This window comes from Megalops cyprinoides, chromosome 13 (genome assembly GCF_013368585.1).
Source record: "Megalops cyprinoides isolate fMegCyp1 chromosome 13, fMegCyp1.pri, whole genome shotgun sequence".
NCBI classification, from domain to species: Eukaryota; Metazoa; Chordata; class Actinopteri; order Elopiformes; family Megalopidae; genus Megalops; species Megalops cyprinoides.
The window spans coordinates 13020055-13092143 of NC_050595.1; the positions used below are offsets into that span (position 1 = coordinate 13020055).

At 40.7% G+C, this 72089-nt stretch overlaps 2 protein-coding genes across 2 annotated transcripts; one reads left to right on the forward strand and one right to left on the reverse strand.

The window, feature by feature from the left end:
• Positions 1 to 3991: 3991 nt before the first annotated feature.
• Positions 3992 to 54693, forward strand: LOC118788374 (growth arrest-specific protein 2). The gene is made up of 8 exons (XM_036544344.1): positions 3992 to 4225; positions 16001 to 16162; positions 25848 to 25972; positions 30952 to 31093; positions 35086 to 35149; positions 39857 to 40004; positions 40704 to 40811; positions 54379 to 54693. Exons 2-8 carry the CDS (start codon positions 16018 to 16020, stop codon positions 54586 to 54588), a joined length of 942 nt encoding a protein of 313 aa, XP_036400237.1. The 5' UTR covers positions 3992 to 4225; positions 16001 to 16017; the 3' UTR covers positions 54589 to 54693.
• A 5425-nt stretch (positions 54694 to 60118) lies between these two features.
• On the reverse strand, positions 60119 to 67378 carry LOC118788063 (small VCP interacting protein). Its single transcript, XM_036543913.1, has 4 exons — positions 66670 to 67378; positions 64889 to 64939; positions 61625 to 61738; positions 60119 to 60674 (listed from the first exon to the last, which is right to left on the reverse strand). The coding sequence occupies exons 1-4, from the start codon at positions 66730 to 66732 to the stop codon at positions 60660 to 60662; spliced, it is 243 nt and encodes an 80-aa protein (XP_036399806.1). The 5' UTR covers positions 66733 to 67378; the 3' UTR covers positions 60119 to 60659.
• Positions 67379 to 72089: the final 4711 nt, after the last annotated feature.

The window sequence follows — 72089 nt, forward strand, 5'->3', positions numbered from 1 at the left end:
CTTTAATAAATACTGTTCTGAAATGACAAAAACATCTTATAATGAAAACATGTAACTCATAAATATTTCCTAAACAGTGTTAAATACCACTAGAACATAAACTAATGCCACATACATAGCACTGCATTTCTCGTCATCTAAATCTAAACTGAATGAGAGATGCATTTTTAACTGGGAAAAGCTTGCTCGGAAGACTTCATGCTTATGTGCACACAGTTGAGCAGTGTTGAACAATCGGTCGTAAAGATTCATTGTTGTAGTTAAATGAGGAAATTGTCCCATGTTCTCAAATCAATGACTTCATACTGCCCATAAGCTACTGTCACTGCAACAAATGCCCTGTTCCATCTAATGCCCTCCTCATGGACAGCCTTTAACCTCTTAAACTATCCACATTAGTATCTTAAGTGCCATTTACATATTATCCACTATTATGACTGTGTTCTTAAGCTTATGCATATTTTATGCTGAAAAAGTAATAGTAAATATAAAAAGTAAAATATACTGTGTCTGCATTACTCTGTACTAAAATCTGCTCATATCTCATTATTTCCTCCAAGCCAACTGCCTTTTTGTAAAAAGAGGATCTCTGTCTGAAAATTAACAGCCAATCCCACAGTACATAATGTCCTTGAACACCAGTCAGGGGGGCACTGTTGAGCTCATAGTCAAAGACAGAGGAAGCTGCTGTACTGAAATGTACTGTACGTTATGGATATGGCTCCTTTTCAAACATGGCTGGCTGGATTAAAGTGCAAAAATGTCAGATAAAATTTATTCTAGTTGTCATGTTTGCTTTAATATTCCATTTTTTCTGAAATACCTATAGAGCAAACTCAGCCAAGTGGCAAACTAAAAAGGTCAAACACCATCCTCTTAAAAGTTATATTCATGAGAAAGAGAGAGAGAGGGAGTATTTTTTTAACTCCATAAATTCAAAGGAAAATGTGGCTAACTCTATCAATCACCTGGTAACATATCACATAGTTTGAAAAAAACAAGGGTTGTGTATAACCACAAAAGATTAAGATACTCTGCGGCTTTGTTACTACTGTTATTGTTGACTCAACCAGACTGCTGCCAGTATCTCCAAAACAGCATGTATTTCATCTGCACTGTCTTAGTGGAGGCTGTCTGACTGCACCTCCATATGATATTTAGAACATTTAAAAGTAATTAGTGTGGATGCTCACTTAGCGTAATTCTTTTTCTTTCAGCATTGAAATATAAAGAAGTGAAAGATAATTGAAAGATAAAGCACCAACTTCTATTTTCATGGTGTGACATAGAGGTATACCAGCTGACATGCACAAGCTCTGTATGATAATGAAAGGTAGAATGTTGGCCTTCTCAAATGTCATGCAGTGTCATGCCAAGTCATTGAACAAAAAGCAACTTGCTCAACAAGATGGAAAACCCAGAATTCTATAAGACGCTGAACAAAACACAGATGATGTCATTATATGGGATTACAATACATGAGAGAAAACAACCACCCTGTTGTTAGACTCAAACGTCATTTTGTTTGATGGTGAAGCCACTCCTCTTGCATAAAGTTGCTGCTCATCTTGCATAAAGTTGTTACCAGCAAAATTCAAAATAATTGTTAACAAATGGGGTTTCAAAAGTCAGTGAACTTAATTGACATTCCTCAAATGTTTTTTGGGTGGCTAATATATATTGTTTTGCCCTATTTTAATTGTTGTGTTTGTCAGTTAGTTAGCAGCTATGTTTTTGTCAGTGCCCTTATCCTGTCATATACATTTCACACAAACTTTGCAATTTGGTACATATGTTTGTGTATAATAGCAGGGAGGATTTTACGCATCTGCAGTTGTGGAGTACTTGACAATACTCAGAGCACTCAAAATCTGAAAGTCTGCAAAATGTCAGACATCCATAATGTAGTGTGGGGTACCAGTTAAAGGCAACATCCAGTGTAACAGATGAATTGCATTTCTTGAAAACAGCTGCTTCACTTTTTAGTTTGGTGTGCCCAACCTGCCCACAGCAATAGCATACCTCATAAACCTTGTTGTACCTGCAGAAACCCTCACTGAAAGTATGGCAAAATCCAACATCCATTTATCAGTTACTAGATCAGAGTAACTTTTATACATGATACAAACACCTTGGCATAAGATCTGAGTTTGTAATCCATAGGTTTCCAGTTTGATTCCCAGGTAGTGCACTTAACTTAAATTATGTTGGTAAATATCCAGCTATATAAATGAAAAAAGTCAAAACTGTAAGCAATGGTTTTCACTGGAAAAGGACATCTGCAAAGCTTATTCTTGTACCGTTATGCCCTTCAGAGAATACAGAAGACAGTTTTGGTCTGTCCCTCATGATGAAGTCATAAGCAAAACATGATCCCAAGTTCCAGGGTTTGCCGATGATGGCACTTATCCAAAGATTAGTCTATCAAAATGCCCCGGCTAGAACTGCACCCAGAAGACAGTGCATATCTGCATTTAGACTAAAACTGTCTAGTCCTGACAGTTCAGAAGCAGATTGCAAAAAGACTATGGACTGGTACCGTATTTATAACATGAGAATAGTCCACATATTCATACCTGTTCATGGCATAAGCAAATGAATACTAGCCTACCACATTTATGTCAGATACTTCCTGCCATATATGTGTTCACCGGTTCCGACCTAGCATCTGCGTTTTATGGAACTATAAAGACAAAGCTGCTGCCAACATGTGGGAATGGAAACGTAGAGAGCACTACGAGGATATGACGTCAATGGCAGCACAAGAGGAGGGCGCTGCCAAGGAAGATGCATCAAAGGTGCACACAATACCGCAGATATAGACTAAAAGGTCCCTTTAACCAGGAGAGATATGTAGCTCGACCTCTCTGTATGTTTCCTGTTTAAAATGACATCGGATTCTCCTGATGTCGATCTTTTCTGTCTGTTGCTACTCCTGTGATTAACCCTTTCTGAAAAAGTCCAAAAATCCTAGCATGACTAACAAGAAACCCGAGAAATTGGCTAGTGGTATTGATAGTATGCTAGAATATTACTGATGCTGTATACGTCAACTGACCTTATTGTACTTACTGCTAATAAGACCAATAAGAATTGTAAAATTCAGCAGCAAATGTGCCATTCAATAACGAGTCATACCCCTGTGACGAACTTTCCCATCCCGACCCACCAATGTCGCACCCTGCTGTCTTAGTATGCAAACTTAGATGACAATTTCTGGAATATGCAAAGTATGGCGGAAGCGCCACTGGCAAGCAAAACAACTCTGAATTTAAACCTTGTTTGTATAAGCCTGTGCTCGTCAGACCGCAGATATCGCAGATACCGAGGTGCGTGCGTTCATGTACCATACATCTTACATTCTGAGTTATGTCTGAGTTACAGCAAATTTAAACCTCTCTCCCAAAAATAACATGCCTTCAGGATAGTCCTTTAATCACTTAATAGTCTTTTATCACAATTATCAGGCTTCATTAGCTGCAACACACCATCTACCAGTCAAAAAATAACCATAGAAAGATATCTGATTACGCTGAAATATTACAGAAAAGGATTCGACATTTATGTATGAAAAGAAGGGCCAGATTTGTGGAAAAAAAATACAGATAGGATATTACTATTGTAAGCTTGTGGTGAAGTTTGAAGGCGAAAACTGTTCTCACGGATCGTGAATAGAAACAAATTAAACTATGAGGGACATCTATTGAATGATAGGTGAAGCCGTATGCGTGGGAGGGAAAGGTTAATTACCATTAGATGCCATACGCCTTTTCAGGGTGCAAGAAGTCCAAAGTCGGGCACATACGTGCTCACCAAAAGTATTATGTTTTTTTTTTTTTTTTATCTCAACAGGTATTGGAGTTGCAGTCTCTGCGTTTGTGCGGGTATCAGTGCGACATACTTTCAAGTGTAAGTGATTGACAGTTGTTATGCGCTGTGTACTCTCTGTACAGGGAGAGCGGGAGAGAGAGAGAGAGGAGGAAAGGGATCGGCAGTGTTGCCAGTTGACTTCCGTCCTGTCGGCAGTGTTATGCGCACAATGTAATGATCCTCCGTGCAGTGATCAGATGGTAGGAGACCTGAGATGCCCGACCTACCCGCTGCGCTTACTATTGTAGGGGACAGCCCGGACACTCAGATGCAGTCAAAAGCATGAAGATTGCGAGTCCGGACGGCAGAGGAACCAGGGAACTGCGGTCCACCACGACGCGTTTCATTGCACAGGGTGAGCGCGAGAACAGCGGTGCTAATATAATGTGTGACTGCATGGGGTTACGCTACTACATCAGCTGAAACTCTAACAGTTTACTCTTTTCCCAAATCAAACTAATACTGGCCTTGCAGGTTTTCATCGCTTTTATAAAAAAATAATTTTAAAAGCATGTGAATGATTATAACGATAGTTTTGCTGTAATGATAATGCAATTGATTTGCATCTTAAATGCAGCTTTTCATTTGGAGCACGTTATATTATTATTACTGAATTTTCAATTTTGTTCATATGTGCAAATAATGTGATGCACACACATCTGCAGGTATTGGTTGTAAAATGAAAACGGTGATTTAAACATCAGTGCCATTTAAAATTATGGTGAGCGTGGGTTTAAGTTTCCATCGTTGCCATAGGTGTGCTTTTTTTGCCCCAAACTGAACTGCAAGCTAAACTGTAGGCATCCTACATAGTGTGTCTGCAGAATGATTGGGCAAATGCCAAGCAGATTTCTGAAGCATGGCTAATGTTTTTTAGTGACAAAAATCAGGAGCTTTCAGGTGAAAAGGCTACTTTGCCCGTGGGCATTACTCACTCATAAAAGTGAAACTCCTCTAATATCTGTGGGGTGTTGAAATGTCCATGGACTGTCTGTAGGTTTAAAACTTTTTCATCAGTTTTTCAGACATGCACAATCCTCCTTTGTTGTGACTCTTACACTGTCCACTCACTGTTAAACTATGCTGCTTTATGTGAAAGTATAAAGCATGAACTTTGCTGTAGCCACAGCATTCTTATTTTATGATGTTTTATTTTATAATGTTATTGTGGGTGGTCTGCCTGGTCTCAATTTGCACAATGTGTCAGGGCTGTCTTTCTGAAAAAATAATTCTTGAGTCGACTCCTCTTTGTAATAAAAAATTTTCACTGCGGTGGTTTATTTTAAAGGACACGAAATTAGAAACAGTATTGTAAAACAGAGAAACAGACAGCGTCAAGATTGAATTGTTGTTTTCAAATACATGACTTGTCACTACGAATGACATAAACATGATTTTCAACCAGCCCATAAACTGAAACCATTTGTTTTCAAGAAGTCTGATTTGTTTTCCTGAAAATGGGAGAAATAGAAAAAAAAATACATCTGTTGCCATGTAATTTTGATGTAGTCTCAGTGGGAGACCTCATGAGAAGACTGTGTCTTTCACCTACCTTTATGACAGGAGACCCTCACTCCTGTATTGTGTACTCAGGTAAAATTGTCTTCAGACATAGAGCGCCAAGACCACTCCACTTTGAGCCTCCAGCTTCAGAGAGATCAACTTTCTGCCCCAAATGCCAAATGACCTCTCCATTGTCAGAATATGACAAATCAGTGAAGAGCTTTGAATACCAGATCAGGCAACAAGCAAATCAGCCTTTGACTGAATTAATAAATCACCATATGCCCTCTTCCCGGGGCTGTTAGAAGGCAAAAAACATGCAAAAAAAAAGAAATGTATTCACTTTGAAATAGGTATTGTATTTCAGAACCCTGCAGTAACCACATCACTCTTCAATGAATAATAACAATGTTTATTTATGAGATGATGACATCATGGTCTTGATGTTGAACTGTAAATTACAATACATGAGCCAGACAAGAGCTGAAATATTGTAAAATTGAAGATTCTATCAAAAATGGTCAGTCCAAGACTAATTGTATGAGTATGTCAGGAAAAATGAATGTTATTAGAAAGTCTTGTTCTATTAATGTTTTAAATTTTATGAGAGTCTGTGTCCTTTTAGGAAAAAAAAACAAACAAAAAAAATAAATCCTACCAAAAAGTTTAGAACTGGTGTTGGCAGGGGGTTGGAAGATCTAAACAGCTTACTAGTGAGTTGAAAAAGTTGATAAATTGGCTTTATTTCTTGTGTAGTTTCTCTTTATTACAGCTTAAAATATGATAGTTAAGTTAATGATTTTACAAAATGCAAATGTAAACATTTTTCTTCATCTGGTAAGCCAGGTTTCAAAGCTACTGAAGAGTGTTATTATACTCACAGTAGTTACCAGGGCCCAGAGGACTGGGATAGAAGCCCATCGCCTTCCAAAGAAATGCTGCTCTCTCAGTCACTGTTTATTTGATTAACATCTTTTGAAAAACGTCAAGGAAAAAATTCCACATTTTTATTGTATTCCAGCGGAATTCGGTGCACAGGCACATTGCTGAAGGTGCACGAACAGTGTCAGACGCACAAACCTCGCTGTCCTCGCCGCCAAGTGACGGCCTCGCTCTGCAAGTTTATTTTCTCTGGAGCGGGCCCAGGGAAGGCAGTGCACTCGAATAGCAGCCACACTAGAAAAAACATACTCTCTGCCTGGCTGTGTACCTGAGCGTTGTGTTTAGCAAAATATCACATTACCGCCGCAGAACTGTTCCGATATGAAATTGGATTCTGGGAATACCGGAGCTGTGTGGTAATGCAGTCTCAGCAATATTTTTTCTGTGAGGAATGCTTTGGGATATTGTCCCAAAACTATCTATTTTCTTGTGTGAGGGGGATATTTAGGCAATCGTGGAAATATATTACATGTCACAAAATACTCTGTTGTTGTGTGCTTTATAAACATGTAAAGTAATACCTCTTTCTGCCACAGAAGGTCAAAACTTGTGGGTGCAGTGGTAGGTTTCAGTAGGTAACTGTATATGTCTTTGTTTGAATTCGCATCCTGTCCTTGTGACTGAACACTGTTTGATCATGTGCTGGTCAGGTGATCTTCTGTGAGATCAGATCAGATCAGATTCTGCAGTACTAAGCTGAGAGGAGTGCAATGTTGCAGTGGCGGATTGTTGACACAGCGTGCCACATGCTCTAAGTGTGTGTCCAGGTTCATATAACTCCAGCCTAGACCTAACAAAGCTGTTTTGTGTAAAAACACTGATACAGGGGTAGAAATTACAGTAGGGGGTGCAATGCAGTTTATCTGCACTGGCTCGTGTGATGGATCTCTCTGCTCCCTCTGGACATATGAAGTTTGATCATTAACAAACACAGTGAGTGTTTGGAACACAGTGCTCCTTATATGGCTATTCACTTGTGTTGTGCTCTGCCTCACTTGTAAGTCGCTTTGGGTAAAAGGTCTGCCAAATGAATAAATGTAAATGTGAATGTAAATGTCTGTGTATGAAGTGAGGAGGTCCCTATGTAGTTCTGCTGCACCTTTTGGCGGACAGCTGTATGAATCCAGGTTACGGACTTGAGCTGGCAGCATGTTTTGAAATTAAGGCCATCGTAATTCAATATGTCGCTGCACAAATTGATGGATAAGGGAACATAAGTTGATGGGAGAAGCCCTCTGAGCAGACAAGTGAGGCCAGTATGGGATCACTGGGTGCATAGTGCGTGACTGGCAAGTGGGTCACTGCTCTGACCGACCCTCGGGTCAGCCGAGTCCAACGGCCGTGAGACACTTTCCCAGAGACCAGTGACAGCTGAGGTTCCCAGATGGTGATGGGAAATGGAGTCCTTTACCAAATTTAGAGGATCTGAGGCTGGAGTGTGCCTGTAGGAAAGGCAGAGAGACTGCATCCTGGCAATGTGATAAAGCAAACTGGAGCAGATTAACTCCATGAAGAGCCAGGCTTGTTAAAAGGGCCTGTCATAGATATTATGTAAGATTTGAATCCATTTCCTCTTTCCTCATTCCTGTTTCTTTTCCTAAAGTCAATAAGCTTACAAGATCCTTCTGCTCAGTGTGGTGTAGACAGTCATTTCATGGACAGGGAGAAACGAAGTGGGACACGCAGCAAAGATAATGGCGTTTTGTTGTGTGCCTGTGAGGTTTTATGGATTGACTGTCTCTTTTGACGTGTGCGGGTGGGGCAGGGGGGAAGGGGGGGTTACGTGTGTTGGGCTATAGTTTTGGGCACAGAGGTCCTTTGACGAGAGGGATGTCCTGTGCCCTGGCCTGGACAGGGTCATCCTGCTTCTTTCAAGGCGAGAATGTGGCACCTGTATGTCGCCAAAGGAGAGTGTGGATCCCATGGCCCTCTGGTCAGCTGCAACAGAGGGAGGGAGACCATCACAGGAAGAAGGTATGACCTCAGCAGGCCACAAAGATGGACTTTCCCAGCATTTGGCTGGACATCATGATCCGTGGCGAACAAAGCCAAGCTGTGAAGATAGTGGCACCCTCCTGACAATCCTGGGGGTCAGAGGTCATTCGGAGCCTGTCAGTGGTATTGCTAACACTGTCCCACTCTGTGTCCCACCCTGTCTCATGACCTATTCTCATGACTATTTTTCAGTTGCTTGTGATGATTTTCTTACAGTGTTAACAGACTGTCTGCCGAAGACAGACCCATATGGCTGTTCAAAAAATGTTGACAGCGTATTTGGTTTCTCCACTTGGTTAAAAGTATTGTCATGAGAAAATTCAAGAAGCTTCAAATCTCAAGCATGTTCATTTCATATCTATGTAGTTGCGCATAACAATTTTTGATTACTTTGAAGAATCTTAAATATTAGATAGTGTTGGTTTGTTTAACACTTTTTATCTGTGTATAATTCCATTTGGGTTCCAATTTAGGCTTGATGTCTTTACTACTATTCTAAAATGTGGTAAAAACAGTAAAAATAAAGCAAGAAAGGTGCGTCCAAACTTTTGGCTAACACAGTACATGCATGTGGATAGAGAAGCTGGCCAATACTTCTCACAAAAGAACAGAAAGAAAAAAAGTTTCAAAAAAACAGTAGTTTATTTTAAAAACCAACCAACAAATAAGAAACCAGCCTGAACAAACAGTCACCAGAAGCAAAATGAGTCCTCTGCTCCCCAGCCACACACCTGAGTTTAGCAGGCCTTTAATTAGGCAGGTGTGGCATATTACCCAATGAACTAGTCCACATAGACAAAAACAATTGTAATTACAAACAGGCAAACAATTAACAATTAAAAGGTTTGGATACTTCATAAAATGTGTCTGTTATCGATAGAATAAAAAGCCTAAATTGTTCAAAAGACTGGTGAATAGGTACATGCATTTATTTAAGAGGAATAGGTGTTTATTTTCGCAGATACATTCCAACATAATTCCAATACCACTACATTTATTTAATGGAATGAGGTGTTTCCACTATATGATGAATAGGCCTATTTTAAAGTTTAGGTGTTTCTGTATGAAAGTCTTCATGGTGAACAAAATGTAGATTTTGCCATTGTACCACATTAGCAAACTTTGGTAATGCTCCAATAACATTAATGTTAGCTAGATTGCCAAGTTTGCTGGCTGCCAAGTTAGCTAGTTATCTCCAGCAATATGTAACTGTACACTATAGGTATGTGACAATACTAGTATATAATAATCATATGGTACATTGTATAATAACCATAATTGCACTGCATATGGCAAGGTCATATTGTTCACCAATAATGAATTTCATTCCAGAAAATCTGAGGATGACATTTGTTCACATCCCGTTAGTAAGTGTTTTTAATGCTCTGGCATTGAGGACACTTGTAGTGTTTTATGATGTTCTGGAAATTCTCAGGGGAGAATTTGACCATTTCTCCAGGCAGAATTGTTCTAGGTGTTTCAGATCTATTGGGGGTTTGTAAACAGCTTTTCTAATTTGAAATTAAAAAAAAAATATTCGGTTGGATTGAGGTTTGGAGATTGAGATAAACACTGTAGATTTGGATGAATGCTTTGAATCATTGTCTTGCTGGAATGTCCACATTCCGCTAAGCTTGAGCTTCTTGGCAGAGTGAATAGTGTTATGGGCCAGAATGTCCTGGTACGTGTTAGAGTTCATGACTCCCTCTCTTAGCAAGGACTCTTGCACTCATAGATACAAAACAGCCCTAAAACATTATAGTCCTCCAACCATATTTCACAGTTTCCCAACATAAGCATCACCTTTTTATGCCAAACATAATGCTAGTGAGCATGTCCAAAATTCAACTGTCATTCAGGTGTTCCTTGCCAGATTCAAGGTGCTTCTTTTTTGTGGCTTGCTTAAGAAGAATTTTCTTCAATGAAATCCAGCCATGAATGCCTCATTCATGCAAACAACTTTGAAATATATTTTCTGGCACTCTGTATCCTGAAGGTGTCAGTTTGCTTTTGAGATCTCAAACTGTTGTCTTTTGTTGTACAGTTGCCTCCAAACCACGTGTCTCATAGGTTGTGTTGGAAAGATACCCTTGTATCGTCTTCTTGGCAGGGCTGTGACTAACAGTGGCCTTACATTTTTAAAGGAATCTATGTGGATAATGGTAGATTCACCTTTCTGTGAATTCTCTCACAGCCATTCCCTAACTTTTTGAGGTTCATGGCCATTTGCCACATACCTGTCTACCTACATTTTCCCCAGGTAAAACAGAAAGGCTTTGGGTACTGATGTATATTTTCAGTATTGTCCATGGAACTTCCAAAAAGCAGAATGCTGGTGTAGATTTCCTCTGGTTGATCTTTGTTTCAAGAATTATAAAGTGACATGTAGACAGAGAGAGGGAGAGAACAAGTGATAAAAAGAAAGAGAGAGATACTGTGTATATACAAGGTTATATACAGATATCACTAAATATATATATAAATATGGTATCTGAATACACACGTTGGAGGCATATTTGGGAGGTGCTTCCAAATGTTTTCTCTGTTTAAATATTTGTATTCTGACTCTGAAGTGAAATGTGAGAGGAGTTTGAAAGAAAAACACGGCTCTGTGCTCCCCAGTGAAGCCGATAAGGTGGGGGTGAGAGGAATGTGTGCTGAAAGTTTGTATTTTCTCTTGGCCCAGTTTTTCTTTCCTGTCACTGCTACATATTTCAGATCTGAGTGATCAATATTTGCAGTTTTCTGGGAATGATTAAAGGTGTTGTAGGCCTTCAGGGATCCAGGACGGCCTTGTTGCTCCTTCTCAGACTCCCTGGTCAATGGGTAGTCTGTTTTATGGTCCCTCTGTTTGCTCTTGGTTGTTTTTTAATCCACTTTGTGGGGCTGTTTCAGTGTACTGAGATATCCTGCTGTTGTTTGCTAACCTTGTGTGTTCAAGGTGGACACACAAGCGGCTGCGAAGCACACTGTCATAGGATGTTGGCATATCTTTGCACTGCCTTGATGTAAAAATGGAAGTGCTCACAAGCTATCCTGATGAGTTGGGTATTTTTTATGGCCTGTCTCCCTTAATGGGACGTGAGTGTCGTGGGCTCAAGTTATGTGTAGTCTCCCCACGTCGCATCCCTCTGCCAAAAGTGTAACAGTTCTCCATTGTGGTATATCAAGAGCAGCCCAGCCTGAGGGAATATTGGGGGTTGTGTGTGTTTGTGTTTGTTTCTCTGTGTGTGCATGAGTGCGTATTGCATGGATATGTTCTTGTGTGCATGTCTCTATGAAGGTTTGTGTGTTATTTTGTATGTGCAAGTGCATCATTGCATGTGTACAGGGATTCTGTGTTTCCGTGTGTATGTACTGTAAGTGTATAGATGTGTGTATGTAGACTGGTTGACAGAGATGTTTCCAAACACATGTGTGTTCCAGAGGACCAGATGACAGCACAGAATTGTGGGCAGCATAAATATTTTGCCAGCCTCCAAATGACCCAAAATATGTGGTTTCAGAAAGAACGTCTGAAATTGTACATTTTGGGCAGATTCTGGGAAAGTGTTTTCTTTACGGGAAAGCTGATGAGTCTCCTTTTGTGTGTTTTGCTTTTTAACTACTATCTGCTTCTTTCCAAAATGGAGCGCTTATCTAAGGAGAGACCAATCACGTGCTCTGTGAGAGGGCTCAAAACAAAATGTTTCCTTTATTGTTTTCACTGTTAAGGAGCACCTCGTGCTGCGGTCAGGAAAGGTCCAGATCGTTGGAGAAGGCCTCCATGCACCCGAGGACATGGCTGTTGTCACGATGACCCTGAGATTCAGGCCACTCAGACAAGAGCACCATTCTTGCCTCTACAAATGAACTTAAACCTGCTTCTCAACACCCTGTGCGTTTGCACCCCTTGGGGGGCGCAGGCCAGCTCGGTCTCCGGGAGTTGGAGGGCTCTGCGAGGCGCTGTTGTCTCCAGTCTTTCCGGTACACCCTCACCCTCGTCACGGTCACCTGTCATGCTCATGGCAGTGTGCCCTGTACCTTTTCTCCCGGTTCTAGAAAAATAAATGCAGACCCCTGTACGCCGAGAGCTGCTGATTTTTCTTCACTCCTTTTTAAATTATTACCCTTTACATCTGGCACCCAGTTGTCCTCCTCCCTGTCTTCCCCCCCTCAGCTGCATCTCTTTGTGTGGGTTTTTCTGTGCCTCTGGATTTATTATCTGCCCAGTACGTGAGAATTAGGAAAAAAGGCAGGCCTTGTCTGGCCAATAGAACAATATCCTGCATTGTTGCCCCCCATGATGAATGGTTGCCTGAGAACGAAATAAAAAAAAAATCAAGTTGCTTTGGTAGGGAGGTTATTTTACCCGCTTATATGACAGCCAACAGACCTTTGAAATACTGCTCCTTTTTTTTTGGGGGGGGGGGGGGGGGTTGTGTTACACTGCAGATAAATTTGTGGTCCGAATGAGGCCTTCCCTCCTCTCTTTCTATGCACTGTAGATAATAGTCTGACTGTATTGTGCTGATACGAATGAAAAAGGCCCCTGTTTGGGGAAGGAGGTGGAAAGAGGAACCAGGCTACCAGAGCTAATGAGAAAGTTCCATGTCAGTAGGTGCACTGTAAACCATACTGGGACCGTGTCTTACCCAGGCATACAGTGGTGCTCTGACTGCAGCTCAGGGCTCTTTCTCAGGGCATATTTGTGAGGCCTGTGGACCACAGACCTGGGTTCAGTAAGGCAGGAGAGACAGGGACAACAGACACAGATAACAAACACGTGCAAAAGGCACAGGTGACAGACACAGACAGACAGACATACAGAGAGACCCTGATCCCCTACAGAGACACAGGCAGACACAGACACTAGTGCCCAGCACAGACAGGAAAACATACGCTGGAGCCAAAGCATATGGCCAGACACAGGCCTGCATCCAGCATTGTTCCTGTCTCTGTTTTCTCTCCCACTGCAATCTGGAATCTGGCATTCTGGGGCGTGTCACAACAGTAAGGGGGTGAAGGTGTGGGGCACGCTGTCCTGCAAATGTGTGCGCTTTCCAGGGCGGCCAGACAGCTTCCTGCTGGTGTGGTGTGTGAAGAGTGGGTGTGCAATGGGATGTGTCACAGGCAAGGTGTGCTGTGGGATGTGTTGTATTGTGCCACAGTTACCCTGCTCTGATATATGTGGACAGAAGAACAAATTACTCGCATACAGGTCTCTTTCTCTCCCTGGAACGTGGGGATTGAATGGTTGGCGTGTTTCATAAGCAAGATTGCGGTATGGATTTTTAAATTTTACAGATGTTTTTGTTTGTATAGGTATGAAAATGACCAAAAGGAATGACTTGGGTGTTCTGTGGGCTGGAAGAGAAATCCTCTGTATCTCTGACCATCATTGTACAGAAAGCCACAAAGGAAGGCCTTCAAAGCAATCTGTATGCAACTCGATCACTATTGTGTCATTGAATGACCATTTGATTTGCTGTAAAGTGATGAGTGACTGGGAATATAAAACAGATTTTCTCCCTACATTTTATTCCAAAAAGAACCACTAATTTTTCATTCTCATTTCTTGTGTTTGAGATACCTAAATTCCTATTCTGTTTAAACAAAATGAAATGCAGGTTAATGCCTTTAAAGTACATAACTTCTGATGCTTATATTTCTACCCAGGTCTGTCTGGCTGTTGTAAGATTGGAATATGCATAACATACTTACACAAAGCCTAAAATGGCAAAATACATTGTTTATGTTATTGCAACCTCTGTTAATTTAAAGAACTAATTTAAATTGATAGGCCTATTGAATATGTGTAGTTCTTATCCCCTGACTGTTTTCATTATTGGATACCTAGCAATCAAAAGGAATGTTGGCAAGACTGCATTCTCTTCAGATGTTAAATTGAGCAACCTCGGGGTAAGGTACATATAAATTAAGGAAATACTGGGTAGCATTCCTTTGGAACAGTGCCCCTGTAGTGGTAGTGCGAAGTAACGTGGCACAAATTGTCAGTTGTAAGTTGGCATTGTGTGTATGCACTGATGGTGAATGTATTATTTGTTTTTATGAATAGCTAGGTGAAAATGTTTTTTTTTTGTTCTTGAGATGCCTGTTCTTTGAGTGGCAAACCTAGTTTTGCAAGTGTGTATGTACTTATTTGTGGAGAATGTAAAATTTCTGCATGTAAATATAAGTTTTTGTTTGAGTTCCCTATATACTTTGACTATGGTAAAGACTTATAGACTGTGACTTTGGATTATGTCTATTGTCTTTGATTGTGAGGATTGCCATCCTGATTCCAGCAAGCTATGGGAAATTCATAGTTTAGAGTGTAGGGTGAGACAGCTAAATGTCAGGGTGTGATACCATCAACGGCCAAGGGGGCATGTTTTTTTTTTTTTTTTACAGGTAATAGCAGACCTCTCAGGACCTATCAGCACTCTTTTTTGGAGGAGGATGTTTTACCATATGCAGCTGAAGACAAACTCCTGTGCTGTGCAGTTAGAGCTGAAGAGAGATTGAAAATGTTCTTACCACTTATACAAGACAACTCCTTTGTTTATGTGTGGGATTTAAGTGCTTCATAGCGGTTTTGGATGTATCTGATGTTAGCATGCATTCAAATCAAATCAAATATACTCGATATGCTGTAGTTCTCTTAAGAAAATTGATGCTGAAGGGCGTTTTGGGCTTGCCAATAGGTTGCTTTCCTTTCTTGTCTGGAAGTTTGTGTGAAAAGAGCTTATTCTTAGCACGGCTTGGATTGTACTGGCATTTCCACTGCACCAGTCTTGGTCATCAGCCACCCCCATACCTGACAGCATACACACAGATACACTCACAGACACACACACACACACACACACACACACAGTTTTAACAAACTTCCATTGTTGTTTGTAGGATTGGGTTGGGGAAATAAAGACATCAAATATCACGTCACTGCCTTGATAGTGGTTAAACTGAAGGAAGAAGTTGATGGTCAGTCTTATTGTCAGTGGTATGATTCTCGGTCACCAGATCTCAACCCAATTAAACACTTACTGGAGATTCTGGAGTGATGCCTGAGACAGTGTTTTCCACCACCATCAGCAAAATACCAACTAATGGAATTTCTCATGGAAGAATGGTGTCTCGTCCTTCCAACAGAGTTCCAGACGCTCATAGAATCTATGCCAAGGCACATTGAAGCTGTTCTGGTGGCTCAATTAATGCCCGATTACTTTGGTGTTTCCTTTATTTTGGTAGCTACCTGCACATTTTATTGGAATTTATTTTATCCATTGTTATTTGGAACACTTGATTTGAAAACAATAGAAAAGACGGAACTGTCAAAAAATCTTGTGCACATAGTTCAGTATCCTTTGGCTTACTGTTTATTAAAATCACAATACTTAATTAACAGTCTCATCACATTTCATAGATAACTTCATAGATGTTTTGGTATAAATATTTGACTCTGAAAGTCCTATTTAAATCAAAATATAGGGAAACCACAGGATTTAAAGCCTTTGGCTGCTTGAGTGGGTGGCTTTGGTTTCTCTCCAAAGAGAGCACTTCAGTGATTTCAAAAGTCATGCTTTAGTAGTTGTTTAAAATTCTGTAAGATGATGTCATGCATGTCCCCTGGGGTGCATGCCTGTAGCTACGCTGTATGGTTGTGATGGATAGGCTCTGACCTGTGTGTTCCCTTTTGCCCTGCCAGGACAGTGAAGGGGAACCATGTGCAGCCCCCTCAGTCCCAAGATGCAGCAGGGGCCTGGCCTCACTGATGTGCATGTGTACAGCCAGTGGCTGGCCAGCAGACACGAGGCCAGCCTGCTGCCCATGAAGGAGGACCTGGCTCTGTGGCTCACCAACATGCTGGGTAAGGACTGAATGCAAGCGTGAATGAATGAACACTGTCACCATAGTGAACACTGTGTGTAGAGTCTTGCTTTGGTTACTGGATTCCTTATTGATCAGATCAGCCCTGACTCAGACGGACAAGTGCTGGCGGCTGTATGCATGACTGGATGTTTGTGTGTTTGACTGTATGAGACGCTGCAGTCAAACATACAACAATATACTTAAACAATATACAATTCTTTTCCCATTCTTTTCCCCAGTTCCCCCAGTGTGAATCCAGCTGCAGAATGGGTTGCAAAATCTGCAATGTGCAAATTTTTAAACACTGTCTACTAACCAAAGCTATAGCGTTACAATGCAATGATGTAAGACCCAGAGGAACAATGTTTTTGTACCCATAAGATGGTTATGATGATGGCCATGTTTCCAGCCTCCATCATCGTTAGCAGCACATTTCATGCTACAGGAATGGCTGGGTCGTCGCCTCCAACAGCAACAACTGAGATGAGAATTACAGCTCATGTCTAGGAAGCTGTACAGATCGACCTCAAACAGTTGACTGAGTTGTCATGCCAGTGATATGGAAAATTCTGATCAAATGAGTAAGCACGTTCTTCTATTCTTTCTGAGCTCTGTCAGTTGGACGGGCGAATGATTACTGACTAATGCTGAACATACTCCTGCACTTCTCAGAGTGGGATTGTAAGTGCAGGAATGAGCCATGCCAGTCCAATATGTTTTTTTTAAATATAGGTACCTTAGTGCCTGATTTGTCTGCTTTTTTCTCAGAAAGCATACAGAGAGGCTTGGCAAATGTTATGCTGATAAATATGGTTCTCTGGAGCTGTGATTGGAGACAACCATTGTACTGTAGAAGTTCCATCGTGAGCCAACATTTTATGCTTCCCAGAATGTCCTTATTGGAACAAGACAGGAGACTGGTTAAAAAATAGAATTCCCGTTGAGTGAGGATCGGTATCACCTTTTTCCACAAACTGCACACAGGCAGTTTGTGGAAAAACTGCCTGTAAGACTGGGCCACAGGAAGCAGTTTTTTACGCATCGAGGCATGTGTTGATGTGGAACTGCACGCCTTCTGGCGTTTATCTTTAGTAGGAGTGCTGAATTCCAAATGGAGGTCGCGGTGAGTTTTTCTTCATTTTTCTTCCTCTCTGCAGGCCCCTTGGAAAGGTCATGCATGTCTTGTTTGCTGACTTTCACTGTATCAGCTAATGTACTCGCTCGCCTCATGTTGTGGCAAGTGCAATTCTTCACTTCGCAGTTCTCGCACAAGCAGTTCTGACAGTGTCATATTGTCCTTTCAGACTGACTACACAGCCGCACTGGCTGCATACAGTACAAGCAAACAAGCGGTGCAGCGCCTATACCTGAATAAACAGTGCTCTCAAATTCTCTCAGTACTGCATGAAATATACTTTGCAAGCCATAAAGAAGGTGACCTCTCCAAACTTCACATTGGAAGTTACGTTCCTGCATTGTAGAAGCAATAGTCCCATCTCCAGATCATTCCAGATTCAAATATATATTTAATATAATATTAAATATGTGAATATAAATATATGATTACATATGAAATGCAAAGTAATCCAAAGTAAGTATACATAATTAAACAGTCATTATTTATCGAACAATTTTACATTACTTATGAACTGGATTTCACCATTTAAACAGTAACCACAGTTCTTTAGCTTCAACCACACAATTATCAAGTTATCACAACAGCAGCATTTCATAGTTTTGTGCATTGAACTTTTCTCCCATCTGGGAGTTATCCCACATTCACATATTACCAGGAGTCAATCAGAAATTAAACCAGTGTCATAAAAAATCAACAAGATGAAAACACAAGAGAGAGTCTGTAACTGCGGACCGTGGCAACCCAACAGCTGTGCAGTAGGCTTGCTGCTCTAGAAAAGTTTAAAAAACCACAGATAGATCTGAACATAAAAAGACCTTTTCATGCAAAATTATATTTACAGAACTTTGAGGCTCCAGTCTTTTCAAATGGAGCTTTCAAATTAGCATTCAGCATTAGGTGGCACATTGTTCTGCTATTGGAACATTCATTTTCCTGCTGCTACCAGTATAGATTCAGATTACAAAAGGATTAAATAATAAAGAAACCTGAAATAAGTGAGAGGGAAAAATTCTGGAAGAACAATAGCAATAATAAAGGTGAAGGGATGATGAATCAATTAATGGAATATATTTGGGGGTGACTATAAATCAGTATAATTAATCAATCAAGTGTAATTTTCAATCAACAAAGGTATTATCACAGAGCATTTCACACACATCATGTGAAAACGTTATAAGAGGTAATATAAAGTAGAAAGTGATTATAAAATTACAGCACAAAACAAATTACTGAGGGGGGTTATCTCTTGAACTCTGCATTCATTCAAGCCAAGCTTAAATCTAGTCAGGCAATCATCCATAGCAACATATTCAGAATCTTAAAACTAACTTGAAGTTTGACTGGCTGTTTGTGTAAAATTACATCCTGTCACTTATGAATTCAGGTTTTTCCCAGTCTGAAAAAATGGTCCACCTTGATTCAAATCTCATTTACTCTAGGCCTGAATAGTGCTGAGGACTTTCATGTGCTAGACAGATTTAACAGTATGATTCCAAATAGAAATGATCATGCAGTGGTTGATATTTAGATGCTGTCATCACATTCACAGGCTGTGGCATTAAATAAATGGGCTCTGAACAGCAATGTGTCAAAACAAACAAAAAATATCATGCAGTATATTAACTTCATTTGAAATTAACAGAGGATGATGTAGTAATTAGCTAGGATGTGTGCAGATGTCTCCTATCCACAGTAAATTGCAAGCAATGTAGAATTTTAATTCATAAAATGAACATTCTGCAGGTATAGGAATGTCTGTCAACGGTGGTATTATTGGGCTGCATGAGTGGCTACATTACCGGAAAGAGGACACATCCATTTACCATCCTTCAGATGACATGTTAAACCATGGTCCTCCTATGTTGTGGCCATTAATGACCATTCCACAGCATCTTGCCATCTTATAGCTGATGGACTATTCAAACCCTTGAGTTACCTACCCACCTTGATTCCCTTTCATTGCAATGATTGGTTGTACAGTTGTATAGCTTACTGGTAACTATATTTTGCCAGTAAGTTGGCATTGTGCTTTTTCCCCATTATAAGATCCATTCGATCTTCTTGTGTCTATTTAAGAAAATCTACTGTAACACAGGTCTAGAAGTGTCTCCCTTCCCTTCCTTGCCCTCCCTTTGACCCCTCTCTTCACCAATAATCCGACGGTATTTACTATGCCTTTGAAGGTTTGACATGCACGTGCACTTTGCTCAGTTTAACAAGCCGAAATTAAATTTACTTTATCAAATTAATCTTAAACAGGTGCCCTGAAACTGTGTTAGCTAGCTAATGTGAGTTTGGCTGGTTTTCAGAAACTGAGATTTAACAGATGCAAACAAGTCTCTTCATTATCAGTTATTTGCAGCAGATACAAGAAATCCACCATGGCCTTCCATAACACAATGTTCTCAAATGTAGGAACACTGTCTGTCCTTCCACGCAGCAGGGGCAGTGGTTCTTGCAGGAGTCCAGACCAAAGCACGCTCATTATGTTGATCATTAAGTTTCCTTGTGAAATGTAGTAACGGGGGTGTTAATTTTAACACTGGAAGCGCTCCTGTTGCAGCTGATGAGTTAGTACATCTGACACAAGGTTCACGTTAGTGTTACAGCATGGGGTTTTTTCCTATGTAGAACGTGAAAGACTACACAGTGTTCATTTTTCGTTTCTTCTCTGCTGCAATTGCTCATAAATAGTAATTTGCAACTGATGATGCCTTGATGGGCTTAATGGCGTAATTTTTTAACTAAACTGTTCTGTCAGAAAACATATTTGATCCTATTAAGATTATAAATGCTTCAGAGTTCAAACAATGACTGCATATCTTATTTCAGTTAGCCACATTTTGTAGGGTATCTGAACATATTCTCTTTGTGGGACAGAGGAAGAGAAATGACTCTACATTCAGGATAATTTTTCACAGGGGGTGAGGTAGAGACCAACAGAGAGAGGTAGTGGTGGAGAGATAGAGAGGTCAAGAGAATGGGGATGAGAGAACAGGAAGAAATAAGAGGTGAAACTAAGAAAGGTGATTTTTAAAGCATTGTATGTGCTTTTTCCTCCTGGCATTTGCTAAGAATATGAATCTCCCTTTTTTGGGTGAACCATATTATGGAACTGTACCTGGACACAAACACAAAAGCAGGATAACATGAATTCCCATAGACTAGTGCATGGCTGACACACATGACTTTCACATGTAAGATATTGTATCCTACTTACATATCACATTTAAAGAGCCCTTGAGGACCTCTCCATCTGACACAATGCATAGCTTAAAGGGTCAGTTAAGCAAAACCAAATGCATTTTAAAGTTGCTGCTCAGCTTACAGTTTATTGGCGAGACAAATGACATGCACCAATCCATCTGGGAAAGCTATTACTTTCATTTTTTATGATGTAAGAAGGATACATTACACATTATTACACCCCTCCAGCGAATTAGAAATAAAGGGACATTTGATTATAGTGTCCTTGCAACACGTCAGTGTTTGTACAATCTCATTAAGCCTCTGCAAGGCATATTCAAGTGGCTGTCCTGGACCAATACTGAGATGCCATTATGTTCAGGGATGCCAAAAATTTCCTTTGAAATGGAAAGCGATACCTTCATCTGCCTGATTTCTTCATTTGTCAGCCAGCATAGACAATTCATGCGAAGTTCATGCCCCTTCCTTATTCATCATCTCCAGTATTCAAACAAGTGTGGGTGTCCCTGTTGTTTTAGTGTCAGGTCTCCTCATGAGAAATGTAACACCCTTGCTAGCCGTTGAGGTTGTGGTGAGTGCAGTAGCTGATGCCAGAAGAAAATGAATGCTTCTACCAAAACTAATGTTGATCAAATGTGGCCTTTGCCGTCACAGACAAACCTTAAGAATCCCTTTGATGAATGGATTTGCATGTTGGACCATGAGAGGTATAATACCAGTTTCCACACAAACCACACAAATATCTTATTTTATTAAATAATTATAGGCTCAAACTACACTATGGTTCATTTGCTTTTTATGTGACCACATACCATGTTATTCTAACATATTCTAAACACATTTGACAATTTATGGGAAAGATTATTGTATTTATGTTGCTAGAGCCCAACCATATGTGTTATTTTCTACACCTTCTTACTCTTTGTCTTTCCTACAGTAACAGTCAGGGGTGCATAGATAACTAGAGTGATATTGTGGACCTGTATAAATTAATTGATAAGGTAAAAGTACCCTTTGATATAAGACTGGTGTGGACAAATGAGTTTAATAACCACTTTTCAAAAAACGCAGGTGTTGTTCATGAACTTGAACTTTTCTTGAAATAAAAAATGAAAAAAAAAACTTTAAACAAAATGACATAACTTGCATTTAAAATGCCTCGCTAACATGTTAACAATATTGGGATAACCGTGTTAAGTACTTAAATGGAAGACTCCCTCAAATGTGCAATCCAGTCCTGAGTCCACTACTCAATGGAATATCTGGCATTGCTTGTCTAAATTAAGGAAGTGCAAGCAAGGCATCAAGTTGATTCGTCAGACGGATATAAGAGATGACGTTAAGAGTAATAGAGATAAAATAATTCCTTATTAGGGCTGTGATACAGTATAAATCAGCTCTGGCCTGATGAGTGCTGATGGGTACTGGAAGAGGAAGAGGGAGAAGGGATGTTGCATTGGGTGGGAGGAGCTTGAGGTTGCAGTGGGGAGGATTTGTGTGCTGTAAGAGGAGAGGACTGTGAGTTGTAAGATAAAGCTGCTGGATGCTGCTAGCAGGGGGATATTCAGCTGTATAAATGGATAAAATTGTAACCTATGTAAGTCGCTCTGGATAAGAGCATTGGGTAAATGACAATGCTGTAATGAAATTTCATGATAGACAGTGGCCACTGGAAGAAGGAGCTGGGTGCTTATTAGCCTTCCACACCAAAGGGTAATTTAAAGGATTCACTTTAAGAATGTACAGTGACATTCCACGTCTCCCTTGCAGTTGCCATGTGACTCTTTACCTTCAGAATGAGCACCTGACGTTCAAATTCTGTTGTTTCCTTTGCAGATTTCCACCCTAGCAGGGTGGGAATCCTTCCAGTTGTCTCAAAGATAAGCTGACACACCTGTCCCAAAATTGTGCGACATGCATAAAGCTGGAGTGAAAGAACAATGTGACAATCACCCCTGCTAAGAATGAACTGTCACAAGTGATCTTTAGACTGGGAGTTATGTTAGAAGGAAAGACCTGATTGCTGTAGGGAGAACAAGCTGTGGAACTCCCTGAGGTTGGGGGAGCTGGGTTGCCCAAGGTCCTGTAGGAGATAATTTGGGGATAATTTTGACAGCACATCCTTCTTCAGTCCTCTTGTTAAGCAAATAATAATAATCATAATAAGTGTATGGTGCTGATTTATATTCTTCATTTTTGATATATTTTCAGCTGATTATTTATTATTATTTATAATTAATTCATTTATTTAGCAACTGTCTTCATCTAGGGCAAGTTACAATATTAGACTTAAACAAAAATCACAATAAATAGAGGAAAAACTAGATATAATACAATGACTATAAATACAATAATAAATTCAATAATACAATCATATTATAGACAAATACAAAGGATCAAGCAGAAAGCCAAAATGTATTGTCCGCATTTGGACAAAATTACCATAGAATTAAAATCCATTGAATAAAAATAAGTTCAGCTGCTGTGGTGATTCTGTGCTGCCACTGGGATGGTTAAGATTAGATTTGTGCCCCAGTCTTTTCATACCAAACACATAAAACAGTGAGCATTCCTTCAGAATGATGTCACTTTCCTGGTCACAGTGCAGATATATGGGGGTAATGGACCTGCCATGCGTGGCTTCTCTTTGAGAGCTATATTTCTAGATCTGTGGTCCTGCCCCATTGTGTATCCATCCCCTTAACGTGGTAATCCTAATTGTCAATTTCTCTCCCCAATTTCTCCTGCTATTTATTCCTAAATTTCAGAAATGTCAGGCATTTTACGTTTATATTTATTCATTGCCTGACTGTCTTATCCCAAGGGACATACAAGAAGTGCATTCAATATGTTTAGGCAATTAGCTGCACAGATATGGAATCATTAGGGCCATCCTTAAAATGCAGAGTCATTGTGGGAAGCACTGCCAGTAATGCTGTTCAGGCAGTGATGCAATTCATATAGTCATGAAGTCATCTTCATGCAGACCAAGCCAAATATTTACCCTGGAATTATGGGTAATAATTTGATTTGGTTTTTTATTTCATTTGTTTTTAAATTCATTATTTTTTAAAATTATTTTTAAAATAAGGCCTTATTTACATTACAGTTTCACATGCAAGCATTGCTCTAAATGTGTAGCCAATTTGAAAAGGATGTAGGAAACTACAACTGCTTCAGCCCTGATGGACCTAGGCTACCTGTCATTCTTAAGACTTGTTCAGCAGCATTTATATTGAAAGATGTTGCCTGTTGCTGACAGCTTTATGACAAGGTACACTGCATATGGAGTGGATGAGACTTTGGGACTTGGAAGGACGAAAGAGGGACAGACTGTATTTTCCCTGGCTGGTTTTGAGTCAGAATCAAGTACTGGAAGAGGGTTGACTGTTGAGGATTGGGGGTTGGGGGGTGGAGAGAGGGGCGTCCTTACTTTCCCAGACACCAAGGGCTTTTTCCCGATCTCCCACATTCCCGTCTCCTCCTTCAGAATACAACTGCCACATTTGGAAGTCATTAAATCCCCCCAAAAGCAAAGAGAAATAATAGAAGAGGGGGAAAAAAATCCCCCAAGGTTTTTTTCTCAGTCCCCACCCCTTGACACCCCCGCTACCAGAGTGATCTAACTGAGAAGGCATGGCTGTCTGGAAGGCAGTCAGCCCGGGAGGGCCCACGTTAATGACTGCCGTATTTGCAGCCCGGCACAGAGGGGTCGTCAGTAATTACTGCGCAAAAGTCAGCTGCTTCCTGCTCCCTCAGCGTGATTTTTTTTCTTGTTGTTGCTCCTCTTCATCAAAGTAACATGTAACTTTTTATCTGCTGTGATTTCCTCACTCCACCCCCCCCCCGAGTTATCGGAAATTTCCACATCTGCGTCTCCGTGACGGGTGACGCGCGGTGGTGATCTCCAGCAGTCATTGGGCCCCCTCACCAGATATCGCTGCCAGCTGCCCACGTTTCTCCACCCGCCGGGGTTCGCCGGCTGTTGACATGTCTGTGTGTTCAAAACCTAGGTTACTATGCATAATGTTTTCTGAGACCTGGGGAGATGAGGCGGATTATAGACGTTGAGCAATTGTTCCGCTCTGTGATGCAGTTTTGTCCTGTCTTCAGACCAAGCACTGAATCACAACTTTGATCCATTCAGATTCAAATAAAATTATCCCCGGGGATATAAATAAAATGATCCCAGCCAAGGACAATACCTTTAACAGCAATTTATATTTTGCATATATACTCTGCTCCCTGAATTAATTATTGGTAACACTGGGTTTTCACTAAGGATGGACATGTAAAACCTTTGATGTGTTCTCTCAGTGTCTATGAGTTTGGCTGCCACCATTGTCATTGATATTGAAGTGCAGTGCCAAATTGTGGATTCTGGCACTGCACTACAATGACAATGACAACTCGTAGACAACACATCCCTTCTGAGAGAATATTTCTTCAGCAAGACCCATGCAGGCCCCTTCCCAACCATATTGTACATTCCACTTCCTGCTCTGCACAGCTATAGGATACAAATGTTTTATAGAAAACCATTGTCCTTGTGTTCTTGTGTTAGTTCACTCACAGCATCCTGCTGTCTTACTTCAGCATACAATGTCTACTATAACTACCATGTATCCTTTAATGGAATTTTATTATTATAAGAATTATGTTTGGCGTTTTGACTCTATTCTAAATCTTTATTCATGAATTTTGGGACTACTGAGTTCTTGCCTGAGTAGCTCAGTCTCAAATTGCTCATGTTGAGCGCAGGTTGAGCCCTATTGCCCTGGCTTGAAACTGCCCATGTCATTTGCCAACAGCGACCAGTAGTCTGCAGCAGTGGAAGAAATTGGCTTTATTCCACTGGGGATAGGGGTGGGTACGCTGACCAGGGTCTCTTCATTTCACTGTACTCTTGCAGCCTGTGATTCATCAGGCATCTGTGAGCCTCATTGGTTGTTGTTGGAGTAGTGCCTGTCCTCCAATGGGTGCCCACTCCACTGTGGTGCACTTAGTGACTTGCAAAATAAGAAACAGTAATGTGCTGCATGCTAGTGTAAGAGAAAAGTGCATTTGTCTCACTTCAGCTCTGCTACACGAGTGTAAGGACTGTCACAGTGAGATGAGCCTAATGCACAATTGGTGATTCCAAAAATAGGGTTGGGTAATGCAAAAAAAAAAAGCTTAAAACTGTATGGAAACTTAAGACTGTATAGAATGACACCTGATACTATGTACAATAAGTAAAATGACACTATAGTGGAGTGCAGTACTGAATAGAATTTGATCGCTTGATTAGTTTATATATTGATTAATTGGTGGATTGATTGGTTAACTCCCCGTGCAGGCCAAGAGATCACAGCTGAGACCTTTATGGACCGTCTGGACAATGGCTTCCTGCTGTGCCAGCTGGCGGAGACCCTGCAGGAGAAGTTCAAGGAGAGCAGTGCGGAGCTGCCCCGCTCTGGAAAGGTACATGCAAGCTTGCACACAGACTGAGAGAGAGCAAGAGGCGGGCCAAGGGCCGCAGCACCACAGATGCACCACACTGGCTTACCACTAACCCTGTCATGTAGCAGCTGGGATTTCTTGGTTTTTCTCAGGCTGGGGTTTGTACTTGAGGCCTTTGGGAAAAAAATGAGCCGTGGGATTAGCTGGTGGGTTTTGATTGGCTTGGATCCCTTATACCCACCTGTGAGTTGGTTTTCTCTGGATGACGTGAGATTAATTATGCACTGCTTTGCAAAAAAAAGCACATATACATATTTGGCAAAGAAATCATGTATGTTAAGTGCAATCTGAAAAGAATGTCTGTTGTTTCCAAGGACAGAATTAAAAAAAACAGGACTGTCCAGATATAGGATGGGGGAACAGTCTCAGAGATTCCTAGTATCACTCTGGGGTTTTTTTAATTTTCTCCTTTTTGGTGATTACAAAGGAATCTGAAACCCAGACAAAACAGCAGCCTGTCAGACTGATGACCTCACCCAGCTCAACATTTTTTTTCCCTTGGCGATGTCTCAGGGATAACCCCTCCCTTGACCCCTCCCACTGCACACATCTGCAGCAGTCTGTCCATCTGCGCAGCCACAAGACTGGCATAAAGCTAATCTTTTGCACTTGTTGCTAGAGAGCCGCAATCCTGCAGCTGATAAATCCTCATTGAAGAGAGCTTGGTGGTGGCAGCTTTTATAAAACATTCCTACTGCAATGGTCAGTTTAATGAAGCATCCTTTTGTACATTGGCCAGATACAGTGTAAAGTAAAGCTTATGTAAGACAAGACAAGACATTCTGAAAGGACTGTTTGGCAGTGACAGTACAGATAAGACTCCCACAATCGTAACGGTCATGATGGCTAGATCAAAGTTCTGTTTGATCTGTGTAAAACTGTATTATCCAACATGATGTCCTAAACAGAGGTACAGAGAGGACATAGCCGTTTCCTGTCCTAGAATTACTGCAGTTTCAGGCCTAGACAGGGTTGTATAACAAGTTGTGCACAGATTCTGACTCAATTCTACTCATTATAGCTGCCCAGCTCAAGGAAAGGTTAAACCGTAGCTTTTAGTCTGTGGAACCAATCAAGTAATTCTTTTACTGTGGGCTCTCCCTTGTCATGGAATGGCAGAGGCTGCAAATGAAAGAACAGGCTATCCCCATACAGTGGCCTCTATCATGACTGGTGCCCCACGCTACTTGCTGCTCCAGGCAGGAGAAATTAGGAAGGTAAAGCAAAAAAAGTGCTGTCCCTGCAGTTTTATGTGTGCCACACTAATGATGGAAAATTATGGTAAACTTCAAAAAAAGGCCCAGAATCCAGCTGGGCAATGCATTAAAACCCCTTTTTGGTGCAGTATAAAATGATAGATTGCTTGTTTTGGCCAGGCCCCAGTTATAGTAGGTGCTGCTATAATGAGGTTGTCACGCCCTCTTTGGCAGACCAGACATTTTAGTCGTTCTTATTGGTGGGAAAGGAAACACAAACCTTTCTCTCCATGCCCTTAATTGGGTCTCTGTGGTTCAAAAAACACAATGTACAGGGCTCCCATGTGGCACAGTCTGCAAAGGTGCTTCTTTCTGAGTGCAGACTGAGCTCTGCAGCCCAAGTTTACACCTGGCTGAGTCACCTGACAATGACCAGGGGCCCACATTGGTGGAATAAATTGGCTTTGTTGCTCTTGGGTAGGGGTGGATGTGTCAGCCAGGGATCCCTTGTTGCACCATTCTTAGCACCCCGTTACATATTTGGGTGCCTTAAAGTTGCTGGGGACATGCTCCTATCCTCTGTTTGTCTGCTTCCTGGTTCACTGTGAGACTTCAAGTGTGAAAAAAAATGTTGCAGTAGAAGTGCATATGTATGGGAGGATTGCATTTGCTAAGCCCAGCATTCCTGTGTGAGTCCAGAGATTGTTACTTAGCAATGAGCCTAATATCCAATTGGAGAATACAAATGGGAGAAAAGGGGGAAAGGCAAAAAGAATAAGTAAAAAAATTACAATGTAGATAAGAAAACAGAGATAAACTCCCTTTTCCTTCATACATATTTAAAAATTAATCATGAATACATGCAGATATGAAAAGGCTGGGCTCTCCAGATGTTTTTGTTGCCCGAGAATATATAGCTGATGTTTCACTTTTGAATGTGGACTCGTTTGGTCCCTTGTCCTCACTGTGTGGAGATCTTGTGCTGACATTCAGTTCGGCATTTCTTCCCAGGGGACTTCATGAGAACACCCATAAAGACTTAACCTAATTGAGGTAAATGTCCATTTAAATGGTTTAGTGCCAACCAAGGGACTATTCTTCTGGGAAAAAGGGGTCTGTTTGTGTGCACGCTGAGGAAAAATGCCTATACCAGCAGTTGTCGTGGGGAACTCAGCTCCTCACCTTTGGTTTGACCTATGTCCTAAATTTAATTATCTGATCAGGTTCATGCGAATTCAGACTGACTCAAAATTTTTGGAAACAAACTTGGCGAAAAAAAAAAATCTTCATTAGCAGCCAGTGAACGGACCATGCTGGCAATGCTGGATAATATAGTGTTACCTATTTACAAAATCAGAAATTGAGGGACCTAACCATAGCTTTTTTGCCTGCCAACTAGTGCACATATGCAGCAGGAATGGTTACTGTTTTTTTTCCTCTGGAGGTGGTGGTAAAACCCCTTGATGTTTCCATTGTTCTTATTTTTTCCATTAAAACCATGATACAATGGTTCTCTGCCTCTTACAAGTTACAGTACTGAATGTTATATATCAATGCCATGGTGCATTAGTGAGTTGCTAATGGTCCTTCTTCTGATCCCAGTATGAACAGAGCAGCACTGTCAACACACATAGAGAGCAGGAGCTGGAAAAGACAGCTATTGACAGATGAGCCTCTGGTGCGGCGTTTGAATGCATTTTCCCAATGCAGCACTGAGACACAGATAATGAATGGAGAAAAACATATCAGGTTTTTATTTTGTTTAGTGGATAGTGGGAGAGGGATTTCGAAGACTTGCAATCACCATTTTAATAGAAGAGAATAGAAAGGAAGCCATATAATTCTGTTAACTTTGGGGCTCAAGGGCTTGAGGCCATCTCGTGATGGACAGTATTCATTATACCTTTTCATATTCCCTGCCGCTTAATCCTATTTTAACCATCAGTGAAACATTTCTGAGTGCAAATGGTTCCTGGATTCACACTCATTCTAAAATCTTTACCCCACTCCTCAATAAGAAGCTAGTACGAGCATAAAAATAAATACTTCAAACATTAGAAATGGCCGTCTACAAGAAACACCTGGTGGTTTGCTTCTGTGAGCTTTTACTGCTCTGAATGCCTGATCCAACCCATGAAATATTGACCTTCTGATGGTACCATCTGTTAGCCTCTCATTCGTCTGCTATCCTAGTCCTGGGCTGACGAGCAACAGTGCTGAAATGCAAGGCGCTGAACACAGCACCCGGTTAGATACAGGTATTATGTGCACTTTGACATTTATTTGTATCCTTTAATGCTGAGTAGCAACTGAATACAGTTCCAGCACTTTGCTGATTTCTTGCTTTATTGATTGGACAGACTAAAGGAACTTGTTTTGAAGTGAAATGTCATGTGTTCCAGAACTTACTTACTTACTTACTTACTTACTTACTTACGTTAACAGCAGGCAAAATTGATGATTTTAAAAAGCAGGTCAATGGACCTCATTATTTTCACATCTGACGGTTTTATGAGTGGATTTGCGGGTCACAAAAGGCTGGCTGCACAAAAGAGCAGGCGCTGCCAGTCAGTCGCGTTGGGTGGTTCTTGGCCGAGTTAATCCCACCGTTGAATAAGCGCGTTTGCAGTCAGTCGGGGGTTAATTTAATGTGGGGAAGGAAGGAGCCCAGAAAAAGCAGCGGAGAAAGGAGAAATCTCGACACGAGGCTGGATTTTTCCAACATGACATCAGTGCACCTTCCTCCCTGCTCAGACTCTCACATCCTGTATAAAACCACGGAAAGCCACATAAATCTGCAGGATCAGATTTGTTGGGGGGTGGGGGGGTGGCAGTACTAATCGTGCAATTCGATCCCGGATCAGCCCAGGCTTGGCTGGGTTGGAACCACCCCACTCCCCATCAGATGACGTGCTCCTGGCGTCCCCCCACACTGAAACCCAATCACTCCCAGCATCGACGGTATCGATCTCTGACTGGGAAAGGGGTCTTCTCTCCCTGATCCCGCGATGAAACCGGAGACTAACAGATGGGGAAAAAATCTGTGCAGACTCAGAGTGCTGTGGGGGTGTTATTGTGATATATTAGGGGGGTTCACATCTTCAGATCAGAATGGGGAATAATGGTAAGTAGTCCCAGGTCTCATGCCAAGTGCTATAAAAAGGGTATATTCCAGACTGGTTTGGAGATGTATAATCCCATGACTGTGGAGAGTGGAGATGTGACTTGTCAGAAAATTGTTCTCTAGATGGCTAGAAAAAGCAAAGGGAAAATCTGAAAACAAACAAGGATATTTGATTTTACAGGTTCATTTTCTCTGTAAACTATTACCTATTATGAGCATGAATCATAATGTTTAATTTGGCTCGAGCTGAATAAATGAATTGCAATGAGCTGCAAGTAATAGGTGGTTAGCCTCTAAATAACCCATAAGGGTAATAACTCATTGTATTCATACAAGGGAAATATTTGCAAACAAACTGCCAATGCCAAACACAGGTCTATTACAAAGGAGATACTGTCATGTACTTTGGCCACTGTGGTAGACATACGTTTTCACAACATTACTGATGATGTCAGCATCATGTATGTAAAATGGTGGGAAGGTTTCTGGGGGTTGTGATGGCATACTGTCTAACACTGAATACTTGACTGCCATTTATTTTGTCTACATTTTAATTTCTTAACTGACATTGATGAATTTGTTACATTGATGTCATGATGGCACATGCTGTCTCCATCTAGCCCCTCCCGAGCCGGAGAATCCCTTGCCGGGCCAGTGCCCCATCTGGTTCCTTCTTCGCCCGTGACAACACCGCTAACTTCCTGTCCTGGTGTCGCGAGGTGGGAGTGGGAGAAACCTGCCTTTTTGAGTCTGAGGATCTGGGTAGGAATCTATTTTCATCTGCCCCTCTACCTTAATTGGCAATGTTGTACCTTTCTCTCTGAATGTGTGCACTGTTGTCTTAATATAATATATAATATACTATAATATAATAAAGTTTCGTTCAAAATCCCTACAGCTCTTGTTGAACAAAGGCTGTATGTCAAAGGTTCCATCACCTCAAATGCTGATAAATACCGTCTGTGCTGTTGTTTTGGGGTAACAGTTTCCAATAAGTTGTCTTGAAACCCAACAGCATTGGTGACTTAGTGTTGACTGTCTTCTTTTTCTTGGCTATCCTTAACCCTTACACTAATCTAACATTGTTGTTGAAGATATGCTGCTAAATATCCATAACAATCATAACAATGCAGATCTTTAAAAGCTGCTACAGTTACATCTGTAGCAAACACTGGAAGTACACTGCAGATGAAGATGAGTTTACCGTTTTTTGGTACACAATACAATAGCTACACTAATCTTTGTCAAAACATGCAACTGTTAAATATATAAAAATACATTTCACTGTTTAGAAATATATGTATACAGTCTAAGTAATTGCAATACAGTCTACAGTCACACACATTGCAAGTTCAAGTCTGTACAGTCTCATTACTTTACACTGACTGGAAGTCAACGGCAGTGAAGCGATATTGACGTCATTACACCAGGGAAGAGTGAGTTACTTTAGCAAAAGTCCCCTAGTTGCATTGACCATCAGCACCCTCTCAGTGTGCCACCCCTTTTATTGCATAGCATGTGTATATATCAGTGTATCAGTATCTCTGAAAAACCAGAAAAATATCCTCCATAGAGTCCTTTCTATTTCAGTGTGTGCCAGTATGTTATAAAACAAGCTGTCAACCCTACTATTCAGTATATTCTCTGTCCAATATCTACTGGACATGTGTGTGGTTACCTTCCACTGTGCGCTGTTTGTCAGTCAATTCTTGGGATGCATAAATTAACAAGGCATCCTTTCAGCTGCAACACAGCCCCAGCAAACTAACTGAAGCAAACACATGATGGTGGACAACAAGAATCGGAGCACAGGCCTTTGAAGAGCTCAGAGGAAAAGGCAATTTGGCAGGGTTTCGCTGCAGCTTGCAAAAAGATGGGGTTTCAGTTTCACTGTATAAAGAACCCTTTTCTGAAACTCTCTTCCTTCACAGCTATCGCCCTTCCCTGGGAGAAAGGCACAGATTGTTGACTTGCGATGGGTCAGAGAGGCGCAGAGGCACAAAAGTGTCCCTTTTATCTGTTTGAATGGCCCGTTTGTGCTCTGTGAGGAATCAGCGCCCTTTTTCTTCACCCCCCTTACCCTCCAGCTGAAAGAATCTGTAACAATACTGCCAGACCCCTACTCTCTATCTTGAGAGAGGTTGTTTGTTGTTTGGATGATAGTGATACATTGATCCCCTGAACCTATCTAGTCTATGATTTGTTCTGTCCTGATTTCACACTGTTGTCCCTAGTTTGTCCACGCAGTATCCAGGACAAAGGGAGCACACCAGGTCCTGAGACACACAGAGAGAGAAGGGAATGAGGGTCTGAGAAAGTAGGACATCTGAGTAGGACCTGTGCCCATTCCCACTGAATTGAGTGGGAGTTTTCTGCCCTTTTTGCTAGGATTGCATGTAGTACAAAGTTAGTGCTGTTCTTTGGTGGCAGGTTATATTACACCCTCTTTATCCTTTTGGCACGAGGGGTGGAGTAACATGAGAGACTTTGTTTTGTATTTTGATATACAGTATCTGTACAGTATCACCTGGTACTGTGTGTGTGTGTGTGTGTGTGTGTGTGTGTGTGAACATAGAGGCATGAATATTGGCTGTCTTTCACTCAGCCACTGTTGAAATGTTTTGAATTGTATTGAATTATGAACAGAATTGTTACAAGGCCTATACAGTATAACATACCTTGGTTGCCTTTGTAGTTATGGAGCAATACAACAAGGCAGCTGGAGTGCCTCCATCTCTCACATCTGATTTATGTGAGTGGTGTTTTCAGAGGTAGAGAGAGCACTCATGTCTCTCATGAAGTTGAGACAATTGGTGGTGATTTCATACTGCTTTTAACCCGGGCCAGCTGGCATCCTGATGTTTTTTTTCCCTATGTTGTAAACTGATTTGCGTCTTTGTAAGCCCACCTGAGCTTCACGACCAGCTGGAATGGCTTGCAGTGGAGATAAAATTTTCAAGGGGAAAAGGGCAGGACGATAACATGCCTGTTTTTCTCTCTTTCCTATCTCCTCCCCTGTCAAGTTTTTTATATGAGCGGTGGTTTAAAAGCAAAGCACAGCAGCAGGTGCATCTGCCCTGGATTTGGAGAGGAGAACATGAGCCAAGAGGTGGACCCACTCTCTTCTCTGCATGGTTTGCTGTGTCCATTTCTCACCCACCTTCACCATGCCCTGCCCTGTGCCATGGGAATCCTAGTTTGTGGTGAAGGACTTCTTGTGGTTTGTAGTTGTGACTCCATGTTTCCTTCCCATGGCTCAACAGAGCTGCAGCATTCCATCTAGGCCATTTTCTTGTTTGTCCTTGGAATTCATACGCTGTTATAGATGTTAAATCAAGTTGGCATCTGATTAAAGTAAATGTTTCATCCCTCTGCTTATCATAGATTCGGTATTTAATGCAGGGTTGTGCCACAAAAAATATTGCGAAGCATGTATGTAAAATAAGTAGACTAGAGTACAGTGCAGTAGTATAGCTGTGCTTTAAGGACTATTTGTAAAATGATGAATTAGGCAAAAAAAAAAAAAAACAGACATGAAATCTGTCAGTCAGTCAACTTATCTTTATTCCAGTTAAAATGGTTTCGTCTGATACTAATATTAATAGTGAAGAAATGTTTTTGGAAAAGGGTATTAAATAACCACAAGTAATTCCCCAACATTTTAAACATCATCCTGTTGACTTTGATTTGCATAAGTATAAGAAACTGACTTCAATCATCATGGTGTCATTTCTCCTAAAATCTGCATTGTAGTTGGCCCAAAATGTTGCAGCCTTGCATGCAAAATGACTGAGTAGAAATACAGCCATGAAAACCTGGCCATTCTGTGAATTTAACATGTGGTGAAGGTTGTATAACACTGTATTGCCCTGGGAAAGGGTGTTTTGCCATGAGAATGTCTGAAGTGCATGGAACTGTAATCATCTTCCAGTATGTGTAAAACTGTCTCTTGAATTGAAATTAAATGTTCATGTTCCTCAAAAAACATTTGATTGGTTTGCTATACCTTTGTTCTTGTAATTCTGACAATATTCAAATCCCTCTTCTGTAATTCAAAACCAGTGCAGTTATTGTTTAATATGTACCAGATTAATAATTTTCACCAATACATCTATTTGTTGACTGAAATCTTTCTACCTGATTTTGGTTTACATGCTGAACATTGTCTATGCAACAGTAATATCTTTGGATGAGACATAATTATCACATTATAATGACTGACTGCTGATTGCAGACCATCTTTGCCACCCCAGATCCTTTTTAAAAGGTGCATGAAGCATGTGTTTATTTCTCAGGAGACAATTCAGCTTCCAAAAGGAGCTGGGGTCAACTTCGCAGGCAGCGGTCTGTGGGAAAATGAAAAAAAAAGACCCTCAAAAACCAGGCATAGGAATTGTGCATTTTGGTTTTCATTTTTCACAAAGCCATTTTACCACATCCTGTCTGACCAGCTCTGTGTTCATTTCATGTCTCATACTTTGCTCTGTGTGAATGCTACGGATATACATGGTTCACCCTCACTGTTGCTTTGCACTTCCTGAAGTTCTATAGTTTATTTGTGTTTATTGTCCAGATGGTGGCTTTCAAGTTGTGTGCTTTTCGCATTCTAGCTATTCCCTGAACGCTGCTGTGGTGTTGCAATGTGATGATGTTTCTGCAATATTGCAGAAACATTTCAAGAATGTTTTATCATGTATTTATATTCAGCTGTAGTGTTGCATTTCCTACACTAATTACATGTGTCTTTCACTCAGTTCTTCACAAGCAGCCACGGGAGGTGTGCCTCTGTCTCCTGGAGCTGGGAAGGATAGCATCCAGGTGAGATTATGTATGCCCACTTTATGTGCAACATTCCTGTAACATCTCAGCAATGTTACAGTTTATACTTTAACGTGCATAACACTGTAAAAACACCTTGAATGAGACAATTGGGGAAAACTTGGAGAATTGGAGAAAACACTGGTCTAGAGCAGGTCTGAACTAAAGAATTTCACAGCCTACTCTGGCATTGACTCCGTGAGGAAGATGATTGATCAGTAAGTGTACTCACCTGGCTACTGAGGATTACATTCTCATACAGATTTCTGTATCCTGACAGGTGATTGATAGAGGCATTTAATCAAATCGAAAGCTCTTCAGATTTATCTGCTGTTTCACACATCCTTTATAGCAATGAACAAACTTTGTGCTGGTGACATTTACAGTCAAAGCCAAGAAGCCTGTTGGAGATTAAACAACTGTCCTCAGGATCAGGTTTACCGTAATAAGGTGTGACATGCATGTGATTAGTGTCAGTTCATGGTAGTAATAATTCATTGTCGATGGTGATGGACTGTAAATATCCATTTGAAGAGAATTACATCAAATTAGTGCTACAATGAAAACTTATTAACTGCAAGGGAAATGCAGTGTAGTAACTGAAGGTCTACAGGGCACCAGGTTTAACCCAGATCGTGTTTTTTCGTCTTTACCTGTCTCACTGAAATGCCTCCTTCATTGATGATCACTTCATCTTGTTTGTTTTCAGTTTGTTGATCGGGAGGTGTACAGCTTGTACAGAAGCTAATGCTTATTTTCAGCATTGAATGCCCCATATTTTCTTATTTGTTTTCATTTTCTATTTTAACTTTATACTGAAACACCCTTTCCAGCATCATTAGAAAGACACAGTTTTGGATAAAACAAAGTCTGTTACTGGCATGACACATAGGGCTAACATTTAAAAGCTTTAATGTACAGGCACCTGGCGTATAGTTCAGAGTAGAAATTTCCACCCACTCCGATAACCAATGAAATGGCAGCATTCATAAAATTCTGCCAAGTTGACATAAAAAAAAAATGATAAGAATATCTGACTGCTCCTACTCAAATGAGTGAATATTCTGGGTAATACATACTGCAGTACACTCATAACAAAAAAAAAATATATGAAAAGGATGATTGGCATCATTCTGCATCGTTTTTGACATTCAGCTCTACAGCATAGGTGTCTAGATAAAAACAGATGTTGCAAAGGTCCACTGGTTTTTCCTACCTGAGGACCCTGCATTGGCACAAACAGTGCAGCCTCTGCATTATGGTGTCCTGTTTCCACAGTGTATTTTGAACTTGTCAATCATTCTTTTGGCCAGTTCAGTCTGTCTGCCAGGCCTGCTCTCATACATCTCCCTCCATGGGTCTGAAAGCATGTTGCCTCTTGTTTGCCACTATTACTGCTATGAACTCAATGACACACATTGCAAGAAGCTAGAAAGGCTCAATTTTTCATTTCTTATTTTTGCTATTCCAGTAGCCTTGTCAGTCACCTTGACTGTAAAGTCTTTTCCTCAGTGTTGGATAGTGCACAGTGCCAGCAGAACACCTCAGAATCTTTATCCATGTGTATAAACTCAGCGCTGGGCTGGAGGTGAGGGCTGGTGTTTGACCTTTCATGTCTGGGTGGTTGGACAGCTAAGCACTCAGGTGGAAAAAAAAGTAGCGAGGACATGAATATTTATATTGTCTGGCAAATCTACCAGAGAACCCTGGGTGGACTCACTTGGGCTCCAGGTCTGCCAAGCTTCAAGTCCACACAGGTATGCTAGATGGAGCTGATCAACATAAAGTGTCTTTTTGATGACAAATCAATTTATATCAGCTTTGCCCCAAAGGACAGTATTGAGGGTGATGGGTTGTGTGTTATGAGTTGAGATGAGTGTGTTACAGAGTAATAAATACAAGTTCAGGCATACCATAACCTGTACTTATACTAGAGGTGTGCACTTCAGATAAATTGATATACTGTGGGTTCCAACATGGAAAATTTGAACAGTGCAATCCTGGCATTTTTCCTTAAGCACTGCATGAACCCAGTTCTTCCTATGTAAATAATGCATTCCTGTCATCTGCAAGTATTCTGTAAGTAATCTGCATTTACTCACAATTTCTGGAAGGAATGATGATAATTGATTATATTCTTTTATGAACAGTTCCATGTTCTCCTTCATGAATGCTAATGAGAAATTAAGAAAGAATTCCAGATTTTTCCTCATTTGCTATTTATTAAGAACCATTCAAATACTGATTCAACTGATTCAATTAGTTTTGACATGGTTGAACTTTCAAATTTTCTTATCTTTGATCTCATTCCCAACCTATACATGCAATGTTCAGCTGTTGCTGGGCTACCACATTGTCTTCATTCTTTCCTCATGCTTGTTTTATTATTTCAGCAACAGGCATGAGACGAAACATTGTAATTTTGAATTTTGTGAAACCAGAAAATGATTAAATGTTTTGTGATCCCCCGGAACATGCCAGAAAATCAAATTATCATGCTATGAGTTTAAAATCGGATGGATTTAATTTACTCTTTTCAGAAAATATAGCGTCAGCGGTGTTGTACTTGCTTTACTCCTTTACTTTTTCTGTCCATCTGTCCTCAGCAGTGCTATGACAAAAAGTGCTTTATAAAGTGATTGCTTTTGATCCGTTGTTCTGTCCATTCTTCGGGTCAGTTTGCATTGCACTTGTGACAGTATTCACTGATATTACATGGGTAAAGTAAAATTTTGTACGTCGTTTGAATATCATTGCATATTAACAAGCATAGATATTGTAATCGATCCATTCAACATCACTAAGAGTTACATTATTGCAGATGGAAACATTTTTGAGAAGCAAATAGTTTTTGTATTAAACCAGCAACAGAACTTTCTACTGATGGACATTAATATGAAATAAACAAAAGGCCAGTTTGTTTGCAACACATTTGCAGGCTAGCTAGGGAATCCAGGAGCACCATTTAGCGGCAAAGTTGCTGACAAGTTATGTATCGGAACAAGCTACGTTGGCACTGTAATCAGTGCAAATGATTAATTTCAGTTTCTTTTCTTACTTACTAGCTAAGTACAGTTCAGCCAGTTATGGATCTGTGTGATAAAATGATATGGCACTCAAACCCATCTTGAATATTGGCATGGATAGGCACCTGATATATGAAGACAGCAAAGGACGAAAAAAGAGAACGTATTTCCCAGGGGAATACTGTTTTGTGGTGATTTCTTATTGCTGATAACAAGTCACTAAACATTCTCTCAACACAGTCACTGAACACATGTTGTATCTCGCAGTCATCCTGACATTAACAGGACAAGCCTTCACTGACATGTTCAAATTAGTTGATAATAACATTTGTGTGTAAATGATAGATGTAAGCGACAGTTATGGCATTTGTACTAGCTGTGGCTGGGTTATAAAAGAGCAATAGGCAGGGTTGTTGGTTTCCTCTACGATGCTGAGCGCATGTTTGTTCTTCTTCCCTGCGATCCACTTTCATGGACTACATCCTTCCATGTGGATTCGCGTAACTGTCCTATAAGGAATGTTCTGCAGTGGTGTTGTGCCCGTGTTCCTAAACGTTGTAATACGGTTCGCTGGTCCATTGGTAAACCCCCTCCCCCGTGAGAAATAACACACACAGGTGGGAGATCACAGGAAACAAGAAGCACCATTTCACTGGCCTGCTTTTTGGAGGGAACACAGATTCCTCACATTCCTAGGAGGCCAGAGAATAGAAATGAAATGCTAACTTTTTTTCTATAGCTTTCAATAAGAAATCTAAGAAAGTATTACTATTCAGTATTACTTTCATAACATACTTTGAGTTCAGTGTTTTATAAAAACTGAGAGTTTGTTGTAAATGAAACTAGTGCAATTTGTTATCCACAGTTAGGGCAGACAGCTTTGTCCTAATTGAAATTCCACTTCAGTTCAGTAATGCTGTTAAATTTTTCGTTATGAGCTTAATGCTATTTTGCTGATGCCTAAATTCTAAAAAAGAAGTGACGTATACGAATTTAAAAAGGACATTTGCTGTGAGGCAGTAGTTGTTTTGCTGTTATAATGAATTCCAAGTTAACTCTATCTGACAATTTTAAGTTAAAAGTTCTAGAGTAAACTTTAAGAAGATCTATACACCTGAGTGCCTGCAAATAAGACTTGACTACATATATGAAAGACACTCACAGCAACAGTGCCATCTTGCAAAAACCCTGTATACTGGTGCCTGTTTTACCTGTCTCTCCATTTGCTTTGAGCTTAATGCCAGCAATAAACTCTCAAAAAAGCTCTCTGGTACTGCTCTGGTTGAGGGAAGTGTATTCATATATATGATGAATTGACTTAACCAAACATTTGGATGGGCCAGAGGTATAGGCAGTATAAAGAACAGCTAGGAGCATTTGAATTAGGAATATTTACATAATGGAGACAATACAATGTGTTCAGTGAACAAGGGGTGACAGACAGAGACAGATGAAATTAATAAAAATGATCACACAAAACAGAACAAAAATAGCTTTGAATTATAAATGAAATTTTATTGAAATTATTATTGTGAAATAAAGCAGGCTTTCGTAATCTGGATGCGCTTCTTGCTGGGATTAGGGACCACTTATAATGGAATGAGGATGCTCTTTATAATAATTGAAACTCCTTTGATTTTCTGGAAGCACAATGTGATCACCCCCTTCCCTTTTCCTTCAGGTACAAAGTGGAGCCGCCAGGTCTGATCACGCTGGAGAAGGAGATTGAGCAGGAGGAGAAAGCACCTGAGCCCCCGCCCTCTCCCGTGTCCCCGTCACCCACCAAGTCATCCAGCAAAAAGAGCACTGGAAAGCTGCTGGACGATGCAGTGAGTGTGCCTGATGTAGACCCCCTCTGCCACTCATATGCTGTAGCCCAGCCAGGAGCTTTCAGAAAAGAGCTGAAGTTCAAAGGGGGGGGGGTTAGGGGGAGCACATAGCTCATATGCCAATGGAGCATTGGTTTATTTTGCTTTGAATTTTTCTGGCAGGCCTACAAACAGGAACCTGAACGTGTGTTTTCACAACTGGCTGGGATTCATACAGGCCCCATTTTAATGTGTTTGAATGTTAGTTAAACATTTTTAATAGAAATATACAGATGACCAAAAACATGAACATTAGAATGGTTACCTGTTTCATACACGGGAGCTATCTTTAGGTCTTATATTCTCACTGTTCCTCTAGGTTTTCAGTCCATTTTCCAAAGTGGGCCACATGTGAGGACCCGAAAATGTTGGGTGGCCTGCACCCACACCTCTTAATGCACCCGTAAAAATTTCAAGTTTCACAAAGTTCTGCAACATAACAGTGTTGCTGTTTTATGCAAGACTGTCTTTTCATATAAGTTCTTTTTTTTTGACCAAGCCTCTGCATTACAGTATATGAAATGATTCTCCGCACTGTGCTGATAAGGCTGAGATGTCAGCAACATTGCAGCTTGTGGGTGCATGCCATTGAAGAGTTTGTAGTCAGGCTGGTTGGAGAACTGGTCTCTTTACCTTGTTAAAGGTTTTGCTGCATTGCAGGTGAAGCACATCGCTGAAGACCCTCCCTGCAAGTGTCCTAACAAATTCTGTGTGGAGAGGCAGTCCCAGGGCCGGTATCGGGTTGGGGAGAAGATCCTTTTTATAAGGGTATGTTCAGCTCCCACTCAGATAATACAAGAGATAAAGTACAATGTGATACACGTCTCCCTGCACATGCACAAACCCACCATTATACACATACATGCATGTGCATACACACAAACACACGCAACATGTGCACACACACACACATGCATGCACACAGAGGAGTACATTCCTAGATTCAGCAGTCTGGTGAAACTTGGATGTCCTGTGTAAGGACAGTCATTGAAACTGGCAGAAACTCAATAGTTGCAATATGACAATTAGGGGCTAATTGAGCTCAAACCCTTCCAATCTCATGCAAGGGTGCCATGTCCACAAAGGATCTCCTAGAATAAGCGGTCTCGATCGAACGCCCAGTCTTCAAAGTGACACATGATGGCAGTCAGTGAAGGTGACATGGTAAAAGTCATAAAATGTGGAAGTCATGACTGTAACATATTATACAAATTTTCTGATGTTACCATACTTTCAGGTCAATGTGACGTGGTAAAAACGTCACTGACAGCACAGGAATGTTATGTCAGGTCAAGCCAGATGAAATCCTGTCAAGGTGACCTCAGATAAATCTTATGAAAACTGTACTATGATGTCATCAACATGATGTGAAGACTTCACTGATCTTGGATTTTTAATGTTAAGATAATTGTGCTACAGTATTGTGGTATAACTGATGTCAAGTGATGGAACCATCAGCATCTCACATGTGAACATTATTTACCATACATACTCTCAATATTCTGGCAACCTTGAACAGGCATATCAGGCATAGGGCGTTGAGAATATTGACATTCGTGGCAATCCATATATGTCAAATAATGTAATTTTTCAGCAACAAGAGGACAGCACTGCTGATACTTCCTTTCCTCTATCAGGTGTCTTTGATGACTTTATTAGCTGTAGAGTTATGAACCACTAATGAACCTGAAGTGGAACAGAACTGTCTGTTCATATAGAAAAAAAAGCACAAAAAAGTCACGTCCACTTAATTTCAGAGATTTTATCACTATCTCTTACACATGACCCTATGGCAGGCTTGATTCGCCCCGTACAGCTTATTAGCAGTGCATGAATGGCCATGTAAAATGGTTTAGAATGCTGTCGTTTTGACTCACCGAGTGTCTCCGTTATATAACTGGATTTTTTTCCCTCTGCTTCCAGTATTTCTGGCCAGTATCTGCAGCTAATGAGCACAGTTTCTGTTCTTTTAACTTTGGTGTGAAAAGGAAGCGGCCTTTTATAGAAACATCTTGCGGCACAAAGCTTAGCGGCAGATACAGATCACTGAAATACTGCTTGCTCCAAGCAAACTCTCCTGGGATCTCGGTTGCTTGGCAACACACAGCCAGGGTTCACGCCTTTGATGAAAATGAAAATTATTTGAATGCTGAAATGTAAGTTTGCAAATTTCCTTTTAGCAAGCTATTTCAGTCAGGAAAAACTTAACTATTAGAAGATGTCAGGTCACCTGGATACGGGCACCTGTTAAATGAATAAGCAGTAATTATAACAAAGAAAAAGATTGTGATGATAGTAACTTCAGTTTTAAAAAAAAAAAAACAGCAACAATCACATAAACAACATTAGCAACCAAAACAGCAATTATGTTAATAGTAATTATTGCAGACACATGCTCTGGTGAATGATGGTAATGTTGTCAATGTTTATAAGAAGTGAACAAATAGGAGCTTCATTGAATTTGTATGAATGCAGGCAGTACTTTAGATTTGAGATGTCCCTCATAAATTCTTCATGGTCTAAAAGGGCATTTAAAAGGCTATTAACACAGTCTCATGTTTTTTCTAGACTGAGGCATTAATGTCTTATCTGCTGTAGGAAGCATTTGTGCATGAGCCTGATGGATTAGCGGGGTACTTGTGAAACAGACAGCAGTGCAGAAATCCAGATTTCGGTCTTTTTTCCCCACACCTTTGTTTTCTCACTTTCTTTGTTTCTCTCAGTTACTCCCCTTCCGTCTCTCTCCCATGCTCCCTCTCTCACTCTCTCTCTCCCTGGTTTCCTATTTTCACCCTTTGCATGTGTTTGTGGCTGGGGCAGAGAGGAGGTTGCCATGGCAGCCAAGGAGGGGAAATTCTTCTGGGATGTCAGGCTGTGATGTCACGTGACAGCCGTGAAGGGAATGGTATCTGCAACAGGTCTGACTGATGACAAAGTAGTGCACAGGAGGTGAAAAAGACAACTTGCCATTAATTACTGTAATGTAAGGTGAAGGAACCTGTTTGATTGAGCTAATTTAAAGGGCACTGAATGTTAAGAAAACATAACCCAAGAAAAGTGAGGGATTATGACCTATTTAACATTCATGAAACAGCTTGAAGGGGCAGTCTTCAAAGTGTGTGGTTGGTCCATTGAAACATAGATGTGTGTATGTATGTATGTATACACAAATGTGTCAGTAACCTTATTAAGCATGCATCCCGCAGGGCAATGGGAGTAATGTCATGTCTGTGTTAAGGCTAACTGGTGACTTAGACAAAACCACTACATTGTCTAATTAATTCCATTGAACTACACTCACTTAACCGCAGTTGACTCTCTCCCTCTACGCCTGTGCTAGTAATGGCGCAATATGATTCAGCCTTCTCTTGAATGACACAGCAAGCAAACTATAATTGCATTCTTTTCATTTGTAACTTTGGGATTTGGAGCCAACATCTATTTGTCATTTTAATTAGTGAATTACTTAGATTAATGTACTGTAAATATGCAAACCTACACTAGCCATTATTCCTTAATTGCTGCACTGACCGAGCATATGAGTGATGAATTTTTCTTTGTTGCTGTTGCCATCTAATGGTACATTGCTGTAACTGCACCACATTTTCTTTTGACTTGACTCTCAAACATTCAAGGGCTACTATGTTCCAAAGTAACTACAATAATATAATACATGCTGATTTAAAAAATAATAATGGTATTTATCCTTGTATCTCTGGAATCTGTTCCTGAGAAGTCTGTTAAGGTATCCATGTCACAAACCACTGTCCACAAACCCCACTGTCTTAAAGTTCTCAAAACTAAAAGAGCACATCTCTGCATATGCACTGTCAATGGTGCCATTGAACCCAGAGGTAGAATATATAATTTTTACCTATGAATGATTCTTGTGCAGGAAACACAGAAGTTGAATTTGATTTATGCCAGTGTAAATGATGTATTTTCCTTAAACAATACATTGTTACATCATCCTTTGTATGTGATTTATATGGTGCATATCCAGGAGGGAAAGGATAGAGTGAATATTGTTTTACCGTCTATTTACTGTTCATGTAATGCTTGAGACAATGAATTATGCGGACCAACATTGATTGGTTGGTTGTTTTCTCTCTTTCAACAATGAAGTAAGAAATCGAGTGAAGTGGAACCAGCATAACTACTTCTTGGCAGAACACAAACAGACACAAGTCCTTATTTTTGCTTGATGTATCATAAGACCATGGGCTCTTAATTCTTCATCCAGACTAAAGAAGGAAGGCGGGATGAACATGATTGCATGTGAATCGTAAACCACTTTTTGCATCAAAGCAATGTGCACCGATTTCTCTTTGAAGCAAACTGCACTTGCTGTTTACACATGGCACTGAGTCTGAGGACAAGAGACCAGTGGTAGTTCCTTTACAGTAAGTCATGTATAAGTGAATATCACCTTACTGAATGTGAACCAATATGCTTTAGCATGGCATGATACAACACAGTGTCCTGTGAGGAGCTTGGCTCTGACTGATGTTTCCCCACTTCTGTTCAGGGTTTGGGGATGGCACTACAGTGTGTGAAGGTGAACACTGCATTATACTGTAAATGCTTGAGGCTATTTGGCTGAAATGGTGTAAATGTCCTGTGATCAGCAAAGGAGCAGCCGGTATAAGTAAGAGCCTTTTTTAGATGCGTCCTACTTCAAAACCTGGGAATGTTACTAAGGGGAGCACACTTCCATGCCTTTATTGAACTAAACACTGTCATAAGAGGCTTTAGTATACCATAATCAAGGACTTCATATGTGACATTTTGTGTGAGATATGCACCTTGCATAAACTTGATTCAGGGTAAGATGGTTTTATACCAATAATCAAAGATAAGGTAAGGTAGGCTACATCGTAACAAAATTATTATTTTGAATCGCCCCTTTAATATGTAGTCACAGATTTTCTAGATAGCTCAGATCCATGACGTCTAATGGGTGTAGTGCTTTGTTCCCTCAAAAAAGTAATAAAGTCTCGAATTGTTTTATGTTTCGATACCCTATTATGTCCACTGCGGCCAAATGACATATCAAGCCGCTGCACCTACCATACGGAAAACGTAAATCGGAGAGTGGGAGTGCCCTTTTAGGTGAACCAAACGACGCACAGGCGTTGACTCGATAAAACTGGAATACCACATCTGCAAGACAGGGTTGCGAGAAAATATTTTCAAAAGAAATAAATGTCTTTATCATCAGCCTTTATTAAAAAAAAAAAGGCATCCGAGTTTCTTTTTTTTTTTCCAACCGTCTTTCAGCGTTGCTCAGCAACCAAGGACGAATGAGTCGGAACTCCGAGCAGCGCTGAGCGGTGCTCCGTGAGGGGCGCAGCGCTCCCCCCTTTTGTCGCGAATAAATAGAATCCCAAGGATACCTTTCACGAGCTCGGAACGCGGCTCGCTATTTGTTTGCGACACGCGAGCGGGTCACGCAATGTCGTCAGGTCAGAGGAGCGCGCGCACCTGTGTCTCGCTCGCGCTCCTGTTCGTCTGCCAGCATTCTCGCCGTGAGCCTGTAATTAAAAACATCTATGCATCATTTGTCATCCTCTTGTGTCTCCAAGTTTTTTTTTTTTTCCAGTTCGTATGATTGGGTGCTCTCTCTTTATTAATAGTTATATTAATATATTCCGTTAAATATATATATATACACACACACAAATATTTTCCGGAGGTCTCTATTGAAAACTGTTTAGGAAATGTCCGCTTTATTCTATTCTCTATGAGTTTCCATAGTTGATAGGAAATCTATTTGTAGAGTTAGTGACATTAGGCACATGAAAAAAATAGACACGGCAGGATACCCTGGAGTGCTAATTAGCAACTGATTGACAGAAAATCATTTCAGAAATAGCTGACTACAGACGGTACTCATTAAAGATATTAATGAACTTAATCGGGTTCTTGATTACATACAGGGAAATAAACCAGAGTTGAAGCATACATACTTGGAAAGATCAGAACAGAGAAATAAATGAGGAACGTAACAGAAGTAATAGAAATGATACAAAGTTGAAGAATAGCTTTTCTGGACTTAGATTCTTAGTTTTAGAAAAAAGAAAAGGCGATTTGTTTCTTTCCCATGCTTATGATTTAGGTCTTTAGTCATGTAGCTTTTTGTCTGCTATAGTTGACCAAGCACAAAAGTGTCAGAGAGCAGCATGAATTTTTAAAAGAATAATTAGAGGTCTCCAAAGACAATTCAAAAACACTTTAAGCAGTAGCTCGTAAATATATTTTATATTTTTAAATTTCTAGAAAAGTCTTATGATCAGAGTGAATATGGGGTGCTGTAATATCTTTAGCACATTGATCTGTCATGTTAATAGGTGTCAGCAACTGTTTCTTCCATGCTTTTAATCTTCCACAATAAAAACAGTGTTGGTGATCTGTGAAAGCCTGTGAGAAAATCATTGTCTCCAACTGCTGAATTATCAGTCAGCAGCCTGAAAACTACCAAAGCTCCTGTCGTGCTCCTTGTTAGCCATCAGTCGAAGCCCTGATTCATTAGTGCTGACACACGCTGCCCCGCTCCTTTCACCACAGTAAAAAGGGCACTACCTGTTCATGCATCCTCCAAACTGATAATAGCCACTCGTTGGGCATTTCCAGGGAAAAGGCCATAGAATCCATGCAGAGTAGTGTTGAGGTCCCAGATTCATTCTGCGCTGGCTTCTAACAAAGCAGGCTCTATTGATTTTGATCGCAAAGACATTAACAGTGTGATTAAATTGGGTTGCTCATTAAATAAGGGCCTGTTATAGCATTCATCCCCTCTCTTGCATTTTATAATCATCTCAGCTATCAAAGGACTGCAGGGTTTGTCACTTGGAAATGGAGGCTTAGTGAGCAGAGCCAATTAGGAGGTAAGAAATAAAACAAGAGAGAATGGATTTTTTTTTCATTAGTAGGGCTGGGGGGGAGGGGCAGGGGGTGAGGGGGCATGCTCATAGTTTGCAAATATCCTGTTATAATCATACGTTATTGAAGATATATTTTTTCTTATTCTTGTTTTGCTGAACCAAGGATAGTTATAAAGATGTATCTATGAAGTGCTGCAATTAAATAACAGCAGTTTGATCCAGTAATTTTCCTCTTACACACCATTTTAACAGGATACCAGTACATGCTGTGTGACAGTAGTTTTTAATCCTTTCTGTGGCCTACTGTAGTAGTATTGGCCAATGCACTGCTCATAAAACACGTAGAATGAGCAAAAGTACAAAAATAATACAATTATTTACTTAAAAACACAACACAAACCACAGACATTTGAACACAGCCACAATCAGACCAACTTCTGAACAATGTGACTCCTTACTCCAGCCACACACCTGTTTTAAATCTCCTGATTAAGGAAGGCATGACTCGATAGCCAATTGCTGGCTTACACACAGACACACACACACACACACACACAGACACACACACACACACACACTCACAATTACAAAGACAATGGCAATCACAACGAACCTGTTTGCAATGAAGCTGGTGGAACTTCATCGGACTGTTGTTAATGTGGTAAATGGAAGAGACAATTAAGGATCCCCTGACTTGCATATTTACACAAATATAACATAGAGCAGTGTTTCTCAAACCTCTCCTGGAGTACCCCCTGCCCTGCAGGTTTTAGATCTCTCCCTGCTCCAACACAGCTGATTCAAATGATCCACTCGTTATGAACTCCTGAAGCTGCTTAATAACAAACTGATCATTTGAATCAGCTGTGTTGGAGCAGGGAGAGATCTAAAACCTGCAGGGCAGGGGGTACTCCAGGAGAGGTTTGAGAAACACTGACATAGAGGACATTGCTAGCAAACATTTTATAAGTTTTTAGGGGACAGGTGAAGGCTCCCCTTTGAAACTACATAATTATATTTTTCATTTTTGTGTATTGTGTGTAATGGTCTCTTGTATGTTGTTTACAGCTATGCAGCTAAAATGGCTCAGCAGGGACAATATAGATTTGATTGATGACAATCTTTAGATTGTAATTTTATATAGTGAAGTGATACATGAAACCTTTGTCTTGGTCCTTGGGGTAAGGGAGCTTAATTTTATTAGAATTTGACACTTTCTTTTCTTCTTTTCTAAAAACACCTTACACTGCTCTCTGCATTGTAAGTATGATGTATTTAAAGACAATAACTAAGTTGAGGTTTAATAGTTTTGTCTTACAGATCAGCTCGATATTTCCTTCAGTCATTTTTTGTGTAAGATCTATTACTATATGCAAAAAGCAATGCCCCATTTTAACCACAAGACAGGAACTCAACAATAGGAGGGGATCGATCAAAGGCCATGAATAAATCTGTCAGTATTTCTATCCAAGTACATCCTTTGCCTTTGAGCGGAAAGGTGCTGAATCAAATTAGCTTATAATAAAGATATCACCAAGATGGTGAGTTTGTACTTCAAAGAAGACAACTGTCTTTCCACCCACCTTGCCTTTGTCTTCCCAATGTTTAACTCGTGTGTGTCAAAATGATATTTGATTTTTGGTTCATCTTTCTACACTATGAAATTATTTAACAATGTTTGATGGCAAATTGTGTGTTGCCTGAAAGAAAAATATGCCTGTATGTTTTCTGTCATTCATATAAAGTTCTGTAAGAGTGTTTCACAAAATCCATCAATCATATTACTCTTTCTAAATGACAATATCTAAAGACCTAAATATTATTGTCTTTCAACCATACAGTTTATTAACAATCTTACACAAGTCTCTTACGACTTACTGTGTCTACTGTTTACGTATGATTTCATCATATTGTGGCCCTTTGGACTTGAGTGGCACACTGGCACATTTGTGGACAGCTTACAGTAAAAGAAAATTAGTTTCATACCCCTGCACTGGAAGAAAACCGCAATATCACTGGGATGTGGGGGGTTAGTGGACTTGAATACTCTATAACATAATTGCTGATGCACCCTAGAGTAAGGTGTCATTCTCAGATATGTTGACAATACAGCAAGATCTAGGCCCAATGCAGCCCTGCTCAGCAAGTAACAGAAGCCATATAGATGCAAAGCAGGCATATGTAGCCATAGCTTATCATTGAGTTGTGTAAAGTAGCTGCACATATTTGGGGTGTCCTCAGTGTGATGACTATTCATGGAATGGGTGTAGACCCAGTCCATAATACGGTTTGACAGAGAGTCAACAGGTACTATTGATGTGACTCAGCTTTGGACTGAACCCAGGAAATAGATGACAAATGCTGTAACTGTGTGAAGCGTTTCATCTCCCCAACCTTTGTGTGTGTGTGTGTGTTATGTATTATTAGAGATGCAGGCCTTTTATTCAGGCCTGATTTGACTGGTTGGACCCGTTTGGGCCTAATTGGGCTCATTTGCTTGAAAACGGGCCCATTTGTGTCTGGTGGCACATCTGGCATAGAAATGAGCCGTGGACTGACATGTCTTAATCAGAATGCAGGGCCCCATTGGGTTGCTTCTGATTAATGACTCAGCGCAGATGGTCCAGTCTCCATAAACAACAATCTTTCTTTTGGTTTTTAGAGACCCATTCAGCAGTGCCTCTGAATGTGTGCTGGATGGAAATACAGGCACTGTACATTGACCTGGCGAAGGACCTGTGAGAAGTAAATACAGTAAATGACTGATACTGTAATATTTTTCTTAGCAAAGCTTGGTCTCCACTCCGCTCATAGTTTTGATGGCATTCTCCAGAGTTATTCAGATCAGGTCACTTCAGCCCCCCCTGGGGAAATCAATGGGCAGTCAAACATCAGCAGGAAAACCTGACTATTGACAACAGCCAGAGGGCCTAGGCTTATAAAGACAGGCTCAAACCTGTCCTTCAGGACATAGCCGCTAAGATTTAGGCTGGGAGGAGGGGCATTAGTGCCACTGAGGGTAGAGAAATGAGTTGGGGAAATGAGCCTGGAGGACCTTTGGACCTCGGCACAGCATTGCGATGTGTAGCGGGCTTGTGGGAGGCTGCCAATCTGCCCTGGGGCCTCAAGGTACTTAATGCCTTCACCTGGGCACATTGGAGAGGGAAGCTGTCATTGTTCAGGCCCGGCTCCCAGCTGGGCCAAGGAGCGTGATTGAAAACCCCTTTCTGTGGAAAGCCCATTATGTTCCCAGTCACAGAGCCAGGGGGTATGCGTCCTTCATTGGCAACACTGACCCGCTAATGTCCCTTCAGATTGATCCTTATAAGAGGCTTATAAATGTTTGATGATATTACATGGCTGAAGGGTGAGATGGCTTCATTTTGCGGAACTGGAAAGGGGGAAAGCCGTCTGTCATGTTGCCTCCTCTCTTTCCGGGCTCTTTCACTCCTGCGGTTTTAATACTGTGGGGGGGTCCTTCCAAATTCTCTGGTCCACGAGAACATGTGGGTGAGGAATACTTTGCCTCAACACATTCACAGATTTGCTTTTTGCCTTCATCGTTTCAGCTTGATAAGCAAAGGCTGACATTGATTGTAGGGCGCTTGTGTGCAGACACCTCATCTTTAACATTCTCGCGAGGAGTGAATGAGATGAATCAATATCCAGCTCACGGAGACAACGGGAGAATCCCCTAGCAGGCGCTCTGCAGGAGGAGACGAGTGGAATACAAATGCTTGGATTTACTCTTGGTGGGAGGGGGTGTTGATGTCAGGAAGACCCTTGCAGCCAGCGTGGGTAGAAGCATGCTGGGATTGCGGAGGGGGGTGCAGCATGCATATTTGTTAGCTATCACTAACAGATCCTAATCTCTGACAGCTCTCATTTACATTGGACGTCTCATCTCTTTGTTGGAGTAAATGTAAAGGAAACAGGTTGTCTTTCATACTGGGACAGGGCGACAGGGCGAGATTCATTCTGCGACTTGAGCTTGGTAAACCTAAACAAATCAACCATGTTTTTTGTGTTCTTATAGGTATGAGTCAAAACCATGTCTGAAAGCCTGTAGTTATTACAGCATTCAAACCTCTGTCAGTCTGTGTACAGTGCGTCAACTGGCATAAACAGCTTATCTGGTGACAAGCTCAGCCAAAACACAAAGGCCTGATTTCAGCCACACTAAATGATCTGTCAGTCATTTCAATAGACTATATACCTGTCATGTTGAGAACAGCAAAAATTGTCTGGCTCTTCCTATAAAAGAAAGCCCCCCCCCTCCTCCCCACCACCTTTTTTTATCTTGTCACACTTGACCCCACCACCAACCCTGACAGTTTAATCTTCTTGTGAACAGCTGTGGCAGATAAGGCTGTAGAAGCTCTGCGGTAATGTAATTGAAATGACCAGGAGTGGGATATTCACACTCCATACAGGAGCAGCCCCCCGAAACATTCAATCAGCCCATTAGCAGTCAGGGTGGGGAGGGGGAGGCCCATAAATCTGCTTGTTTTACCAGGGGCTTAATGGCGGCATAATGAAGGGGTTAGCGCTGATAAGGCGGAGAGGGGGGGCTGCCGCTGACAGGAGGACGGATGGCTGTGCAAGGCCTCTTGGGAATGCGGGTGTCTGAGCTGCCAGTTTTGTAAAAATGCGCCAGTGCCTTTATTTATATATTTATTTATGTTCAGGAGCTGTTGCCATGGCACCCAACCAGGGACCGTACCATGCCAGGCAGCAGCAGGTGTAGGGGGACAATTCTGTAGGTGTAGCAGCAGGAGTGAACTGAAAATGGTGAAGTGAAATTATAAGATTCTCAGCATTTTGAATCCGATACCACAGTTCAATGTACTAACATGTATCTAGAGCAAACTGGTCCAATGAATGGCTGCTGAGGTTGATTGAAGGAGCAGAGAAAAGCCAGGATCTGGTACAATAATTTAGACCCTTAGCAAGCAACCACTTTGTCCATATGTTTCTGCAATTTATGTGTGTTTATGTGGACATGTGTACTGGGAGTGTGCTATGAGTGTCAATATCTGTGTTGCATTTGTGCTTGTGTCTGCATTTGCACATGTGTAAAACTAAACAATACTCATGACTGCATGAGAACAGGCATGCACGTTGTGTGTGTAGTTGTGTGGTGGATTGTCCCCGTTCTTGTTTATGTTTTGCGCACAGCTGGGGCAGTGAAGCAGTTTTCATTTAGCTTGATGAGATCTTAAAGAGGCCGTCTCGTCCTGGCACGAGGCTTTATGGGAGCTACTGATCAAAGAAAGGCAGGGCTATAAATATTTAATTAGATGGTAATGAGTCCCAAGATGCCCTTATACAGAAAAGGATGGATCAGACAGAGAAGGAAGGGCGGGTCTGTTTCTGTGGGAAGCATGTCTGGAAGCCATGGAAAGGAGCTCTGATAACCTTACCACAGGAAACCACACCAAGCATAGTATACACATGGAGGTACTGGGAAACCATTCAGGCCCAACACAGATAATTAAAAAGACAAGACAACTATTACATTATAAATTCTTAGGGTCCCATTATTTATGGCTTATTTTCAAATGGCAGCAGACAGCAGAAAACAGAACATTTAATTCCATTTTCTGTTCACTGTGAATAGAAGACCTCAAACTAGAAGGCATTTACTTGTTCCTTACTCCTTTCCAAGTTCATTTCAGCCTTGCTATAGAGTAAATAGTTGGAAATGGAACAAACCATGGTTGGCTTGACTTGAAGGATGATTTTGTCATTGCTAAAAATGTAGACCTACTATGGTATAGTGAGCTGAATGCATTCTCAAAATAGACAAACACCAAGACTGCTAGATATCTACCTGTACCATCTAAGGTGCTTGAGATAAGCATTGCACAAAGAAACGATTGTGTGCCAGGTACTGTGGCTCGAAAGGTTCTAGTTGACAATCCTCATCATCATTGTGTGTTAGTTTGTTTTCTCCATGTGTCCAAGATTAGAAATCCCATGCATTTCAGACAAGGCAAGGCCATAGTTATACTAATATAAGAGCCATGTTTGCCTGATTGTTTCTTGCTGCCATTGACCAAGAACATGTTCATTAAAGGAGAGATCTGTCATACTTCATGAAACAATCAAGGGACATTGTTTTTACTCCTGAAATGTTGTGAATGAGCAATAGCTTGACCCAACGCTCAGATAAAATTAAGAGACTGAAAGACTGAGTTTTACATCATGCAGTACTATTTTATTGTTTTTAATCTTCATGCTTTTGTGTCTTTATCTGTCTTTATTTGTGTCTTCATGCTTTTGTGTCTTTATCAGCAAGGATCTGTTGAAGCCCTCCTGCCTTGCTGAGGTACTCCTATCACTGAAGACAGGGTGGTCAGTGAGGTAGCAGATGGGGTTTCAGCTGATATGGGTGCAGGGAACAGCAGACAGAGGTGTCAGGGCCCCTGGCTACACCACACTCATTGGGTGCTGAATCGATAATCACGTTCTCACGCTGTGAAAAAGTGCTGCCGGCGCTGTCCCCATCACAGATTTTCAGTGGTGATGAACCTTTCCCTACTTTGATGAATTGGATTTCCTCTTCACTGTGTGCAAGCCACATAGTATAAGCCACAGCATCCTCTGGCCTGTCATATAGCTATGTATCAGTACCTAAGGTTTACCAGGGAGTTGTGTAGACAGAGTTGTGTAGTGTAGTTGTGTATGTAGGGCGGGTGTATAGATCTCAAACTATAATTGCCTACTTTCAACTTAGTAGCCCTCTGGCTTTCAGCCTTGTTAGCGTGCCATTTTTACATGTGCAAGTGTCTTGAAGAAAGTGTCAAAATTTGGTGCAATTTTCTGTTTTAGTCACTCAACCAAGAAATGATTAAATAGGATTTAAATGAAAGCTGGAGACACTTGAGTTAATAACATTGTTATTGGATAGGTTTGACTCAGGTGGAATACAGAGTGGTATGCAGTATAAAGACAGGGAACCCATGATGATGGACAGTTTGTACAGTCTGACATGGTATTTAAGCCAAGACAGAGCTGTGATCATCTAAATATGTCCCACATTTAAAGGTCTATTGGTCTATCTCCCCATTGCACCTGCTCTTGAGAGCACAATGGGGATAACTTCCTGGATGGTTTGCAGCACTGATGACATCATGTATTATCGCTAACAGGTGAATGTAAAGACAAGCATTCAAATCCTGCCCTGGTGGCTTCTTAACTCCATTTATACCCAGAATTATTTTCTTTTTTCCTGACTCTTACCCTACTTTCACCAATCTTTTTGCACATTTTGGCAGAAGATGATGCCTTTGGCCATTATGTGCTGTTAGGCAGGTATGTCCTGACTATGCTACCAACAGAGTGTGGCAAAGCCAGCATCCTGTATCCAAAACTAGAAAAATCCATGTTGAATGAAGACATTTCCTTGTTGAACTGATCTTATATCTTTGCTTTTCTATTCCATGTAGATGCTACACAACAAGCATGTGATGGTACGTGTTGGGGGTGGCTGGGAGACCTTCGAGAGCTACCTGCTGAAGCATGACCCATGCCGCATGCTGCAGATCTCTCGTGTGGAGGGCAAGACCTCCCCCGTGGCCAACAAGTCGCCCAGTATCAAGGACCTCACTCCCGACAGCTACCTGGTGGTGGCCGCCCATTACCGGAGCAAGAAGTAAATAAAACCACAAAGAAGAAAACAGGCCCCCACTCTGTAACTTTGGACAACTTCAGGACACTTTCACCAACAGCAGACTGACAATTCAACCAGAAATTCAAAAAAGGGCCACAATGGGCCATTAAACAGCTACCATTCACAGTTAAGTGGAAAAGGATCATTGGAAGGCATTTTGCCCCAGCATGTTGTTTTTATCTTGTTAGTTTTGTAGCTATAGATACTGCAGTAGCAAGGAGGAGAATCATTGTCCTAAGGTGGTGTATGGGAAGTGGGAAGAAGGCATGGGGGAAATATTTTACTGAACATTTTAAAATGTTTCAGAAATTTAAGGGATGATTCTCTGGCTGTCTCCCATAGTCTGGAATGAAGACTGGTGAGATTTGAATTGGATGACAGTTTTTGTCATTTTTTTGTATGTTTTAAGTTTAGAAACTTCTAATTTAGACTTGTGATCCTTTCAATAATCAGTTTAATCTAAATTTGTGATTTATCTAAAATTGTATGGGAGTGTAATTAGTGAGTATGGTGCAGTTTAGGTTTTTTCCGCCCTCTCTGGACAAATATATAATGCCATTCCTCTGATCAACATGGCTGAAGTGGAGAACAGTGATGCAGCACAGATCATGCAGCATTTGTTCCGAGAAGACTCTCAACGTCCTTAATTAGGACACTACACTTGCATTCTGAGTATGCATTCCGATCTCAGTCAGCCACTGTATTTTGGAAACTAACCTTGGGCAAACATCCCTTAGTCCCAGCTAGGATATGCCTATACAGATCCATATCATATTCAGACTGATTGAATTGTTTTTACCCCTGCTGCAGGAGGGGACCTGCTGGTTTAATGTCAACCCTTACACCAGTAGGCTGTGGGTTCAGCCTCCAGTAGAGTCATACAAAAAACTTGGCAACATTTTCCGGCAACATTAAAAATCACAGTAATGACAGTGTAACTTCAGTGAGGGCACCTTAATGCCTCCAGGGGGTGTACTGTAGATGTCTGCCAGGCTATTATTGCTGCAGGTATAGGGATGAGTTCTGAGCACATACTGTAGCATAGACTGGAGCACACTCAGTGACACACACTACCTGTAGGGTACCTGGCTGTGTATCTCATGGGGCCCTGATGCAGACAGTTTTGCTGCAGTCAGTGCCTTTTAAGCCTTATGTCTGTGAAGTGCATTCAGTACTTTTCTCAAGCTATTGTCTGTCTCACTTGTACTTTTATGAGAATAACTGGAATCAGCAACATTCCTCTTGGGTTTAAATGTAGTGTTCCCATTTTGCCATCCAGAGAGAACGCTGAAACAGCATTGAATTCACGCTGATGCCAACTGCCCTCCAGGTGGTACTTACTATACAACACTAACTATAGTACCTGTCATTACGAAATCAAAACAGTCATAGTCAATAGTTGTATTTTAGAGAGTTCTATATGAAATCCCATTTCTGAAAAATGTACAGTGATTAGTAATCTATGAAAAATGTGTTTGTCAGATACTTCAGTAAACTGTTGGTTGGAATATGAATGAAAAATGTCAAATTAAGAAACAATACCAAATAATAGCACCACAGGGAACAGAAGTTGCTTTCCCAATGTGCATAAAAACAAGACAATCAAATGTATTTTCAGAAATTGCAATGTCTTTCTGTCTCATATTTCTTTCTTTCTCATCCTTTGCTTTTTATGTTAAATGTTTTATGTTCGTTTTCTCATTTTTCTGTAAGGGTACACTCTTGATCTGAAAAGTAAAAGATACATTTTCTGAGTTCCCTTGACTGCATGTTGTCTCTTGCTTCTTGAATGACAGCTTGTTCAAAGATTTGGCAATGTTGGCTGCCATAATTAGAGGTATATCAGTTTTTTGTCTCTCACGGTGGGCATCGCTGCAATGATAAACAGAGAAATTGTGTTTTATATGTTAATTAGGCATGCAGAGTAAGCAGGCCATTTTCACTGCTTGCAAGGAACAATTTCGCATATAAATACGTATGGCAACATGGCAAAATAAAAAAATATTGAGTGTGACAAGCTTTCTCACATTAGAAAAAAGCAAACTGACTGACATCTACCTATTTTTGGGGTGGGAGATCCCACCATTATTGATCAAGGAGAAATTTTATTATAGAATCGACTTGTATTTTGGACGCCGTGCCTTTTCTTGTCAGAGCTGCTTTTGCCGGGGTTTACACTGACAGGGATGACAATGACAAATGCTCAGATACTTGGACGCCGCTCACGCAGGACAAATGAGAGGAAGGGAAAGTACAAAAGGTCAAGAAGAGAGAGGACACAAGGAGCTGAAGAGATGCATTGTGGGTTGCCTGTGCTATACACACAGCATAACTTCTAACCTTCAAAGATTGTTGCAGTGCAGCTCTGTCAAGACATTTCACATGTCTCTCATCTTTGGGGTTGTGCACCGCTCCTGACGAGGGAAACAAAAAAACAACAGGTGCCAGCAGGCACGGAATCGACTTTGTCACCTCTGTGCATGCAGATGGACCGACGGTGTCTCATCTCCGTGACTCATCGTCTGTGGCGCCTTGCCGAGAACAGAAGATGAAAAATGGTCCGTTCTTTTTTTTTTCAGCTAGCATCATGGGACATGCAGGTCTCAGCATTCTGATCTGACAGAGAGGTATGTCACGGCAGAAAAGAAGAAACAATGAAAATATAAAGGAGTCAGCCAAACTTGCATCTGTCTTCTGGTAGAGAACCAACACATCAGCATAAAGGCCTCCTGAAATATGTTACGAGCAAAGTGGTTGTATCAGAAATCTGCTTATAAGTACAACAGCATATCAGCCTACAGTATAAGTGATAACATTGCATAAAATTCAATTAATATTTGACAAATGATATATTATACATTTAAAATGTAGTTCATCAATATCTGCTTTTATAGACGCAAACTCTTTTCCTTGATTCTCAAAATTCAACAATAAACATTTGTTCTCATTGTTATTTATTTTATTCATGTTAGTTCTAACATCATCGTAGAAAATCACATCTGATCCTTAAACAATGTTTCTCGACCATGTCACAGTCAGGAGTAGGACAACAGCAACATCTTGTGGCCTTGTGGAGTAGGGCAGTTGACCTAGAGGAAGTTAGGACAGTGTTTCTCCATCCTACTCCTAGAGCCCCCCTGTCCTGCATATCTTCTATCTGTCTTTGCTCCAAACACACCTGATTGAAATAACTAACATGCTCTTGATTAAATCAGGTGTGCTCAGCTAATCAAAAGTGCCACTGATGAGTTCAGTCAGGTAGGTAGAGCAGGGAAAGATGGAAAACGTGCAGAGCAGGGGGGCCCTAGGAGCAGGACTGAGAATCAGTGAGTTAGGGGGAAAAGCAAGGATATTTCTGCAGTCTTTGCACCATAGTGCAAACAGCTGTCAGTTTCCTATAGGCAACAGGGCTCACAGGTGATGCATTAAACAGGTGAGTCAGGCAAATATATGGCCATGTGTCTTTAATGTCATCTTGTTATTGATGTGTTCATGATGCAGATGGACATATCTGGCATGAAAGACCATGATATGACACGGATATACACCGATGAGCCGAAACATTATGACCACCTGCCTAATACACAAATGCCTAATGTCACAAAAACAGCGCCGACCCACCGAGGCATGGACCCAGGGTTTCCCAGCAGAACATTGAAAGGAAACGGGACTCATTGGATCAGGCGACCTTCTTCCACTGCTCCAAGGTCCAGTTCCGACACTTGTGTGCCCATTGTAGGCGCTTTCGATGGTGGACAGGGGTCATCATGGGCACTCTGACTGGTCTGCGGCTACACAGCCCCATATGCAGCAGGGTGCGATGCGCTGTGTGTTGTGGTACATTCCTCCCATAACCATCATTAAAATTTTCTGTGACTTGTGCCACAGTAAACCTTCTGTGGTTCGGACCAGATGGGATAGGCTTCGTTGCCCGATGAGCCTTGGGCGCCCAACACCCTGTCGCTGGTTTGTAGTTTGTCCCTCCTCGGAACTCTGTCGGTAGGTAGTCACCACTGCTGACCTGGAGCACCCCACAAGCCTTGCCATTTCAGAGATGCTCTGACCCAGTCATCTGGCCATAACAATTTGGCCCTTGTCAAAGTTGCTCAGGTCTTTACTCCTGCCCATTTCTCCTGCATCCAACACGTTGACAATGAGAACTGATTGTTCGCGTACCATCTAATCTACTCAGACCTTGACATGTGCCCTTGTTTGGAGATGATCAACTTTATTCGGTTCACCTGTGAGTTGTCATAATGTTTTGGCTCATTGGTGTATGTCTCTGATGTGAGCAGTGTTGCAGTCATGAGCATAATTCTGTAGTTTAGCACAAGATCATCATATACTCTGGTGATTGTGTTCATTTGGTAATATGATGGGCCACTGTTGCAAACTCAAGTGGTCTGTGTAGCACAAAATGATCAGAGGCACATGAAAAAACTTGTAGCTCTACTGCTAATGTGCTGGAGAGTTACACATCTCAAAACAGTCTGATATGTAAGGACAAACGGTTGCAGTGGCCTTAGTAACAATTCAGCCACAAGATTAATATCTTTGTGATGTCGAAATGATGCGCACCAAGGTGACGACTGCAAGTTATCGTTACTGATATGGATTTTGTAAATGACTTACGAAATGGCGTCCTGTCTTGAGGAATATGTTACATACACATGCTGCAATGCAGTAATACAGATAAGCCCTCAAAGCTTGCACGCAACCCTGCGATGTAATTCACAATCTGTCAGGCTACATAATAGTATGGGTGGCTTTAAAGCAGCTGAATTCAAATTGTGTATATATACATGGCACTGCCAACACAAAGCAAAAGACCAGAGGCTGATTTAATCTTTTATTTCAACAACCTGAAGCGCAACACACTTCCCCTCCCCAGGTGGCAGGGACATTTGAAGCCGAGGGTAAAGGGATGGGGAACAAGAATTCACGTAAACAAGAGCTTGGGATATCTCGTGCTGTGAAACACAGATCAAAACAGGTAAAACTTTTGTCACATACAGTACACCAATCTCCATGCCTGGTACAGCAGACTTCCTTTCAATTTCCTCATCAGTTCAGCTAACTTTTTACCCTGGTCTCAGAGTAATGCCAGTGGACTTCACAACAAATCATAATATTTCATTACATTAGTGTATTATTACAGATGAGTCAACCTTAAGAGGGAAAGTTCAACCTGAAACAACTGTGTCAGACAGAGAGCACAGCATTTGAGATTGAACAATATAAGCAGATGACAGTGTTATATGAAGGTAGTGATTCTGCAGAGAGGTAATAAAAAATTTCAAAGCATTCATTCTGATTCTTTGTTTTCATAAAGACTCCTTCCCCTGTAAATAACCGTCTCATGACATGTGAGGATTCTATACAAATGATTAAATACATATCTTTTGAGTATAAATATAAATATGGAGAACACATTTCAGAGTATGAGGTTAGATTAGCACAAAGGGTGATTTAAAATAAAAAAAAATAAAAAAAATCAATGAAAATGTGACACTTGTGCTTGCTCTGTGAAAACCAAGTAATTTCAGCATGGCTATATTTTTACTTTATTAAATCAAAAGATTTAATATTTGTAATGTGTTTGTAAGTTTCATAAATATGGTAAGAAGTATAAGATGGTAAGGTGTAATATTGTACGAAAGGCTACTGAGACTGTTTGAAAAGAAGTAACTGGTACAGTACAGTGTTATGGCTAAGAGCGCACTTCATATTTCCTTTCATGGTGTGGAGTTCCATCCAGTGAGTCCTGTAGTGTGTCAACTGTCCTTTTGGCTGTTGCAAGGATCCATTGGCATTTTCTTCTTGGCATCATCTGGTGAGTGTGTCCTGCAAAGCATTCTGGCAAATCAGGAATCTGAGCCCGGGGTCAATCCTGTAGCACAAAGCCTGGCACATCTCTCCCTAGATCCTACGTACCCGCCTCCCACTATCTTGCACAACAAAAAAAGAGCTTCTCAAGTCAACTGGTAACACAGTCCATGTTGGCTGAACCCAAGCAGAAAGAATCTGTTGTTTGTCTGTCTTTTCCACTCTTCAGCTTTAGCCCACTTGCCACTGTAATATGAAAAGTTGAAAAAGTTCAAAACAAGTTCAAACAAATTCAAAACAGACAAAAAACAGCCTAACAAATACATCACGATTTAAAAGCCTACATGCTAACTGTGCAGGTCTATCATACTTTTACTGTGAAGAAAACAGAATTGTGGTCTTCCACTGTAATCTACAAACATATCGGCAGTAAGAGCTTGTCTCTATACATTTTACTGTCTTCGTAACCATTCAAGATTTGCTGTGTAAGCTAAATACTACTTTTATGGGCACGTATAAATGGATCTTTTGTTCCTAGCATCTAGTTTATGACTAAAAGGCTAAACATTTTCTAAACCCCTAATTTACAATTTCGTAATCATGTTCTCCGTCACTAATTCAGAACCAGGAGTTCAGGATCTCTGTATACTTTTGTCCATAATCATAGGTATTCCACTCTCAAACTCTTGGGCCAAGAGGAACACGAACACTACCAAATAGAATAAATAAAAACACATGGCAAACTTCTCATTTGCCAACAGTAAGACGGTGTCCCTCATCAAGTTGCACTTTATCCACTGAAAGCCTTCAACCACAGTGGAACTTGTACAGTAAATCATTAGTATCCTAGTTATACAACACAAGCAAAACATAATTAAAATGATCATACACTCCTGTCTTGTCATAAAGTTTTCAATTTCATTTTCAGACAAGATGCTCAGTAAACTTTAATTGAAGTGGTGAGAACATCAGAATTTATGACAGGATTTATGTTTTTTCACCTTCAAATAACAGCCAATTCATTCATTCAACCCTTTAGAACTTTAAACCACTTACAATTCAGGGTCTAAATTAATTCCTTATATCAAATGGTTATAAAGCCAGAATTACTCCAGTCCTTTAGAGTGAGGGTTACCTATCCATCTTTTTGCCTGGTGTCCTCAGACCCCTGTCCAAATCCCATTAAAAGGACTGACCTTCAGGCCCCCGCCCCCAGTGGGTGTTACTGTCATCGCCTGCTTCTCCATCTCCTCCTGTTTCTTCTTCTTCCTCTCAACTGCCTCGGGGTTTTTAATTCCTCTATAGGACGTCTGGTGTGACACAGTGACAACAGAGCAAGTTACTACCATAGCTATGCAACAGTTGGACCGGCCAATGCCATAAGCAGTAATGGTAGAGACTCTGTGTGCTGGATAGGATAGAAGCTTTATACCACTCCAAACGTGTTCTCAACAACAGCTGAAGAACGGATTTTCAAAAGACAAAGGCTTTATGGTTGCTATTTTGATAAAACATAATGTCATGCACATCCGATAATTATCTACAGTATTTGTTGCTGTGGCCCAGTGAGGGCTCCTTTGCCAATCCTGCTAGACTAGTATCTCAGACCCTCACCGACGAGCAGGGCATAAATCTGACGAACAGAATCCTTCATTTTTCAGAAATAAAGAAAAAAGAATGAAATACAAAGAAAAAGATATAATCTCTTGGACGAAACAACTTTAAGTTGATAAAAACAAAATGTACAGATTGTTTAATAACTAGTTCCAATGAAAAAGTTGTCTGTGCTTCAGCAGACGGAGCTTCACAGTTAAATCTTACATTAACTTTTCATTTTGTTCAGCTGCTCACAGTGTGTCATCACTCACAGAGTTGCCATTTTATTAACCTCTCTTGAATTCTGTTGCATTTGTTAAAAACAAATTTTTGTAAGTTAAGACCCAATTCCTGTTGACATCACCCTCAAAAAATCATGCACATACTAATCTTAAAGGAAGAGTGGCTGGACCAGGGTCACAAAATGACTTGACTTTTGTATGCCGATTGCCATTGTGAAAAGGATATCATGACAAAACAAACTATGCACAAACACAAGTAGACTGACAGCCACGGAGCAGTTGGGGTCTGCTGTTGTGGGATGCAGCACGTGACGCACAAGGCTTTTTATAAAAACTAAGTGGGCGTTCAGTGTGGGCAAGTGAAGCATTATAAAGCACCGTGTTTGGCCATGGTTCTGACAGATTGGCACAGAGCACCTCCTGCTAGCTGCGGTCCTTAAAGAGGCAAATATCTGTGACCAACGGATCTGAAGCAGATACAGCACAGCTGACGTGACTGTAAGGAGGAGAGGTGGATTTCTTCATCAAACGTTGTGCCGAGGAAAGTGACGCGCAACCAGCCAAGCTGTAACCACCAGCTGGATTCCTCTGTAAAGTACTCACCGGGACATTTTAGTGGCATGATGTGATCTGTGAGATCGCAAAATTCTCAATGGGATTCGTCTGAGTTGTCTCTATGGGGAAATACAGGGTTCCACTAAATCTAAACATATGTGCTTTACAGCTGCTCATAATGTCCAAAGAGATACAAGGAATAAAGAATTATCTGATACATGTGGAAATGGAACCTAATGGTTCAGTTGTGCAATGGTTCAAGGGTGCAAAGTATTGTACTGCTGTGAACTATGACCCACAGCAATCAAAAGCTGAAAACAAGCCACACTTGAATCCATCCAACAACATTCTATCCATGGTGGCAGGTCCCATGCACTGCATGAAGTGAGGTTTAAGTGAGACAGTTCATCAAAAATAATTAGAGACAACCTATCTATCTGTATGCGACATAAGTCCTGCGGTGAATATCACCACATTGAATTTTAGGTGATAACAGAAGGCTCTATTTACTGTTTCTGTTGTAAAAGTGTTCTTGAAGTGTGACCTTTGGCTACATAAGCCTGAAACTAGTGCCAAATTCCTCCATTAGATAAATGCTTCTCAAAATTACCTTTTGGAGAGAGGTGGAGAAACAAACATTACACAGTAACCATTACATTCTCTATTGTAATGAGACTCATCTGTTCAGCAAAGCCTATCCACACACTGGAGTAAAGGTACTACTTGGTATACGCTGACTTCAGGCCTCCTGAAGTAGCCCCAGAAATGTCCAGAGGACTCAGCTGCATGGATTTGCTCTAAAATGTGGCAGAGATCTGGAGCTAAGAGCTTGGTCATCTGAGGGGCCAGGCTTACAGTCTGATTCCCTGCAGCAACGGGTGAAATAGTACATGTTGGGCTTATGTTTGCAGATCCTGCCTGACAGGGAATTATCATGGCATCTTGTCCAGGAGGTTCTGAGGGCCTGTGGAAACCACTGCATGTGTGGCCAACCAGAGACCACCAGAACAGACCTCTGTTAACTGAAGTTTGTGTGCCAAGGTTGTTTTTTGTGCCTGTGAGAGAAAATCATTGGTACCCTTGAAAAGGATAGGGGAGCGCTGGGACATAGGCTGCAACCGCTATGCTGTCCATGTGGCAACCGCACAGGAACGGGAAGAAAGTGTCACAAAGCTAGATGGATCATCCTGAGCTTCAGCATACTGATATGGAGAGTGGAGACTTAACAGAAAAACAGAGCTGTTCATTCTCCAGGACAAAGTGGCAAAGGCAAGAACTGGTATGACAACCGGAGTCAGAAAAACTGGTTTTAGAGTCTGGGATTATTCTCACGGCCCTCGGTCTCCATGTAGTCTTACTATCATTATTATTCTAACCAGACATCAATGTTACACCCCGCGGTCATTTTGCCTGTTCGTGTTTGTTTACATTGCAGTGTCAGTGTGTATCTTTGCACAGGTGTCATCATAGGCAGAGCCGTCGGTGTCCCACCTGTCTTGCCTGATGCAGATCACCTGTGCACCTTGGGCAAGCCATGTTTAAGGCCTTCCTGATTCCCATTAGGGGTCTCTCTCTCTCAGCAACTAGTCAGACTGCAAAACATTTTTGTTTTTGTCTGATTCTTTAGTTTAGTCTTTGTTGTAATTCTGATCTTGATTAACCTTTTTCTTATTTTCATTTGCAATGTGTATATATATATATATGTAGAGTAGGGTAGGGTGTTCACATTGAAAAGTCCTACCTCTTAATTGTCAAAATTGATGCAGTACAGAAGTTTAGCCTCCAGGAGCTCTGCAGTTACTTGCGTGTATATCATCCCAGAAGATACATAGACAGCTAGATAGACAGATAGCTAGATAGACATTTTGTACAGGTCCCCTAACCTTGTATGTCCTGTGTATTGTTTTGTAACTCAGGGGGTTACTGGCCGTGACATCAAGTACATATTCTGAAAGTTATTCTGGTGGACAGAATGGAATGGCATCAAGATTGATTGACCTTGAACTGTTGGCTGATACCAAAGTGGGGCCCAATTGTGAGCACACATTTGCTAACGTATGAGGTTACCTCCTTTTGTCTCTTCTCGGCTGCCTCTGCTAATTGCCTCCTTTTTGTCTCCTGGAAAGCAAACGAAACATTGTAAAGTCAGCTTCATGGAAAAAAGGGGTGTGCCCCCGTTCTTCAGAGGCTATTATATCTGGCACAAGAAGGCTCTATGGAACAACAGCTAACCACATTATAATTAAAGCCATGCTGTGGTTTTCTCAACTGCTTCCACAAACCTTGTGATATCACTAGTGTTCCTTCAGGGATACTGATCCACTTCTCAGGCCATTACAGCTAATGAAATGATCTGCACAGTTCAAAGACATGACACTTGGAGCCCTATTGTATCATACAAAATGAATTTTCTTAATGTCACTATCATACTTTTGTCAACTGTTGCCAGTATTGGCTTCTGAAAACAGATGACACCAGTACTGTCACCATAGCTTGAGAAAGATTCTACCCTAGTTGTAGATGTTTAGTTAACCCCTGATTACACTGCATCTATTCTGCAATAAACACACCAGAGCCCATCATTCATCCATAACTAATCAAGAATAACTAAATTTACACCGCAGAAAATAAACGCCATTGCCTTTGTCTGGATGGGAATGATCTGACAAAGAAACGCAAAATAAAATCTTTTTGTTTTAACTTTTAAAGAAACCACCCAACGGGGCTGTCACCGCCATGGTTAGCATTGCTAACTCCCACAAATACATCCCCAATAGGATATAACTCACAGGGCTGTGCAGGTATGTTATATGCCCGGCAACACAAACATGGCATATGACAAACATATCAAAAAGTAGTTCTTTAACTCCAGGCTATTCTTACATGAAGGATGTTCCAGACTATTATTATTCCCTCAAGATGAAACGTTAAGTGGCTTTTTAAAGCAAAGCCAGAGATAAGCGGTTTGCAATGTTGGTCCACCGAGCGTCTGATGGTCCCAGTAGGTTCACAGTAGGTTCGTTGTGCTGCAGTATAACGTTTAGTTGTTTTCTAGGCCAATATGTCGCGCTGTGCATGTCGTTATTAAATAAAGACGTCAAAAATAAAATATTTCATGACACAAAGTTGCATGTTTAAACATCGTCATTTAATCAAGACGATGGCAAACCTTTAGCACGCATTCAAAGCTTGGACACTGACTGTAATGGCCTTGTTTAATTGTCTGATGCACTGACTTGATTTTACCATTTAGTTGTGATATGCAAACACTGCCCATTTCATCTCCATCCTATCTAATGTTATAGCCTACCGGCCTTGCAAGCTGAAATAAACAAAGCCATCTTGCTAGCTAAATTTCCGATATGAAAGCGCAATTATAAACGGCAAAATTTTCTTGCTAGAAGGTTAGTTATTCTGCAAACGTTACTCAGCTATTTGACTGTAATAATAGAAAAAAAAAACCCCAAAACAAAACAAAAACCTTCGTTACTTATTTCAATTCGGTAGTCATTAATGCGGGGCCCCGAATGCCCTGCAAGACAGGGTGACAACATCACAGTCGAGCAATAATATCTATTTGCTAATGTTAACATAGCTAATGCAGGGTGGAGCGCAGCAACAGAACTGACCCAGCCGCGTCTCCGCTGACACTGCAACTAAACCTGACTAGCTGTTCGTCAACGCATTGTCTTTTGAAGCGGCAAACTAAAACTGACAAGTGTAACATACTGACAGTGCTTGCAACACTGCAATGATTATTGCTACAGGCAAAACAACTAAGTTTAAAAATAACTTATTAGCTGCCTAAGAAGTATACTATTTGTAGCTCTCGGTACTGAAGAACTTACAGGGTCCGGCGTCTCTACCACGTCATCGGCAGCTCCTCCCAGGCAGGGTAAACACATCCCCATACTTGGATATTTGAACAATTTCAATGACAGTGTTTATAAAAGGTCCCGAGAAATGTCTGATTATATATAAGCTCTATCGTGCTGGCTATCTAAGACAGCTAGTCTAACTAGCTATTGACAGCAGTTGAGACGATTTTTAAAAGCAGAGTAACGGTACGAGATCACTCTGGCAGGTGCATTACTAAAGCTAGCTGGCTAGCTAGTTTTGCACTGCTTGCTGTCAATAAGCTTTCTAGCGGTTAACTACAGAAATTGCTTAAAAAGAACTGTTACCACCGGTATTGTACCGTTACCTGCCCAACTATCGCATGCTGTGTAGCACGCTAGCTAGCCAGATAAAGAATGACACCGCTTGCTTCTAGCTAGCTAGCTACGAGTTTAACTTCTGAATAGCCAAAGAGCCAGCAAACTGGGATAGCTATGGAGCAAGAAAGCTTGCTAAATCGAAAACTGACCGTTTGGTAGCTAGCCCGCTATTAAGCTGGCTAAATGTTCTCTACCATGCTAACCTCTTGTTCAAACGTCGTGGCATCTCCAAATTAAAGCTTCACAGTAGAAAAGAAAGCTGCAGCTGTCAAAGTCAGCTACCCAACTCCAACGTTAGCTATCAACCGTTCGTTACCGAGGAAGCGTTCATCCTAGCTAGCTGACTGTGTACATGGTTGTATTCTTGAAGTGGCGATGATAAGTGGGATGGTATACCAAACTGTTCCCGTTAGCTGATCCAACCGGGTTGTCGGTAAACCACGCCACACTGTGGCACGGAGGAGTGTGAGGAGGATGGACTCCCCTCATGAATGTTTGGTTCAATGTTGTGCGCCATTGTGTCATGACGTTTTCTGTAATGGGCCACGAATTTTCTCATGCTTACATTGTTCAGTGTCACATGCATATGAGCTTTGACAACGCTTCAATATGTATTTTATTTCTAGATTACATGTGCTATATTTTTCTGTGAGGCAGGTTTGTAGTCCCGTATGTTGAAAGTCATGTTGATACAGGTGTTTAGAAAAGGATTTGATGGTTATAAGAAAGATGGGGGTAGTAAAAAAGTGTTCGTTTTGTAGTAGTCAAATTTGCTGATGGAAAGAAAATAATGGTCTTGGAAGACCTCTCTACAAAGGTTTTATGCTTATCTGAAAATTTTAAAATGCAGGATTCTGATGCATTAAAACAGAATACCACACGAAGACATTGCAGTCCTTAGCTATTCACTTGACAAAACCTGCATTTGCTGGAGGCAGTGTCAGCATGTGAAATTACTCTATATGTTTAATTGTGCAGACTTACTATTACATTACATTTATTTAGCACACAGTTTTATCCAGAGCAACTTCCAGCAGAAGAGAACAGATTCGTTGTGTTGGGTATGTTGATTTAAATGCTTAAAAGAATGCAGGACAATTTTGTACCATGGCAAAATTTTCTATGAAAGAAACACATTTAATAAATACTTAATGACAAATGTAATGGTACAATAAATAATAAAACAGATGAAAAATCTCTGTCCTTGGTTGCTAATGAGGAGTTCTTATCTACATTACAGTTTACACCTCTGCTCCACTTAGGGGCACATCATACCACTCCCTCCTGCTTAGTTTTAATACAAGACAGCCTGTTCTGGGTTTTTCCTTCCTTATAACACACCTTGGACAAATAGTGGATTATTACTGGTTTAGAGGGTGTGCACTAAACAAAATAGCTGAAAGATTTAAATGCATGGCTAGCATAGCAAGCACAGTTTCTGAAGAAATGGCTCAATTACAGTTTGAAATCAACACACAAACATGAGTTAATTCCAGATATAACTGTCAATTCAATAAAATATTGAAACAGTAACTTAGTTAATATCAGTGCATTGTCAGACAGCTACCACCTATCCCAAGTTTTAAATCTCATCCAACCTATTTGGGACTGTGGAGATGCAGAAACATAACTGCATATAAAGTAACCTCTACCCCACCCACCATACTGCCCGTTCACACCATAACTACCCCCACACTGTATACTACTACCAGACCATGCCTTAACAGCCTTGCATCTAACTATCCTTGCCATGCACTCTCTACAACTGTCTCCCTCATCTGTACTTGCATATATGTCACAAATAAGTGCACAGCAAAGAGGAAGTGGTTTATGGAAACCATGAATACGCTGTTTGGGTGTTAGGAAATGACAAATGACAAATACGATTGTTGATTGATCTCGGTATCATTCCACAGATCCAAAGAGCCTACACCAACGGGAGGACTATCAGGTTCAACTGTTTTACTTGAATGCAGACTGGATCACTGACACATGACATGGCATCTGGCACAATTTTAAGCTTTCCTTCGAGTCAGTGGAGAAAAGGTCGTGCTGTTAATTTTTCACCTATGCCTCACCCCCCCCCCCCCCCCCCCCCCTCATTTTCGTGAAACTTGGAATATGCAATTGCACTGTATGAAGCACCACAGTTGCAGCTGATGCCAGTAGTTTTTTAATAGTTTGTTTATTGTAACAATACTGTGTGCACTACAGAGCTAAGTAGTTCCATATTTTAACAAAGCTACTCTAAGAAGATGGTTTGGCTTTTGCAATGCTCTGCAGTTAAGGTTTATTGTTTAACTGACATCAGGCTAAAATGGCTTTTGCATACTAGTTAACTGTTATTGAGGTTTTGCTGGTGAGCTACTTAGTGGACAGTGGCCTTAAAGAGGGTGAAATGCACACAATTGCTGTTCGTTTGTACTAGGCCATATACAATGCTTTTCTTGTTAGACTGACCATTTGAGCAATGCTCAACTGCTTGATTTATACCACCTAGTTGATTCTGATTAGGAAACAGGTTTTTATTTAACCTTTCTTTCTAAGGTTTCAGAAATTTGGACATTGTTTTACAACTCATCCTCAATTGACCTCTCTCCTTCATCAGAACCAACATTACAATACAATATTGTTTTCAAAGATCACAGTCTCAGAGGTGGTCAGACACAGTGCATGGTTACAAGTTTTGACCTTTATGTAAAAACCTGAAGGTTTGACTGAACTACTGTAATGGTAATGTACAGATTTTAGGTTGATAATTATTGTATGAACATGACAGTTTTGGAAAGCCAAAGCTGTCCTCAGCATAATTCAGTTCATCTCCAGCAGATAAGGATTTGGAATCTCAATTTCAAATAACTTGTATTTGTAGTCTTCTATGACCCTGAAACTCTCAAAATAACCAAATCCTGTTTTTTCTCCCAAGCATTCTTTCTCTGTAGATAAATAAACATTGCATTCACTCACACTTTCAGGCTGGAAATTTAATACTATCAATTAATTATTGCATTTATGGTTCTTTGGCTCTGCTTAATATAAATGAGAAAAATTTTTGGATGTTTCTTTGTTTTTGTTAATGAATAAGCACTTAAATATTGATCAAAGTAACCAACCGTGATGCCATGTTAGGATATTTGGTGTCATCCCTTATTTGTACTTTAGTACTGACTGCTATTGCATTGCAATGGCCTCATAGTGATTTTTTTTAAGCATAAGGTCCAGCAGGGAGTGCTGATGCACCAGTTATCTAACAGGCAGTAAAAAAGCAAGATGTGACAGCATGTCAGAAGATTCTGATTCAGCTGAGACTGAAACAGAAGGCATAGCAAATGTGCAAAGCTTTAAGGGACATCAAGTCAGAAGCCATGGATTGTATACTGCATGTTGGTATTTACTGACATCAGCTAGTAGAAATTTGGCAAATGATTGTATATTTTACAAATATATGACTTGCTTTCATGAATTAGCCCCACGTGCAGGGTTATCAGTCAAAATATTCTTTCTGTTACAGCCATGCCACCCCCATGAGGCATAGCACGAGACATACTTGCTAATTCAGCCTTGACTCTGTGATCAAAAAAATGACAAGTTTGCAGAGATGACCTGAGAGATCATCACAAGAAACCACTGGAGACCTAATTAAATTCAGATGCCTATAGAATTGATAAGGGTTGTGTAGACACAAACACCTGTGTAACTTGCATATCTAAACAACTGAAACACTGCTCATAACACAGCTGGTAATACATCTGATCTAACATAATTTCAGTTTACCACAGTTTCAGTGAAAGCACAACATTTAATTTGACCACATTTGAGTTATTGTACCATCCCTTTTGACAAGAGTAGGGGCAGTTGGACAAGTGATTAAAAGTGTTACTTTATGACAGTGCCTTATGAACACATTCAAATGATGAACAATCATTCACTGCAGTTTGGTGGCTATGCTCCTCACATCACTTATCCAGCAGGGGGCAATGCACCACAACTAAAATGTCATTCATGACCACTAAATTGGCTTGGTTTTAATTGGAGAGGTACTGCATTGAATTACTTGCAACTATTTGTATTCCATTTGTGTTTAATGTGCTCTGCAAGTATTAATTTTTTGCTCTGGATTTTATTGTATTTATTTATCTCATAAATTTGCACCTTGGATAAGGATTTCTATTTAATTTGTAGCAGTAATAGCACTAGTATTCTTATTATTAGTACTGCTACTACTGCTACTACTTTTACTCCTCCTCCTATTACTATAATAATAATAATAATAATAATAATAATAATAAAAATGCAAAATTGGACCAGAAATTAATTGAATCAAGGCTGATTCAAGTGATTTTGGGTCAGCTGAGAGAGGCTTTCAAACTGCTCCCAAAACCCACGCTTTAATTATATATTCAGTAACTGGGCAGCCAGAATTGCAGAGTCCCTAAAGCAAGTGTGTGATGGAATTTGGAATTTTAGAATGTGAGATATAAGAGTAGGCTTTTAAATAATGTTCATGATGCTTATTGCTCTAAAATTGCTTGTCGAATCCAGGCCACGGGCTTGCAAGTCATACTTTGTGTGGTCCATACAGCTAGTTTGTATTTATTGAAACAGTAGACCAACACTTCAGCAGCACCTTATTGTTTATGCAACTCACTCTTGTAAACTCAGCCATGTTTTCCTCTTGGTGTGTTTGGAATACGTAATCTGTGTTGCATGCTGGAGTGTCATCAATCAAAAACTGGACTGGCAAGTATTATGTATTCAGTGTTACATATTAGGTGAGGAGAAGGAAAACAAAGACATTGCTGGCTGTGAAACCCAAGAAATCCTATTGTGCTGTAAACTACACATGGTTATATGTAGTCCTCCCTCAGATCTCCCTTCCCAGTAATTCAGGGGGTGCTAAATAATATTAAGAGATGATTTTGGGATGTAAATGCTATTCTGTATTATTTTGCAAAGGGACCCCAGGAAACCGATTTAAAGGGAGAAATACATAATTAAGAAATGAGGATCTTACAGTACTTTTTACTTTTTTATTTACATACTTACTTACA

Bases quoted from the DNA above. Each gene is read 5' to 3' on its own strand.
- LOC118788063 (XM_036543913.1), bottom strand. From the start codon at position 66,732: ATGGGGATGTGTTTACCCTGCCTGGGAGGAGCTGCCGATGACGTGGTA. The intron at 64,940-66,669 runs GTAAGTTCTTCA...TTTGCTTTCCAG, and splicing joins TGGTAGAGACGCCGGACCCT to GAGACAAAAAGGAGGCAATT. The intron at 61,739-64,888 runs GTAACCTCATAC...GTGTCACACCAG, and splicing joins CCGAGAAGAGACAAAAGGAG to ACGTCCTATAGAGGAATTAA.
- LOC118788374 (XM_036544344.1), top strand. From the start codon at position 16,018: ATGTGCAGCCCCCTCAGTCCCAAGATGCAGCAGGGGCCTGGCCTCACT. The intron at 25,973-30,951 runs GTACATGCAAGC...GTCTCCATCTAG, and splicing joins AGCTGCCCCGCTCTGGAAAG to CCCCTCCCGAGCCGGAGAAT. The intron at 40,812-54,378 runs GTATGTTCAGCT...TATTCCATGTAG, and splicing joins AGAAGATCCTTTTTATAAGG to ATGCTACACAACAAGCATGT.